The 72,089-nt window shown below is 30.7% G+C and overlaps 6 protein-coding genes and 1 long non-coding RNA gene across 11 annotated transcripts; 4 read left to right on the plus strand and 3 right to left on the minus strand.

The window, feature by feature from the left end:
• The first annotated feature begins 9,888 nt into the window (after positions 1-9,888).
• LOC102579470 (glucan endo-1,3-beta-glucosidase 11-like) lies at positions 9,889-15,308 on the plus strand. Of its 4 annotated transcripts, XR_001474843.1 has the most exons (5): positions 9,889-10,269; positions 11,191-12,230; positions 13,016-13,216; positions 13,310-13,378; positions 15,030-15,117. XR_001474843.1 is itself a non-coding variant. In XM_006358222.2 (3 exons), the coding sequence occupies exons 1-3, from the start codon at positions 10,215-10,217 to the stop codon at positions 15,105-15,107; spliced, it is 1,173 nt and encodes a 390-aa protein (XP_006358284.1). In that variant the 5' UTR covers positions 9,890-10,214; the 3' UTR covers positions 15,108-15,308.
• Positions 15,309-20,348: 5,040 nt separating this feature from the next.
• Positions 20,349-21,991, plus strand: LOC102579793 (cucumber peeling cupredoxin-like). Its single transcript, XM_006358223.2, has 2 exons — positions 20,349-20,647; positions 21,299-21,991. The coding sequence occupies exons 1-2, from the start codon at positions 20,470-20,472 to the stop codon at positions 21,832-21,834; spliced, it is 714 nt and encodes a 237-aa protein (XP_006358285.1). The 5' UTR covers positions 20,349-20,469; the 3' UTR covers positions 21,835-21,991.
• On the plus strand, positions 21,895-36,573 carry LOC102580110 (umecyanin-like). Its single transcript, XM_006358224.2, has 4 exons — positions 21,895-21,903; positions 22,681-22,716; positions 31,710-31,872; positions 36,053-36,573. The coding sequence occupies exons 1-4, from the start codon at positions 21,895-21,897 to the stop codon at positions 36,418-36,420; spliced, it is 576 nt and encodes a 191-aa protein (XP_006358286.2). The 3' UTR covers positions 36,421-36,573.
• A 1,038-nt stretch (positions 36,574-37,611) lies between these two features.
• On the minus strand, positions 37,612-39,708 carry LOC102580447 (blue copper protein-like). The gene is made up of 3 exons (XM_006358225.2): positions 39,433-39,708; positions 38,222-38,653; positions 37,612-38,095 (listed from the first exon to the last, which is right to left on the minus strand). The coding sequence occupies exons 1-3, from the start codon at positions 39,617-39,619 to the stop codon at positions 37,716-37,718; spliced, it is 999 nt and encodes a 332-aa protein (XP_006358287.1). The 5' UTR covers positions 39,620-39,708; the 3' UTR covers positions 37,612-37,715.
• A 1,003-nt stretch (positions 39,709-40,711) lies between these two features.
• Positions 40,712-44,547, minus strand: LOC102580790 (uncharacterized). 2 transcript variants are annotated; one of them, XR_001474853.1, is made up of 4 exons: positions 44,185-44,547; positions 42,993-44,078; positions 42,790-42,912; positions 40,712-40,959 (listed from the first exon to the last, which is right to left on the minus strand). It is a non-coding gene; the product is annotated as an uncharacterized lncRNA (long non-coding RNA). The 2 variants fall into 2 exon arrangements; XR_368172.2 differs by having other exon boundaries at positions 42,790-44,078.
• A 2,823-nt stretch (positions 44,548-47,370) lies between these two features.
• LOC102581132 (blue copper protein-like) lies at positions 47,371-49,617 on the plus strand. The gene is made up of 3 exons (XM_006358226.2): positions 47,371-47,681; positions 48,613-49,044; positions 49,173-49,617. Exons 1-3 carry the CDS (start codon positions 47,495-47,497, stop codon positions 49,550-49,552), a joined length of 999 nt encoding a protein of 332 aa, XP_006358288.1. The 5' UTR covers positions 47,371-47,494; the 3' UTR covers positions 49,553-49,617.
• An 8,176-nt stretch (positions 49,618-57,793) lies between these two features.
• LOC102581466 (uncharacterized) lies at positions 57,794-59,939 on the minus strand. The gene is made up of 4 exons (XM_006358227.2): positions 59,541-59,939; positions 59,347-59,461; positions 59,136-59,247; positions 57,794-58,987 (listed from the first exon to the last, which is right to left on the minus strand). The coding sequence occupies exons 1-4, from the start codon at positions 59,639-59,641 to the stop codon at positions 57,870-57,872; spliced, it is 1,446 nt and encodes a 481-aa protein (XP_006358289.1). The 5' UTR covers positions 59,642-59,939; the 3' UTR covers positions 57,794-57,869.
• Between the last annotated feature and the right edge of the window lie 12,150 nt (positions 59,940-72,089).

Consider the following 72,089-nt stretch of genomic DNA (forward strand, 5'->3'; position numbering starts at 1 on the left):
GCGGGAAGTTTTTTGGTGGAATGACATGAAGAGGGATATAACAAATTTTGTGGCTAAATGCCCCAATTGTCAGCAAGTCAAGGTAGAACATCACAAACCAAGAGGTATGACTCAAGAGATCAACATTCCTACTTGGAAGTGGGAAGTGATCAACATGGATTTCATTACAGGTTTACCTCGTCCTCGCAGACAACATGACTCCATTTGGGTGATAGTTGACAAAGTCACTAAGTCTTCTCGCTTTTTGGCGGTCAAGACTACAGATATAGCAGAGGACTACGCTAAACTTTACATTAATGAGGTAGTCAAGCTGCATGGGGTTCCTTTATCTATCATATCAGATAGAGGTCCTCAGTTTACCTCTCATTTCTGGAAGTCATTTCAGAAAGGTCTTGGTACTCAGGCTAATCTTAGCACTGCATTTCATCCACAAACAGATGGTCAGGAAGAACGTACCATTCAGACCTTAGAGGACATGTTGAGAGCTTGTGTGATCGATTTCAAGGGTAGTTGGGATGATCACATTCCTCTTATTGAGTTCCCCTACAATAATAACTATTATTCCAGCATTCAGATGGCCCCTTATGAGGCATTGTATGGGCGTAGATGCAGATCTTCGGTTGGTTGGTTTGAAGTAGGTGAATCAGCCTTGATTGGACCAGACTCAGTCCATTATGCTATGGAGAAAGTGCAACTCATTAGAGATAGACTTAAGACAACCTAGAGTCACCAAAAGTATTATGCAGATGTGAGAAGAAGAGAACTAGAGTTCTAAGTTGATGATTGGGTCTTCCTGATAGTGTCACCTATGAAGGGGTGATGAGATTTGGCAAGAAAGGGAAGCTCAGTCCCAGATATGTAGGCCCTTACCAGATCTTGAAAATGATTGGTAAAGTGGCTTATGAGTTAGATTTGCCAGCAGAATTAGCAGCAGTGTATCCAGTCTTTCACATTTCACTATTGAAGAAGTGTGTGGGTGATCCAGCATCCGTAGTGCCATTAGAGAGTGTGGCCGTAAAAAATAGTCTTTCGTATGAGGATGTACCAGTTGAGATTCTTGATCGTCGGGTCAGAAGATTGAGAAATAAAGAAGTCGCTTCAGTCAAGGTTTTGTGGAGGAGTCGGTCCGTAGAGGGAGCTACTTGAGAAGCAGAAACAACCATGAAGTCCAAGTATCCTCACCTCTTTCCTTCCGATTCCAATCCAGCTTGAGGTATTAGTCCCTCTTCAGTTTTTCAGTTATTCTTGCGCAGATTCAGTCTTAATATCATGTTCCCTCAGTTTGTACTTGCACTTTCAGTGTATTTGCATGTTCTTGGAACTTAGTTCAATCAAAAATCAGTTTCAGTATTTTAGTAGTAGGGATTGCAGCCCTCTCCCTCCTTTTCAGCTAGTTAGTCTTCATTCGAGGATGAATATTTCCAAGCGGGAGATAATGTAACACCCCGTATCCGAAAACAGACCTCAAAATAGATTTCCAGAAGTTGCAGGTGCGACTCACGGTCACCACCCACGGACCGTAGGGTGACCCACAGTCCGTGCTGGTGGTCCGTGGTTCACACCTAAAACCTCCCACAGAACTCAGCCCAAAAATTTGGCCAAGGGTAGACCCACGCCAGGTCCTACGGACCGTAGGTTAAACCACGGTCTGTGGTCCAAGGTCATAGGTCAGACCCCCAAATTTCAGCCTCTAGTACTGATCGACAGATAACCAGCACAGACCGTTAGTCCTGTCCATCAGTCACTCCGACAGCAGTTAAGTCGGGGGTTTTTTGGTCTTTTTCTTATTCGTTTGACCCCTACGTCGTTTAAACCCTAAATTATGAGGTTTTAGTCAGTTTAAGCCTAGAAACATAACTAGAACTTACCTAAGTCAAATCAATAATCAAACTTAGAAAAATTAAAGCGTAAGAGGAGAAAAGAGGTCAAGAACCCTAGTTCAAGAACGCGACAAGATTCCATCAGTTCAAGCCCGAAATAGAAAGATTTCTTCGTGGAATTCGTCACCAGGTATGTGGGATTTCACTAGTGGGTTCATTTCGCCCCTTAGGTCCCTAGAGTTCAGTTAGATTCTTGATTTCCTATTATTAACTAGACCTAGGGTTTTTAGAACTTCAACAGATTATCATGAATTAGTTATTTAAATGTTCCAAATCAGATTATCATGTTATTACTTGGTTTCTAACATAAATTTCAAACCCTAGCTATGTATTTCTTTAGTTCTTGAATTACACATGCTAGGTCAGATATTTCAATTATTTCAGATATACATGCCTCAGTTTGTGAATGTGTCATTATCAGTATATTAATGTGCATTCCCAGTTTGCATGTCAGTTTTGTGTTATCCATTATATTACATAATTCAGTCATAATGTGTTAATCATTTAATCTATTGGGAGTAGCATAATACCGAGTTGGACTAAGGTCAGTCACCCATGTAGTCCCAGAACTACGAGCCACGTAGGTTGTAAGTCCCCTCTGTGGGCATCATTTTAATGATCACGCCAGCATGTCTCTAAACCTTTGGGCGGGTGTATTGGGTCCTCTCAATCAGGCGTATACATCAGACTCCACATTTAGCTCATGTGGTTTTATTATCGGTTATTAGTAGCTCCCACAGTTCAGTTTTTTAGTATAGTCAGTATTCAGTCTCAGCATGTTATAAATTTGGTCATTGCATTCAGTTAGCTCAGTATCCAGTAGCTATATCATGTTCAGATTATACTCTTGCTTTATTTCTTGTTCAGTTATATGTTTATTTCAGCTTTACTCTATCCTGCATGCTCAGTACCTTTCAAGTACTGACGCATACTCTGCGCTACATCTTCTCGTGATGTAGGTCCAGATTCCCAGCATCCAGATCACGTATAGATCGGTTCCCGATCTCCAGTTCAGCAACATCAATGGTGAGTCCTCATTCTTCGAGGACAATAGTCATGTTATCTTTCCATTATTTCAGTCTTTTAGTGTCAGTTTTGCTAGACTTAGCTGGGGCATGTCCCAACACTTCTAGTCAATTAGAGGCTATTTTCAGACAGAGTTAGATTCAGTTTAGTATTTGAGTTTGATATTTCTTTTGTATTAAAACTCTCAGATTTGATATATTCAGTTTAGTTTATGGGTATTTCCCCATCATTTCAAATTTACTTATGATTAGCTTCCGCATTAGTTATTATTATTCTTTGTATGCTCATGTTATGCCAGCAGGGTTAGCTTGGGGTCACTTGTGATCCTAGGTCCCGTGTCCGCGTCTCGGGGGTAGCTCGAGGCGTGACACCCTTATTCTTGTTCAAAATTGATTTATTACCCCCTTATAATCCTACGTGGCCCATAGAGTGTATTTCACTCGCCACTAGCGAGTGACCTAAGAAAAAAAATTATTTTGTTTATTTCAACATTTATTTAACTAAAAATATTATTTTCTTTTTATTCTATTTATTTTATTGTGTTTTTCAATTTTTCTTGTCCTTTTATCTTCTTTTACCCAGAAGATTGAGGTTTCAAACTTTTGTTTCTTTGAGGGAGATCAAAATTAATGAGAAGATTATTGAAACGAGAAAGATATGAAAGCGGAGTGAGGTGGTTGAGGAAGATTGGAAATAGCGGTGAGAGAATCGTTGGAGAGATTAACGACAATGGCGACATCAGAGTGAGAATCGCGAAAACCGTCGAAGGTCATGTTCAGACTATGTAGAAAAATACCCATGTGAGTCAGAGCATTTCAGTCTTTGCAGATGTAATATATCTTTATTTTGAGCAAAAATTAAAGGCCTTTTGGTCCTACAGTGTTGCTTAGCCATTGATTTGATAATTTTTTTTATTTTCCAATTTTAATTTTGATTATGCGGTTGAAAATGGTTGGGATGGTATTATAGCTATGGTGGTAGTAGAATAGCCGGCGGCGAAGAGGAGAAAAAAGTCTGGGTTGCAGCAGTACTCCAATGTACTGAACCATTGAAGAAGAAGAAAAGATATTTTTTTGTTTTAAAAATAGATTAGAAATAACATATGTGAAAAAAATAAAAAATAATGACACGTGGTAGGTGATAACTAGTGCGTGTATACACTCTCTTTCTTATATGTGAGATTGATCAAAAAATGAGATACTTTTACCACTTTTAAATTATTCAAGGGGAAATTAGGACCTTTGCAAAGTTTCGGTATCTTTTTTTTAAAAATGTTATAGTTGAATGGGATAATGATGTATTTTCTCATTTTTTTCTTAAAGAATGAGTATATATACTATACAATGGTCTCTTTCAACTTTCTTATCATTCTAAGGCTGATGTCAACATATTGTATTCCAACCAAGGATAGATGTAAAAGGTAGATTCCATTATGTGGATGAATGTTGTTCGTAATGAAAAAGGGGAATCCCCATTATGTAAATTTTGGTTTTTTATTTATTTAATGTTTGATGTATATATTAAAGATTAAATTCAAATTCATATTGAAAAGTCATATCTAGTATCCATAATTGAGACTAGAGTTAAATTCAGATTGAGAAGTCTCACATTAAGGATAAATCACTCTCTATCGAAGGTAATTTCCTTCTCAGATATACTCAAATTTGATATATCTGACTAAGATTGAAAAAAAAAAAAATTATTTACCATTCCACTGCGTCCTTTGTTGGTGAAACTTTGGTCCATTAAGCCCCATTTATTGATTATTTTCTTATTTGATTGATCAATTATTTCTACTTCAAACTTGGAATACTTTTTAAAAGTGTTCACTTATAAAATCTCAAATCTTATTTTCATGTCTAAACACTATTTTCTTGGACTTCAACTTCAAATACTACTTTTTCTATAATAATAATAAATCAAATTTCAATCAAATCATGTTCAAACGTCTTTCAAGTATATTTGTTACCTTAATACCAAAGTAGACCAAGCCAACACAAAAGTGAAAAAAGCAAACTACACATTTATTTTTTCATTCTTTTAAAAGGTGATGACTTATATCCCACAACAAAGTAGAGAGTGTTGATATCACTTTTTAACATAACAATTCCAATGTTATCATACTCGCATTAGTACCCAAAGAAGTACACACACAAATCTTTTTTCTTTTTGGACAACCAAAAAATAAAATAATTTTTTTTCCTCCAAACCCTTTTTTTTCATGTCAAATTGTTTTCTCTTTATTCTTCACTAGGTTTTTATTCCATACATACCTCCTAAAAACATATTTTTGTTATTTGGACACTCTTGAAAAAGTACTGGTGCACAATAGTAAGGGGTGAACAAAATCGAACTTTTTCACCATTAATAACATTTAAAATATGAGTCGAGTCGAGTACTTTATTCATTTTTCTTTAATTCATTTTCGATCGACTCATATTCGACTCGATCCGCTCGTTTGCCACTCCTACTGTAACTTACACATAAATAGAAATTTTTGGGCGTTTGGTATTAAGAAAAATATTTTCACGATTTCTTTTTGATAAATAAGTAAAAAATATTGTACCAAAATATATAATTAAGATAAATATTATGAAAATGAGATAGGAGTTAGCGGTGGAGGGAGGTTTAGATGGGGATGGAAGGGGGAGGGGGTTGAATGATTGTGGCCTAGTGAGGGAAGAGACTACGAGTACTTATGAAATTTATTTTTCCTAGTCCCATTAAAAAATATTTTTTGATTTTTCGAAATATTTCGACCAACCAATGAGAAAGTGTTTTGCTCCCTACCAATTCACCCTTTATGAGAAATAAGTGGAAATATATAGCACCAAAAATAGTGTAAATTAACTTTTCAAATATTTGATGTAAATATTTAACATTATAGGTAACCTTTTCAAAATTTGACATAGTATAACAAACAAAACAAAAAAACTCTGATATGCCTCAAAATGCTACTTTTATGATATTAATTCTTGGTAGGAATTATGCTACTTATGGTGAAAGTTAAGTTATTGTATATTCTTCAAAACATTCAATTTAACTTTTGTGTACATAGTAACATTGGATCATGAAATTTGTTGAAAAGTAAAAGGTTAAAGATTCAATTATAATTCTTTTTTTATTGAAGACTTTTGGAAAAGTTCAATGCTTTGTCCTGGATGTTTATTGAGCTAAGCAATGTTTGTTTCTTTCCTCTTTCTTTTTTTTAATTAAAAAAAATTATGATTATTCAATAAACATTAGAAAGCAACACTTGGAAGACAAAGGTTTAGGTAGGGAAATAGGTTTTATTTTTAAAAATTTAATACTATAAAGATAAGGTCCTCATCAACTAATCAATACAGGGAAGTTATTCCTAACTCAAATCCCCACACCAAAAAAGAAAAAAATTATTAATGTACTCTCTACATAATTGTCTTATTTCTATTTTCATTCAAGTTATCAAACTGATTTCTTTCTTGAATTTGAACTTTGAATGCACTCTCTTATAAACGTGGAACTAATTTTGTTAGCCTAGAAACTTGTATGTCGTACTTGACACTTTTATCAACCCACCCTTTACTAGGAGCGTCACATACACCTCCACAAGGACTCAATTTCTGCATAATCCAACTATCATAACGAGGAATTATTGGCTTAGATATTATATTTATCGCGATCCAAACTCATATTACATATTATATGTTTTGAGCCTAGACCCCACGCTATACCATTTCAAGTAAAAATGCAAAATTTAGTCTTCACTAGAAAAGAAAGTATTATGCCTTTGATTAGGTAAACTGTCCAAGACAAGAAGAAAAGAAATATCTGTGTCAAAATGGGTTTAAATATTAAGTAAAATGACATAATTCTATGTAGATCCAAGTCCTTATTAGGCTTAAATGACATGGACTATTGTAGACCAAGACTAGAAAGGCACACGTATATTTTAAATTATTAATAATATGATTTTGACATTCATTTTCTTTTCTAGTGCTTCCTACTTAATTTGTCCTTTTTTTTAATTATTCGATATTTAAAATTTACTTGTTTCATTAATTTATATATGTATTGAGTATGTAACTACACATGCTAAAAGAAACTACACGCTTTCTATTGAATATTTCTCTTTGCTTGAAGCTTAAATTTAATGTCTTTGATTATCAACCTTCGAAGGGTGACTCTAGAAGGGGAGTAAAGGTGTTTACCCGAATTAGGCTATGAATGGTGAAAATAATAATTGAAAGTCGTGTACCATAGCACGACTAGGAAGAGATTATTCTTTGAAAAATTCGACAGAGTTGTGGATTCGTTCACGACTCAAGTAAATGATCGCTTCAGGGAACCATGAGCTGTCAACAGAAATTGTTTGTCGATGAAAGTCCTAGTGCTTTGTCCGTGTTGGTCAATCATCAAATTCGTTGTCTCTTTTGAGATATTAGCTTCAAATTGTGGTCCTTTTGACTCCGAGCCTGTACTATTATATATAGCTAGAACTAGAATATTGATATATAGAGGTAAAATATAATATTGAAAATCAATTTCAAAGAATTTTATTTTTTTTGTCATAAAAGAAAATAAAACTGTTAAATAAACCAAAGTCTTTTTTTCCCACTCTATTTTAGGAGAAAAGTGAAATAAAGATTCCATTAATTCTGATTTTTCATTGGACATTTGTAACGCAAAAAGGATGAATGACGTTGCACTAACTTAAATGGCCCCACGCGCTTCCCCTTTACCTTCAATAAAATTATTGTTTTTAATTTTATTAGTAATTTTTTTTAAAAAATATTTAAATTATAATATATTTTATTGAATATTTGAATATATAATAATTGTTTTTATTAGATATGCTTTACTTTAAAAATTTAAGTCCTTTTAGCGTGCCTATTACCTAGGTAAATATAAATAAGTTAACCACTTAAACTATGTTGATTTTTTTAAGGGAAAAGGGTTAAAAATGCCCTTAACGTATCTCAAATGGTTTAAATATGTCCTCCTTCTACCTTTTGGTTTAAAAATGTCCTCAACATTTTTTTAAGGTTTAAATTGCCTTTTTTTAACAGCCCACTGACATGGCAAATGTTGAGCATTATCATTCACTGCTCTGTTTTCATTTTTGTATTGAGTTTCTAATGAGGAATTTAAATTCTAAACGACTAAAGTTTCAAGATAGCTTCTTCAATATATGACAAACAAATTGAATTCAAAAACTTGCTTACAATAGAACTAGAAAATCTATCTTTTTCTTCCTGAAATTAACTAGAGAAATGGAGAAAAAAGAAGAGTTGAAGGAGGTAGGAAGAAAGAAGAGAACTAGAACTAATGGGAACAAAAGACCCAAATACGATTAGCCTATCGGGTCAGATTTTTTAAATGGGTTTCTAGACTAAGTGGGTCATTTATTTTGAAATGGGCAAAGAAAATTCATGTCACATTTGCCATATCAGCGGGCTGTTAAAAAAGGGTAATTAAAATCTTAAAAAAATGTTGAGGGCATTTTTAAACCAAAAAGTGGAAAAAGGACATATTTGAACCATTTGAGATACGTTAAGAACATTTTTAACTCTTTTCCCTTTTTTTAATTATATGCATTAATCTTAATAAATCAAAAAATTACATTTTGATTGATAATGATGTATATAATTTAGTAAGGAGACATATCTTATAAATATGTGATTCACTTATCTTGCAATGGATGTTTGTCAACACGGCAACTTTTTTTTCCTTCAAAAAATAAATCAAAAATAGTTATCAGAACATTTTATCAGGTGTTCAGATGCTCAATCAATTTATTTTCTTTACTAAATAATTAATGAAAATGGTAAATATTATGAACAAATAAAATTGTGTGTGTGTGTGGGATAGGGTGGGGTGGGGTTATGGAACTAGCTCTCACATAATTTAGATATATAATTGATAATTTTATCACAATTATATATATTTCATATCTTATTTAAAAATTTATTAATAAATTTAAAGAATCGGGGTTGTTGATACATTTCATTATTTTTATGAAAAGTTTTGTTTGAAAATGCTCTATTAAAATATCCCAAGTAAATAGCTTTTAAGTAGCTTTTGGAATATATGCTTTTTAGTGATATTTGCTATTACAATAAATTTGGAATATTTAATTTTTGAGCATTTTATAATTGACAACTCAGCATAAAGCTTTTGCACAAGCCATGAGTTATAATTTTTGATAATTTGAACATAATCATAAGGTAACAACCTAATATAATAATTAGCTACATAATTTCATCATTGTTTATTTAGCAACATTTTGCATGTACATGCCATATACTTGTATTTAGGTAAAAAATAAAATAATAAAAATTAGAAACTAATTATTAAAAGTTGATTGTGTTTTTTTAAAGAAAAAATATAGTTGAGGGATTTAAAAATGAAAATCGAATCCTCATTAATAAAGTAAAAACTCAGATAATTAATCAATTAAAATTTTACTTAAAATTTAATTATAACCTTCATATCTAGAGATATAAAAGTATATCTCACCCATCCAAAACTTGTAGGCAACAAGCTTCAAAAAATTATTATTTCAAAAAGTACCTTTTTTTAGAAGTATTTTTCAAAACAAACAAACAACCTTTATGAAGAATCATAATTCATCTTTAGCTAATTAATTTTAAAAACAATTTATTAATATTAAAGCAACAATTCATGCTTGATTAAAATTTAATTATTTTAAAATAGAAAAGCACTTTTTTAGCTTATTAAAACAATTTTTGCAACTGCATAAAATATTTAACTTTTTTTTTTAAAAAAAAAAAACTCAGTTCTTTATTCCAAGTTTGATATTTTAGTAAAAATAAATTCTTCACACAAATAAAAAAGAAAAAAGTAATAAAAAAAATCCTTCACTTCCGTGCTGAACACAGTCTATAAAGCGCGTGAAGAAAACATAGTCACAGTAAGTCCCCGTTTGGCAAGTGAGAATATTTTTACACAGTTTCCAAAGTTTTTATAAGAAAATTCAAAATCCAATACATGGAATTCAAAACTTTAGACTATAATTAGACTTTTGTCTGAAAATAATTTTCACAGCCAAAAACTCGCCGGAAACCACCACTCAAGAAAACAACACTAGTAGTATCATATATACAATTTTTTTTACTTTATAGAGAATTTTATTTTTTTAAGAATCTTGAAAGTTTAGAGTTTTATGATTGTGGGGTTTTTGTGAAAAAGTGATAGGCTGTGTAAAAAAGGGTGTATTGGGTGATGGCTGATGAAGCTAAAGGAGTGAGCTTTTGAGTTTTGGAAGAGCAAAAGGGACGGACGACGTCGTTTTTAAGTTGTGCAGTGATGAAGATTCTTCTCAGATTCCTTTTTATGTTATTGGTGATCTTTAATCCTAATGGTATAGTTTAATTTTCATTTTTGTTCAATTCTTTTGTTTTGTTTGATGGGGTTGTATAGTTTTTCATATATTTGGAATTATGAATGATGGGGTTGTTTCTTTCTTTCTTTTTTGAATCTTGGAACTTTGTTGTTGTTTTTTCTTTCATGAAGTTTGTTTTTTTTGAGCTGCTGATTGGGAATCAGGTAAATGGTTAGCAGATTTGATCAATATGCAGACTTGTTCATGTATGATTTCAAAATTTAATAAGTAATAACTAAAAATTCCTCTCTAGGAGGTAGCGGTAAGGTTTGTGTACACTCTATCCTCTTCAAACCCCAGAGATTACACTAGGTGTGTTGCTGTTGTTGTTGTTGTTGTAATAGCTAAAAAATTAACATTAACAGTAGACAATAAAACCTGGATCTTCTTATTGTGTATGTGGACTTGGCTATTTTCTGTTTGATCTTGCTGCAGTGGAATTTGGTTGTTACCTTTTTCTTTGCTTATGAGAATGGATTGGTATAGCAGCCTTATTTTTATACTTCTGTAGTGTAAGGTTATTAAGCTGTATAATTGATGAATAGGCAAATTGTTGTTTGATGTATTTATTGTGATTCCATTAGAAACTTTATTGTGATTCCATTAGAAACTTCAGTTTCAGTTTCAAAAAAAGATTCCATTAGAAACTGACTGAAGAAGTTTCCTGCAAGTCTATGTTAAATTTAATTTGGTAGACTGTTTATCATGTAAAGTCGATTCTTGTGGCTTGATAGGCTGGTTAAAATGTATAATTAGACTCGAGTTAACAGAAGTAGTTTCAGCTTTTTTTATATCTGCATTCTTTCTCAGACGATTTGGATCGTTAACATTTTGTGTGGAACTGGTTTTCTTATTCTTTTTCTTTGTACTAAATGCACTTTTTTCACCTTCTCGTTTCAGCTCAACAGACTGCAAGAGCGTTCACAGGAACGTATGGGATTAATTACGGAAGAATTGCAGATAACATCCCTTCACCTGATAAAGTGGTTAAACTTCTTCGGGCAGCAAAGATTAAGAATGTTAGAATTTATGATGCAGAGCCTAGTGTCCTTAATGCGTTTAAAGGAACAGGGCTTGAGCTAGTGGTTGGACTTCCGAATGGGTTTGTAAAAGAAATGAGTGCTAATGCAGATCATGCTCTGAATTGGGTAAAAGATAATGTGAAGGCATTCCTTCCTGATACCCGCATTGTTGGCATCGCTGTTGGAAATGAAGTTTTGGGGGGTAGTGACAATGAAATGGAGGTAGCCCTTCTGAATGCTGTAAAGAATGTATATAATGCAACAAAAAAGCTTGGGATAAGTGATGTTGTTCAGATATCGACCGCACACTCGCAGGCTGTTTTTGCTGATTCATTCCCTCCTTCTTATTGTGTATTTAAAGATGGTGTTGCTCAGTTGATGAAGCCACTTTTAGAGTTCTTCTCGAAAATTGGATCTCCGTTCTGTTTAAATGCTTATCCATTTTTGGCTTACACGTACAACCCAGATAAAATAGACATAAATTATGCTCTTTTTCAGCCAAATGAAGGCATTGTTGACAATAAAACTCATCTACATTATGATAACTTGCTCGATGCTCAGATTGATGCAGCGTATGCAGCTCTAGAGGATGCTGGTTTCAGGAAAATGGAAGTCATAGTTACTGAAACAGGCTGGGCCTCTGATGGGGATGAGAATGAACCTGCTGCCACCCCAAGTAATGCTAGAACATATAATTATAATCTGCGTAAAAGGCTCGCCAAGAGGAAAGGAACTCCATTGAGGCCGAAAAAAATGTTGAAGGCATATATTTTTGCACTCTTCAATGAGTATCAAAAGCCAGGTCAATCATCAGAGAAGAACTTCGGACTCTTCAAAGCTGATGGTAGTATATCTTATGATGTTGGTTTCTCTGGGCTGCAAGATATTTCAGCTGCGTCTTCGCTTTTGTCTTTAAAGGTATGAGGCTCTTTTGTCCTCATGAAAAAGTTTCTTCCGTTTGCTCGACTTTTCATTCTTAGAATCAATGCTCTGTGCGTTAGTCATCCTTCATGTTCTGGATAATGATCGAATTGTTGTGAGCATAGTGTTTTCATATAGTTTTGGATCATCTGTGTAGCACCCGTAGTTTTGAAAAATGTGATCTTAACTTACTTAGAATATAAAATGGAAAGAAGACACGTTAGTTGGTCCCTTATACTGGAAATTTAATCTCATGTTAAAGCATAGAAAACATGCACGGGTTCAATGTGTAGCATGTCGTAAATATGCTGGAAACCTCTACATGAATGTATTGAGTTGAATTGCATGCTTGCTACTATTGAAAGTGTAGATGGAGTTCTTTTTATACTTTATCCTGCTCCTTTGCAAAACGATAAAGGAACTAAGGAAGACTAAGAAAATCAAATGTTTTTGGAGCTTCATGGGTTTTATCTTAATGCCCTGATTATGCCTCTGTGGGAAAGTAATTCAATCAATAATATGATCACCCGGTTCATTAAAAATAGAGTAATCTTTATTAATGCATATTTTAAGGGTTCAGACTTGTGAAAAAGTGTTACATTTAATTTTAAAATGTATATGAGCAGATACTTTTTCAAGGTGTTTTGACATGCTTATAGAATGAGTCCTTGTATTTCAATGTGTTTCAACATGCTTATAACATTGGATATGTTTTTCCTACTGCTGGAAGCCCATTTTTTTTACAGTAAAGAACAAGAAGCCTTTTCTAAATCTATTGACAGGAGGAGGACTGGAAAGAGGTTGAGAGTATGTACCAGAGTTGATGAGGGGGGTGAAAAGGGTTAGATCCATTGGCTAAAACTAGACTTCTTTTTCTGTTACTAAGTACTTGAAAAGCTTCCTGTTCTGCTACTTAGAACTTTTGTAGAAAGAGGAAATGAGCAGAGGAAAAAAAAAGAAAAGGAAAGAAGAGAAGAAGGCAAGTAAGTTTGTAAAGTTCATCACTTTGAAGCTTATGGTATAAATTGTCTTTTCAGATCTGGTTTTGATAAGTGATGTATTATGATCATTTTCAGCATGGATATCATGCTGTTCTTGGTGTCTCCAAGACTGTTGGTGCCTGAGTTGGAACTTTGGAAATACTGGTAAACACTTATTGAGTGGATCAATAGCTTGAAAGAAAAAAAGAACTTCAATATATTTTAAAAGAATACTCTAGTCTAAGGAAATTAGGCATGGTGATTTGAATGGAACTTCCGGAAAGATTTACTAGGTTTTGTTTTCTCATTTGGGAGCATTATAGAGGTGCTGATAAGCTGACATGAAGAACTTAGTCTGTGGTGAACTTGTTGAAAAATAGTCATTAATGTACTTTGTGAAGAGATAGGTTAATAGATTTGCCATGGAAGCAGAAGTATGATGGATCTGCTGCTTTCTTTTGTTAGGACATGTCTTCGTAAGTGTTTTGTCAATCCAACAAACAAGTCAAATAGTTCGTGTCAACTTGTCACGTGTCCTCTTCCTGCTCTACCGTTTTTGAATCCAGTTGATGAATGGGCACTCTATCACATTTGATGTATTTGAGAAGCTTTTGCAGTAGCTATCTTACCAATGATAACTCAACTTTACTCCTTTTTCATTTTGGATTTCTCCAGTCCTTAATCATTTTGGAGGAAGCTAGTTTTTCTTCCTCCCCCCTCATTTCTCCCTCCTGCTCCTTTGTTTGGGGCTTTCACTTTGATGGGGTCAGTTGATTTGTGTACTTGGAGTAGCTTTACCCGTGCACTTCTAGAATTTGTTGCAGCACTAAAAATAAACTTTTTGGAACATGTATATATTGAGTTTCTAGCAAACCCTTCGATTTGCTACTGTAGCTCATTGACAAACAAGTTGTTACTATGAAGATTCATGTTTTTTTTATGAAAGATGGTCTTTGTTTGTCGACTTGTTCCTGCTCCTTCTATTCATATATGGGGTTGTTACTTCATAGTAGATTAGATTTGTCTCGGTGTTTGAGTTGATTGAGACCAATCTATAATGTAGGGAACTTTTCATTCTAAACTGTAATGTTCATTCCATCTATGTTGGTAACTGCCATTTTTGTTTTCATTTGATGAATCTTAGTATTCTATGCAAATGTGGATCAATTCTTGTCCCCTCATTTGTTCCTTTTGTATTTCTTATCTTCGATCTCTTCTTGGTTTTGTTTTTTTCCTTTTGTTCTGTCTCTCTTTATGTTCTTTTCCTACCCAATACGTGCAACTACATGACCTTTTTGGCTATTATTGCTCTTAGTAGAAGATATCTCATTCTATCTTACTCTTTGATTTTATTATTATCCGTTGTTTCCTTTGCTTCCGTCTTCGTATTATCTATTGTTGCTACTTGTTTTCTTCTTAATTGTTTTCAACACACTTCTTCGCTATTATATTTACTTTATATACATGCTTGATTTTTTATATGCTTACTCGAGCCGAGGGTCCTATCAGAAACAACCTCTCTACCTTCACAAGGTAGGGGTAAGGTTGCATACACGCCACCCTCCTTAGGCCTCACTTGTGGGATTATACTGCATATTATGTTGTTGTAGTAGAAGATATCTCATTCTTGTTAAGATACCCTTTCATATTTTTTGAAGCTTGATAATGGATTCCCGAGCATATTCTTAACTATCCTAGTTAACAAAGAATATGAAACAACCATAGCAGATTTCTGCATTTTAATGTCCTCTTCTGCAGTTTTTATGTCACATATCATTGTGGACTTACACATTTTACATGGATACAAATGTTTCAGGGAATTCAAGCTCAAGGGTATTATTTGTCAGCCACAGCAATCACAACTTCAATATCGATTCTGCTGTCGAGGTTATGACAACATTTTTTGATCTCATCTTATACGAAATACCAGATTAGCGTCTCGAATTTCCTAGTTACAGAAACTGCTACAACGACAACATTAGGAATGCAGTCTCTTAGATCTTCATCGCTAGTCGTCCATGGAGATTGCTGATTGTTTTTGAATTTTTCAGCAATGCAGAATCAGTATATATGAAATAAGTTCTTTCTTGGTTTATCTTGTCTCAGTCTTGCTGTTTCTTAGTATTCTAATTTAGATTTACGTTATATGCATTGACGGTATATAGAACTTTTACACCATAAGTTCAATTTAAGTACCATATCAGACATGATATGAAAAGTTACATGTTTTAGGTCAACTTAACTTGATGGGGTAAAGAATCTATACATTGTTAGTGTGTTGATTCAGAAACATACGCCAGGGCGGTTGGATGGGGAGTTGGATCAGGCCAACGGTCCTGCTCTACTTTATACTAAGAGAATGTGATTGAGTTTGACTCCGTTGTCCTATTCATGGATCAATGAGAATGTGCAAACGTTCTATTTGCCTTTGTTATTTTATGAGTTTCTTGCTTTTTGCATATGACATCGCCACTTCCTTTGATAGCATTTACTAATTTGAAACATCATTTGAAAGCCATATTTCGATTCGAATGTTTTCGGAACAAATGTTTTTTACTTGTGTGGATCCTATTTCAATAGGAACTTGACTTAAACTATTGTTATCCTTTATTATATGCAAAATTAACCAAGGAAATATCAATGTAGGAAGGTTCTTTAGTTTATTTTCTTCTTAATCAGACAAAATTATTGACTAATTTGTGCATGATCATTAAAAACTCTCAATTGATAAGTCAATTACCTGTTCAAACTATCAATTGAGAACCAATAAATTGTTATCTAGAACTATTCTATAGTCAACAATTTTGAAGTATCGAGAAACTTGAAAAGTAAACTAGAAATATGACTAAACATTTCATTGGAAAGGGATTTGTTTGGAATAAAAATGGTTGGCCTTAAATGATTTGAGTGACCTTAGATTAAGATCTTAACAAGTAAGGTAGGGACCCTAATTACTGAAATGTTCAGAGTATGAGATACACTATAATTTGGTGGATACTTCTAGTCTTAGGTCATGAAGAAAAAATAATTGAAGTTAAAAGTAAAATATTTATATTTTTCTCTTGATATATATGCCAACAGTGATAAATAAAAGTGAAAATATAGTATAATAGATAAATAAAGTGAACAGAGAAAATATATAATGATCTATATGCAAATTACATACAAGAAGTTACCAGAGGTCTCGAATTCGAGCTTTGGGTATGGAGAAAATTTTGTTGGAGCGCCACTCCCGAATGGACCCTGCAGTACGCGATCCAGATTTAGTCAGAACTCCAATGTGGGTTTCAGACACCGGATGAGAAACGAAAAAATAAAATAAAATTGCATATAAGAAGTTTATTATGTTACTCTATTTCACTACTAGAAAGCAGAAACAAAGACGGGTCCTAGAAATCAATAAAAAAATTATGTTATAAAATGTGATTTTTCCACCTATTTTTCACCAAACAATCTTACTAGGATAGCACATGATGAAAATTTATATAGATTCTGACCGAAATACTGAGAAACTTCATAATTTTTCCTTTTTAAAATATTATTATTTTTTTCTCGATGATTCAATCAAAATATTTGTGAAAATAATATTTTTCAAATGAGAAGTTTCACTAAGAAAATAATGATCATTTAGCAGTATTTATTGTTCTTTTATTTTATTTAAAATGTCTTTGATTCTTTTATTTTATTCTTCTGAATTTTCCCCCACCTTTCGAATGTTGTAAAAGGGCATTTTTCCACTTTTAAAGGGCATTTATTGGCCAATAAAAATCATCAAATTTGCTGTTAATACTATTTGAAAATTAACAACTTTATTCTATATAATACATCATGTTTAATGAAAATTGTATCATTTATTGATCGTTAAAAAGCTTTTAATCTGAGGATAGTTTTGAAGCATAGTCAAAAGCAGATTGAGGGATAAATATGAACCTTTCTCGAAATATATTTTTACTAGATAGAGTCCATTAAATTTCTAAATCGATAGTATAATGAAATATAAAATGAAACAATTTCAAATAGTATGGAGACAACTTCTAACATGGTAAGTGATGTGATGAATTGGAATACTTCATGTTGCTCTTTTAGTGGTCCAAAAAGTTGCTCTTCAAAGATATGATAAGATATTAAGATGCCCCTTTTGATCAAGTCTCTTTGATTATTCTTATTTCCAATCATGCAATTCCTTTTTATTTTTTTGCAAGTGAGTTTGGTCATGAGTAGGTGTGAAAGTTGCAACTAAAATAGGTCAATTTGGTGAAATACACAAAGGTGCCACCAAGCCATGTTTGATTGGTAAAGTAGTTGAATTGGCTTTAACTAAATTGTCACAATTTATATTGTGATATTTAAAACATATAGCATATGAAAATGATTTGATTTTTGTGTGAAGTATGGTATGACTTGCCTAAGTTAATTTCAGATATTTTATTTTATTGAAATTGTAAATTTGATAAGATTAAACTTTGAACATTTTTTTATTGATGTTATGATCTTGGCAAGACTTCAGTAATATTGATTTACATATAATCTGAACATCTCTATTGATATTCAATTCAATAATATTAGTTTACAATTTTCAAGAACTTAAAGGATTTTTATTTTTTGAATTATTTAAATTATCAAGTAACTGTTTTCTCTACTAAATTGACTCTGTCCATCGCTTAAAGTAGGGTGTGTCCGCTTCCAATTTTTTCATATTCAGTTGACTTAAATAATTTGAAAAATATTTTTTCACACGAACTTATTTTCCATCAATTTATGGAAAATTAACTTACCTACTAAAATCTCTTTCTCCCTCACCATCCTCACCTAATCTTGCCAAATTCTCCGACCCCTAGCCCTTCAACCTACCACCTCATAACGCACCTCAGCCCCACCCCAAATCAACTCAAGGCTCGACTTGGCTCACTTAAGCTGAGTTCCGCCCCAACCTAGGACCAACCTAGACACGACTTCAACTCGACCCTAAACCATTATCTGATACCCGACTCGATTGAGACTTATCGACCCAAGACTTGACCAAGTTATAGGTTAGTGTCAAGGTCGGGTCTCAGGGTCGTGTCTTGGATCGGGGTTGGGTCTTGGAATTGGAGTCGAGGTCAGATCTCAAAGTTGTTGGGGGCGGGGGTTGGGGCTAATCAGGGTTTATGTTGGGTTCTTAGGTCGAGTCGAGGTTGGGTCTCGAATCTTGAGGTTGAGTTCGGGTTAGGTCTTGAGTTTGATCTTGGGGTCAAATCTCGAGGTTAGGGTAAAGTCTCGGTGTCGGGGGTTAGGGTTGGGTCTCGAGGTTAGGGTATCTAGTCTCGAGGTGTGAATTCGGGTCAAGTGTCAAGGTTAGGTCTTAGGGTCAAGGTCAGGTCAAGTCTCGATTGGGGGTCGAGTTGGGGTTGGGTGTCAGGGTTAGGATCTCTAGCTTAATCTCAATCTTGGGTTTGTGTCAACATTGGGGTCGGATCTTAGGTCAGTGTCATGTCGAGGTCAGGTCCTGCGTTAAGTCGGGAGACAGGTCTTGGTTCGAAATCATAATATTTACCTAGATAACACATCCATAGCATAAAATAAGATGAAATGAAGTATTTTTTTTCTTTAAAAAAGAAAGGGATAAGGCACAAGTACCTCCTAGACTATGACCGAAATTCCAGAGACACACCTTAACTAAACTAAGGTCCTATTACCCCTTGAACTTATTTCTTTGTAATTTTGTACACCTTTTGTCTTACGTAGCACACTCCGTGACTCCACGCAATAGAGGTGCGTGGGAAATATTTGGATGTCACGTAAGCCAAAAAGGTGCACAAAATTACAAAAAAAATGGATTCGGAGGGAAGGGGGTAATAAGACCTTAGTTTAGTTAAAATATGTCTCTGAGATTTCGATCATAATCTAGAGGGTACTTGTACCTTTTCCAATAAAGAAAAGAAGAACAAAGACGACTTGGACTTTATACATTTCAAAGATGGGGTTTATACGTCAACCAAGTTAAATTAGCATCATGCCAAGTGTCTTGAAGTCGACGTTTGAGTTGACCATTCCATTTTGATTAATGAACTCATATTTCTTGTGTCAAAGTTCTATACAAAATCGTCTTTTTATCTTATAAAGATAGAAGTAGAATTTAAATAGGTTCTATCATTTTTAGATTTCACTTATGAAAATTATATCGAATATATATGCTATTGTTGTTATTGTATTGATCACATAATTAGTTCTTGATAATTATAATATTTCGATTAATTTCATAGAATACATAAGTAAATCACTTACTATTTTTGTTTTTATTAGGATGTGAACTTACAATCTCATAATTTTCAATGCAGTTCATTAACCATTAAACCACACTATTAGAGTCGTTTAGAGGTTCTAAATTTTAGGACGGAAGATAAAAATATTGCAAAGCATTCTCGCCCAATAACAAAGGTGGGGTCAGAATTAGGACACAACTCTAGTGTGAAAAACATTTCACAGTCCCTTCCTTACCTTTGAGCCGCCAATCAATTTGTTAAGGAATTTCCAAGTTAATATACATATATATTTATTTGACTTTTTAAATATAAATACGAAATCTACGAAAAAGCTATTAGATTCGTCTAAATCCTCGAATCTCCACTTAGCTTAGCCCGTGATGGTAGCTAATTTTATCATTTAAATACAAATGGTGAAGTAAAATAATCTTGAAACTATTTAATACACATAAGTAAATAGAGTATAAAATAAAAATAATTCCACATTTTATCGCGAGATTATTATTGTTATTTTACCAACCAAACTACATCTTAATGAAAACGTGTGTGCTGACAAGTGTAAACATGACATGTGAATATTTTTTTTTCCATTTTGACTAATTGGTGCAGATAGACTTAACCCATAAATATTAAAATAATACTATTTTATTAATTTCTAGGAAGTTGAGAATTTGGCAGAATTTTTTGAACTATTCCAACATCCAATAAGGAGCAGTTCAACTTCCAATTATAATAATTTTTCTAAATTCCAAAATCTTTCTAAATTCCATCACTTTCCTAATTGTGCTCATGATATTTTTTTTTTATTTGACTTAGTCAAAATTCATGGGCATATTCAATTGAAACATCCTAGATACTTCCATAGACTAAATAAATCTATAAATACAACCTTGTATTATAACAAACAAATATTCAAGTTCAAACTTTGCAACTTTTTGTACAACACATACAAAAGTGGAAAGTTAATTATAGCAAGAAAGATCCAATTAGGGGCTACCTGAAAACACAAAAAAAATGGTTACAAAGATGAAAATTGCACTAGTCTTGATGACTATTTTGGCGGTGTTGCCGGGGAATATAGTAGCGGTTGATCATATAGTTGGTGATACTATGGGATGGACAATTCCCTCAGGGCCTACAACTTATGCAAATTGGGCTTCAGGACGTACCTTCAGAGTTGGTGATACTTTAGGTATGTATATTATTACGTATACCTCTTTCTTTTATACAATGGTAAGGATGATTGATCTTCATCTCGAATTAAGTAGATGCAGAATCTCGTATGTTTGAAAGGTAACTTGAACTAACAATCGAATTTGAAGAGTTACCATCAACTTTATATTTTTCTTTTCTAGTTCAAAGATTGGATAACCGACCCTGCTAATTGTTTGGGATTGAGACGTAGTTGTCGTTTATTGAAAGTTTAGGTACCATGATAGTTGATTTGTTAACATATAGATGACTTATTTGCTTTTGATCAAAACTATCAAAAATCTAAAAACTTGTTGAAAGAAGAAGAGAAACAGAGTAAATTTTTATTTCAAAAGCAATCTTTAAATGTTATGCAATTTATTTGAGAAATGTCATCAAGTTTAACTATTTCATATGTGAATCCACCACCCATGTCATCAACATCAAAGAAACGACATGGGCAATGAAGATTCATATAGCCGACCTGAACTTGCTCTGGATTGAAGGACATTTGCTGTTGGTGGTGGTGGGGTTGTCTTTTAGTTTAATATTTTTTACGATACAAGACTATGATGTCTTAGCTTAAATGAAACGATATGGACAGTGAAGATTCATATAGTCGAACCTAATTTTCTCAATTTCAATTTTGTAGTGTTCAACTTTGCAACTGGAGCACATGATGTAGCCAAAGTAACAAAGAGTGCATATGATTCTTGTAGCTCCTCAAGTCCTATTACTCTTATTACTGTTGGACCAGCCAATATTACTCTAAATTCCACAGGTAGTGAGTATTTTATTTGTACTTTTGGCCAACATTGTAATGCTGGCCAAAAACTAGCTATCAATGTTACAACATCTTCCACTACTACTCCTAGCCCTGCCCCATCCCCTGCTACCTCCCCTGCCCCATCACCCGTCCCGAACCCTACCCGTGCACCAACGCCAACGCCAAGTCCATCACCATCAGCCGGTCCATTTGGACCGTCTCCTAGTCCAAGTGGTGGTGCAGGAGCTTCACCATCGTCTGCACCACCACCTGGACCAGTCACACCGGAGCCTACTACTCCTTCACCTACGACACCAAGCGATGGTCTAGTTCCTCCACCGGCTCCAAGCTCTGCCTCGCGAAGCGTTTTTGCACCTGCCTTGATCATGTTCATGTCCATTGCTATTAGTATCATGTGGTAGATTCTAGTCACTTGAGTGTTTGTATAACTTTTTACATATGAGTTTGTATCATTATAGGACATGGTCATTGTATACTTGAAATATTGTTCATTGATTTGAGTAACTAGTGATTGTGTGAGTTTTTAATAGAAGTATCTTTCTTTTAGTTGTGAGTATACTTCAATTTATGTACCAATTTCAATTCTTCCATAACTTTTTTATGTCTACTTTTTGGTAAATAAGACATAGAAATGGTGTTATGAAATTGAATAGTGGGTTCAACAAAACTCAATAGTTCAAATCATGTATTTGTATTAAAATAAATTCATGTAATATATACAATAATCTATCAAGAAATTAAGGTGCTTTATACATAGTATTTTCCAAGGTTAACGATTGCACGTGCATCCACTCGGGTCTGCCTCTGCATATAATGCTACCACTATATCATACTACTGCAACATCAAAATCCTGTTGATTTTTATAGTCATATATATTTGTTCTAAGATAATTCAAGTTTCAATGGATTATATGATGGACTAATAGATCATCAACATCACATATATATCTTGTAGAGATTAGATTTTATGTATATTTAATAAATTTTAGCATTTTAAGTACAGATCGAGGCAAACCATTCATAAGTATTACAACAATTGAAGAATTTGTGGATACATTGACTTGACAATAGGAGTGTTATGATCCTATTGGAAAAAAAGTCCCACAATAATACATACATTTGCTCTTTAACTTGACCTCATTCGGCATCTATGTTCTCTAACTTTGGATGTTCACAAGTAGGACGTATGTGTCTACTTGTCCAACTCTATACAAGTTTAAATATCTGTTTGTGCACACCCAAAGTAGGAGGACACTGCCAAGTTAAAGGGAATTTTTTCTTTTTCCAATTTTTTTATACCTCCCCATAGGAGCTCACACCTTTTCGCTCCCTTGGTGACTCGAACTCACAACTTTAGGGTTGGAGTGAAGGATACTTACCATCCAATCCAAGTAACTCCCTCTTGTTTTAAAAGGTATATTTATGTGTTATGCGTTAACTATAGAATAACAACAATGCTAGGAGATTAGTACCACTTAATTGCATTTTACAAGAGGGCATTAAAGGCACAATTGGGCACATTTTTTTGTTGAACTTGAAATTACCTATTGATTATATAACATAATAATTACTTTTATAATAAAGATTGATTTCACAAAATTATAATCAGATTATTGCGATTAATTATATTTTAAAATTTTCTTATCACTTTCCTACTACAACTTGATTTAATGAATCTCACACACAAGCAAGTTATTTAAATGTAATTAAAAGTAATTTTATTTAATAAATTTATAATAAACAATGGTCAATCGGTTATAATAAATCAAATTACACCAATGCTTAATTATATTTGATGCATATCACATACACAACCAGATAATTCTACTTAATAGTATTCGTTTTTACTATTAGTGAATATTTTATTAATTGTTTAAATATACCATTGAACTATTAAAAATGACTCATTTGTGTCATTTGTTAAAAGTTTGGTTCATTTATGTCACTATCGTTATAAAATAAACTTATTTATGTCGTTATTTTTTAATGGTGATTTTGTAAAACCAACTTTGCTATATGATCTCATGTTAGAGGACCACACCAAATCAAATTCACTAAAATTCTGACCCATTCAAAAAATAGTCATTAAAAATATATCACCCGCCACCATTAACTATCATTATTTATATTCATCATTATCAACTACTATCCCATTAGCACCAATCATTATCGACAATCGTTCAACAATCTATATCACCAGCCACTATTAACTATCATTATCATTCACTATAATTATTAGTCGTCCCCATTAACCATTATTATCATTCACCACAGTTATAAACCATTATTATCACTATCATCATTAATCATTATTATCAACGACTATTGTCACTAGTTATACTACACATATACCAGTAACCATCACCACAAACCTGCCAACACTGTCATCAACCATCGCCACTTATTGGCACCCACAATCCATATCGTTAGTCATTGCCATCACCGATCATTTTTTAAATATATTTTACTGATATAATATTAGATTGATTAGTATTATATATACATTTTATAATTATTATTTTATAATCAAATAAATTAACTTTTAATTCTTTGAATATATATATATATATATATATATATATTAATTAACATTTTACTAAATGACTTATATTATTGACAAAGCATGGTGAAATTACTATATATAATGTTATTTTCTTTTATTAATCTATTAAAAATGATATATTTTCATATTTAAAATAACTTATAGCTAGATACTTTTTATTTACTTCTCATTAATTGTATGATCACAAAAATATCATGATAGATTTAAATTGCATTACTGAATTAACAATCGCTACATAAATTAAAAAGGAGAAAGTGAATAATCACTATAATAAAAGAGTTATTTAGACGCATTTTTTTTAACGATAATATTATTCTTATAAAATCATTTAGCAATAATTAAATCAATATTATTACATACTAAATCAACAATCGACACATAAATTATAAATAAGAGAATGAATAATAGAACCATGGTCCATCATCGACCATATATTGAAATTTGGATAAATTACGTAATTACACAATTTAAGATAACACAATCTCTAAAAACTTCTACTACCATTTAAATTAATTACAAAAATTTCTTTTTTCCTTCTCTCTCTTAACATCTGGATACATTACTTCACCTCTATCAGATACATTACAATTTTGTTTGTGTGCAATGTATCTGGTATAGATGTTGATGCATAAATAACATCAATTATTTCAAACCTAAATCAGTATGAATCTGGTTTATAGTTATACATATGATACATAACTTATATATCTGATACATAACTTATGTATTGTTTGCTATGTATTGGGCGAAAGAACAATGCGTCTGCAAGTTTTGAAAACCCCAAAATTATTGTAATTTGAAAAAAATTCAGAATAGAATGTAATTGCTGCCCAAACTATTGGGATTTCTTTACTTTATACTTAAAACTAGTTAACATGTTCGCGTTTCGCGCGATCATAACAACTATTTTAGAGACAAAATTTTCTTTTAAAGTAGCACATACTAAAAAAGAAGAAATATGATCAATACTTACGTAAAAACTTTAAAGTGTTTATCATAATTGTTTCAATTTATAAGATACAATTTTCTTATTATTTTGTTGGAGTGAAAAAAACATGTTTTATATTTTGAAAAAAAAAACTAACTTAATTTTCTGCTTAATTTTCTATTTGCCGTTGATCATCAAATGAAAAGTAAATAATTCGTCCTCCTCATTTTTTAAAAGAAGGGATGCTTATTTTTTATGAGGAACTACTAAACTTGGACCTTTTTTAAATCATTCCTCAATATGATTTATTTAACAAAAAATCATACTTGTCAGGTACGAAATATTTTTTAAAAGTCTTTATTTTTGTGCAAGTTAAAATATGAAAAATAACAAAAGGCATGTCAATAGTAATACAAAGGAAAGAACGAATAACTATTTTCTAATCAAATAAAAGATAAATATATAAAATCCTAATAATAAAATTGAAAAGCAATCAATATTAATGTTTCAACAAACAACTCGATACAAAATTATATCGTCATTTTTATTTATTTTAATTATCAAATAATTATTATACAAATAATAAATAATGAATATTTTAACTCTTGAGGAGTTACAAAACTCACTAAAGGTGTAATTATTTAGAGAAAATCATATTTTAAAAATAATGACAAAAAGCAAAAAATAAAAGAAAAGAAAAGGAGAAAAAGAATAAGTAGGACTCTTACTATATAATAGTTTTTGCTATTGTCTGTTTTTATATCATATCGAAATTATTTATAATTCTTTTTCGTCTTCACACAAATAAAAAAGTTTATCTTTATAACTCAATATATTTCACTAAAATAGTACAATTCATTTTAGTGTGAATTTTGTATGTTTCGTTGTGGTCGTTTTATTCAATTCATTTTAGTGTGGATTTTGTATGTTTCGTTGTGGTCGTTTTATTTAATTACTAAAAAGTTAGAAAATAGAAAAATATATTTCATTATTTTAGTACAAACTTTAAAAATCTTGAGTTTTAATAAATAATATATACTCCCTTTATTTCAAAATAAGTGAATTGTTGAGCCATTTTTCATAGTTCAAAATAAGTGAATTGGTCAAAGTTTATGGGAGATGTTGAAAAATTCTTTCATTTTTGCCCCTCATTTACAATGTTCAATAATTATAAATGAAATGAATTTTTAAATACGAAATATGTACACAACGTCATCAGGAAAATAAATCATTCATTTTTAAAGTTAAATAGAGCGCTCATATATGTAACAAATAAATGACTTAATTTTAAGTAATTTTAATCTATGCTGTAAATGAAAGAAAAATGAGAATAAGTCTTAAAAAGAGAGAAATAATTAGGTGAAAGGGAATGGAGGAGATATGTTATTTAAGTAAAAAAAAAATAGATAAAGATTTTTGTAAGTCATGAGATGGATCAACCAACTAATAAAAAGAACAACGCAACACAGTAGTATTTTCCTATTTTAAAAAAAAATAAAGTTAGAGTATGGCTTGTTACCAAAAACTTACAACCACAAATAGATAAAAAAACATATGCATCCGTGAAAATGTTCTTACGTGTAAACCTTGAATAGTTGATGTGCAAATGATAGACTAAAATTTAAAGCCATTATATTTTGGGAAAACTAAATGTAGAGGTAATGAAGAGAATCATAGAAAGGAGTTGAGGAGATATGTCATTTAAGTAGAAAATGTGAATAGATGGAGGTTTTTGTAATTTATGAGATGTAATAAATATTATGATTTTTTTAATTATCAAACAAATTAATTAATGAAGAGAGTAAACTCATCTTTACAGTTTCATAATCAACTTAATTCTTAGATAATTTTCTCTATGTATAAATATTTTTCTACTTTTAGTATTTCTTAACTTAAGAAAATATGTTCATTGTAATTGGATATTGGTAGAACAAACTTGGTTCATTTGGACAAATTTCATTAAATTAAAAGAATTATATGTTTTGTGAAAATTGAATCCAACAATCATATATATAGACTAATTTTACACAAGTATATATAGACTAATTTTACATAAGTGTTAACAAATACGAAACAAAAACTTAATGGAGGGGATCTCATCTCTTTTTTTAGTCAATTCAAATTCCACAAAAGAAAAAAATGTATTATATCATCTAAATTAAAGTGAAAAGAAGCGGATGAAACTAAACAAAAGATGATGGAATCTTGATCAAGAACTTATGTCATAATAACATGTTATATACATAATATATATCGATAGAGTATGGATAGTATTTTCAAAAGACAAAAGTTGTTATGATGAAAATATCAAAAAAAAATATTTAAGCAACAAAATAGTCAGTAGAAGAACATGTTGCCCTTGATACAAAAAAGTGTGCTTTTGTAATATAATCTTGTTCTTGAAGGGTACATATCTTGATGGGTAAATAATTAATTGAAAAATTATATAAGCAACAATAAGTGCATCTATATATTTGTAAATTATTGAAACTTCTACTTTTTCAAATTATAATCTGACCAACTCTTGATGAATCTTCTACCGTCATTAAACTTTCTTCTTCATTTTGATGACTTGTAGCCAATTAATTTTTTATCATCTCCTTTGACGAATCTTACACCGGCTTCAAACTTTCTTCTTCATCTTGATAAACTTTTGTTTGGCTATTGTAACACAACAAGAAATTTTAAAACATATATCTATAATCTTCATAAAGCTGAAAACAAAAAATATACTAACAATATGAAGTTGGAGAAAATATAAATGAACATGCAACAACACCATAGATGATTTAAATCATAAGAACTAAATAGAAGGAAGTTGAGGAGACATGTTATTTAATTAGAGAATACAAATAGGTGGAGGTTTTTTTGTAACTTTCATATGATATAATTATATGTAATGAATATGATTGTTTTTTTTTAATTATTTAATAAATTGATTAATGAAACAAATGAATGAAAAAACTCAAAAAATAAATAAATAGGATCCTAAGCCATTGAGAGATGCCACATCACTTTTTTTTTTATTTTTTTATCTAGCTTTATATATATACTAGTAAACTTAGCCGCGCTACGCGCGGTGAGAAAAAGTCTTGAAAATTATTTTCGATATTCAAATCCAAACAAATAAGATGACAAAATCTAACACTTAGATTTATAATTTTAACTTGATTCATCAGATATTGATTTTATCCAAAAAAAAAAAAAAAAACCTTTAATTAGCACTATTTAATACTTTTTTTTTAATTTTATGTTAGATTTATAATAATTGAAAATTTCCGACTTTATTATCCATTTAAATATGTTAATTTTTATAAAGTTATGACATTGTAATAAGAATAAAATAATAAATTTACCAAAAAAAAGGACGAAGATATACATTTGATAGTAGATAAATAAAATAAGGATTTAGACATTTTCGTAAGGATTAGCTTAAAGTTTTCTTCCATTAAAATCATGTTATTTTCTAACGTAAATGTGTTATATGTACAACTAACATCCAAATTAGCATAAAAATAGTAGATCTATGAAGAAAGAAAAGGATAATTTCATAGACCTTTCCTCAAATTTGCCTTAATAACACTTTTTCATTTTCATTAAAGAGACTTAATAACGTTTAACCACTTCAAATTTATGATATTCAAACTTTTTGACATATTAAAAAAAAATGATTTAAAAAGGGAGAAAAGGGATAAATATGAATGGAGGAAATTTTATACTAATTAAGTTGATGAATACAAGAAAAATTAAGGTCACACTTGCACGATTGTAAAAGTATTTATAAGGTCATTTTGTGAATTTAGATACTATAATCCTTCTTCTTTTTTTCCTATTGAAAAAGAAAAGAAAAATGTTTATACACGTCATGCATTTGAACTCAATTCATACCTTAAATCCAACATTTTTATTATTAACAAATGATTCAAAGGGATGTATGTCCATTTGAAATGTAAATTGAAATAAAATGGTATAAATTTCATTTTTTTTAGGAACTTCTATGAAAATTCATAGCCACTAATTTTGGGTGCACATGAGATACACCCGCTTCTATAAATTTTAAAATATAAAACAGTATCTTCTCATTTAAAAAATCAAAAGTAGAAAGATATTTAAAGGAGAAAACCATCTATTTATATCATAGTTATTTATGTTAATTGTTTAGACACAAGTATTGTGATAAAGCTAAATGAGATACGATTTTAGATTTGTCTAATTTTGAAATGAATAATTATCTCTTTTCTACTTTCCCCTTCTTTAGTTTTCTAAATGAAATGAAATGAACAGTTATTGTCATCTCAAAAATTTATAGGTGACGAAAATAACAATCAAAATTATATTTTTTATATCACTTTGATATGAATTGAGATTTGAAGCAAAAGAAGAATTATTCAACCAATATTGCATCATAAGTATCTCCAAATGTATTAACTGTGAGAAGTGAAACAATAACAATCAATCACATATGAATAAGACAACCTATTTCAAAAGAAAACTATAGTCATACTTAAGATTTATAAGAAGTAATTCAAATCACCATTACATTTATTCAAATTAAACAAAAATAGAAGTGGTTTCTACTATATATTCTTGGATCAGGATGTACCAATAATTGCATAAAATTTCTTCCAATACTTCTAAAATCCTTACGGTGGCTAAGAGTAGTGTCGGATTGAAGATTTTAAGGTTGTGGGTGTTTAGGACACAACAGGTGCAATATACAACTTTGAGTGGCTATAAATAACCACTGCACCGATCAACTACTTGTTGCTTAAAAGCTCACTATTTAATTTTATACTATTCGTTCAAATTTCTATATAAATATATATAATTTGATAAGAAATTAATGGGTGCTTAAGCACCCTGAAAGCTTCAATGTAGGTCTGCCCCTGGCTAAGAGAGATAAATTAGCCTTGCTAACATTCAATTCATAATTTTATACCATAAAATTCTTACCTCTAAAATTGAAAAATTGAGAAGTCGTAAGGTTGTAGGAGTACCAATGTTATTTTTCCTCAATTCTTTTTATTTATTTATCATGGAGGTACAATTAACGCCTTAATTTTAAAATGTTAAACATTTAACATTGTTAAGGAATAATTAAGAGAGTTAGATGAGCAATTTTTGAGTTTTTTTTTAATATATAGACATAAATAAAAAATAAAAATAAAACCAAAAAAGAAGATTTTTTTTTTGTCACAGAGAAGTGCCTATATATAGAGAGAGATTAGATATCTTGCTTGATGTATAAAGAATAGAGATCGCACACAAAAAAATTCTTACAAGATCAAATGTAAACACTAATTTTAAATTATTTAGATGTAAAGAAAAAACATTACCAAAAAGAACATCTATGTAAAATGGCCAGTAATGATGATGCCTTTGTCCATAATCTTGAATCAATTTCTAACTCAAAAACTCATGCACTGCAAATGACAATAATATTTACTAATGCATTAAATTTCTTTATAATAGTAAGTTAGAGCGTTCTCTCCTCACGATTTCTCTTCACGTAATGTGTATTAACTTTTGGTATTAATCACTGATAATTAGAATGAAAATTAATTGGGAAATTTCTGTCTTTTGATACTCTATTGTTTACCCTTTATATATCTTCCTATTCATTTTTTTTATGTGGGAACAAAATTATTGAATGAATTTTACAAGATATTATTAAATTGTACAATCAAAAACACACACCAAAGCACAACATATATGAATTAACAATAACATATCTCCACATAAAAAAAATGAATAGGAAGATATATAAAGGGTAAACAATAGAGTATCAAAAGACAGAAATTTCCCAATTAATTTTCATTCTAATTATCAGTGATTAATACCAAAAGTTAATACACATTACGTAAAGAGAAATCGTGGGGAGATGTACGTGGATGGGCTGCTACCAAGGAATATTCAATTTGTTAAATATTTGTTAATTAAATTAGTTAGTAAATATATTATGTAGAGAAATTAAGAAAAAATGTCAAAAAAAAAGGAGAAAAAAGAAAAATGTCATTGGAGGCCATAGAGAGGTGCCACATCACCTTCTCCATGTTTCTCCTTTATTATATATATATATATATAGATTTTACCTAACCAAAGAATCCAAACAAAAATTTTATACTTCAAATTTTACCTAACCAAAGAATCCAAACCAAAATAATATACTAGGTAATATAACATTTTCTAGGACCGGCATGATCCAAAAAATATTTTTAATCCTCAAACCATTGACTAGTTATGCTACATGCATGCTTTATCTCAATTGATGTGAAAAGTTTATGTTACTCCATCTCAAATTAATTGTCATATTTCTCTTTTTGCAACTACTCAATTTGACTCATCTTAAAATTAAATTAGATTAGATAAGCTCAACATTTATATTTAAAATTTTGATATTCAAAAACTATATGATAAATACTATGAATTGCAATTTTTCTCATGTTAATTTGATTTTAAAAATATGTTTTAAAATGTTAGTCAAAAATCATATAGCAGTCTGACTGTCGAGAAGCAAAACAAGACATGGAAGGGAGGGAGTACCTTATCCACAATCCAAGTCTGACTTTTAAATTTATAAAGCAAAAATTCTCAACTACTCCAATAGGTATTACCTTTGGCTTCTTCCCTATTTATTCAGCAAAAACACACCACTAATCTAAACTACAACAAGATACAAATTAAATTAAACACAAGGGGTGACCAAATCCATTGAGAACATATAAAAAAGTTATATTGAGATGGAAATTATTGTGGCTACAAAATTTGGTTCATCATGTGCCAAATTATTATTGTTAGTGTGTTTGTTGTTTGGTTGTGTTATTGAAGTTTCAGTAGGAACAACATATATAGTTGGTGATAGTCTTGGTTGGCAAACTCCTCCTAATGGTGTTGTTACTTTTTCCAATTGGGCTAATCAACATACTTTTGTTGTTGGGGACATTCTAGGTGAGTATATATTACTTTTCTCCGATCCATTTTACTTGTCATGTTTTTCTTCAATATATTTTTTAAGAAAATATTGACTAAAAGGATAATTTGACTAAATTATTTGTACTTATTCACTAGTTTTAGTTCAATTCTATTTTTTTAAATCATATTAATGTCTCTCCATATGTATTAAGAGTACATGTGAAAATAAATAATTAATTATATCCTAATTTTTAAAAATGACTCAAAAATTCTCACTATTTTTTAAAATTACTTCATGTCGTGTTAAATTTTTTTAAAAAAACATAAAATAAAATTACTGATAGAAACATGATATTCTAAGAAATAGGAAAAGAAAACAATAAAAAAAATTATGTTATTCCTTTTTTCAGATATAATTATTACAACCTTTCAATCTCCTTACAAAAATCATCACAAAATTTCATCGAACATGACACTTTTTAAATATAATTATAATAATTATATTTCAACCTCCTATAGAAAATATCACAAGATTTCACAAAACAAGACTATCATTTTTAATTAGTTTGAATTTAAAATTATGTGAGTATCCCAACAGAGTTCAATCTCATTACCAGCGCTCAATCCACAAATCCGCACAAACAAGTGCATAATCATCGTTTGGCATCATCTGGATATAAATTTATAATAAACAATGAATAATCAGTTATAATGAATCAAATTACACTAATGATTAATTATGTTTGACACATATCACATACACAAGCAAATAATTCTACTTAATAGTTTTTGTTTTAATTCTTAGTGGACATTTTATTGATTAATGGTTTAAATATGCCATCGAACTATTAAAAATGACTTATTTGTACCATTTGTTAAAAATTTTGCTCATTTATGCCACCATCATTATAACACAGACTCATTTATGCCATTATTATTCTAATGGAGTGATTTTGTAAAACCAACTTTGCCACATGACCTCTTGTTAGAGGTCCACATCACCAAATCAGATTCATTAAAATTCTGACCCATTGAATTTGGATTGAATTCAGAAACAATCTGGACGTAAGGTAACTGTGGTGTGAGAGTGCAAATCCTTCTTTGTTACACAATAAAATTGATAAAAAGTAATAAGTACACATTAGGGAGTTTGATGGCACATTTTGAGCCAAAATTTATATTATTAATAATATTAGAACCTAAAAAGAATAAGTACTTGATTTCTCGAATCTATTTTACTTGTCATGTTTTTCTTAACACAATTTTCCTGAAGAAAATGTTGACTAAAAGAGTAATTCGATTAAATTATCTTTATTTATTCTTTGATTTTTGTTTAATGCTACTTTCTTTTTTACCATATTAATTTTCTTTTCTTATGTATTGAGTAAGAGTACAGATGAAAATAAATAAATAATTATATCCTAATTTTTAAAATAATAATTAATTTTAGATCAACTATTTTTAGTAAGCATGATAACTAAAAAAGATAAAAAGGAATAGTATATGAACTACTATGGTTATTATTGTTAAAATTAGCTTATATTTGTTGACAATAAAAGGATTTTTTTAATTAAAAAAAGTACGTTAGTTTATTCAGAGATAGCAAGGTATTATTTTTTCTGCCTTAATTTATGTGGTGTTATTCAAATTTTTAGAGTTGATTTTTTTTTTAAAAAAAAAAATCACTAATTCGGACATGAAATCTCATCTTGAAGCTTTTTGAAAATACAATTTGCATATTTTTAAATCATTTTAAAAACAGTATTAGTAACAACAATTGACAGTTTAAATATTTTACTAGGCATTAAAAAATGGGAAAATGTTCAAATATGCCATCTAACTTTGAGAAAAGGCTCATCTATGTCATCCGTTAAAAGTTTGGCTCATTTTTGTCATTTCTATTTGTGAAAAGGCTCATCCATGCCATTATTTGTAAACTAAAAATATTTTCGATTTTGCAAAGCCATTTTGTACACGTGGTCAATTATGATTTGTCCACGTCATAAATTAAATTATTTTTTAAAAGGGAAAAAGACGCAAATATGCCATCAAACATTGAGAAAAAAGCTCATCTATGTCATCCGTTAAAATATTGGTTCATCTATGTCATTTCAGTTAACAAATAATAATGGCATGGCATGATCCTTTTCTCAAACGAAAATGACATAAATTAAATAAGTCAAACTTTTAATGGATGACATAAATGAGTCTTTTCTCAAAATTCGATGGCATATTTGAGTCTTTTCCATTAAATGTTTGTGACAGAAAATAACTTAATTGACTCTTGAAATTTAAATGATGTCACACAAATATTGGCGCTAATCAAATAGATTTACCAATACCAATAATAAGTAAGTTATATTGATTCATGTTTAATCTAATTAGTATTTTTATAACAAGTGATTTGTCTTAATTTCAAAATTTTTATTTTTCTATAATTGAAGTGTTACTTACAAAAAATAATAATTAAATAACTTGTTATCATAAATTTTCTTTACGTCATCGGTGTATATAAGTAAAATTTTCTTTCATATCTTATCTATATATCCAAAAATGTAAACAAGCAGAATTCATGAGGGGAATGTTAACCAAGTTCATATATAAGCAGACTATCAGCCTAATTAATGTGGAATTTTGTATCATTCTAACACTTTCTTTATGTCGAAACTCAATTAGATCATGTACAATATATTACCATGACAGGAATGATCCATCTCTGATATTATATAAAGATATGACGTATAGTCTTACCTTAATCTCAAAAGTTAGTTATAGAGATAAAATTGTTTGAACTCATATAAACAGATTATCAATTCATTCTTCAAACAATATGAAATGTTAACTCACTCTAACACCTCTTTCAAGTCCAGACTCAATTGAAACGTGGACAATATAACATGAGGGCCCAAATAAAGAAAGATATGACTCTAACATTATATGAAAAATATGATACTTGAGCTTAACTCAACTACTTCAAAAGCTAACTCATGAAGAAAAAAATGTTCAAATTCATATTAACAAACTACCAATCTATTTTCCATCCAATGAGAGACTTTAACTCACCCTAACAGTTCCAAGTATAATATATCTAATGGAAGCAACAAAGGAAACCCACAAATTCTTAGAATAATTAAGAAATAAGAAATATTCAACAAACAAATACTTAGTCTAATAGGAGGCTAGATTAGTGCGTTACCATATCTAAATATATACTTGAATATAAACTTATAATTCTCTTGATTATGTGGCCACTCTATTTATATTAATGGTGCGTCTGTGCGATCATCCCACTAGCATGTCTAGTTGAATTTTTCTTTTAAAAAAGTCCTTTAATTAAATGCATGAACTAGAGTGCAAAGTACAAACTCTAAAGAATTAAATATAAAAAAACTAGGCAGTTTGCGCACACCCAACATGAATCGAACCTACAAACTGTATAGGATTCACAACTCAAGTTGCACAGTCTAGTATCACTGAGCTATTTCTCTTCTTTGATTTAGGTGGTTCAAAATTAGCATATACAAAAATATTGAAAATCTACCTTATATATACGGTGTAATTTTTTGCCGAGAGAGTTCGGATGAACCCCATGGCATCCACGTAAGTCCACCCTTATATGTGAGCCACTTTTTAATAAGGAATATATGAACTCTAAATCGTAAAGTCGGAGGTATATTTATCCCTTTTCCCTTATATTAATTGTTAGACTTTGTGATTTTTTTATTAGAAAAAACTACATAAATGGGCCATAAAACTCAAAATAATTACATGTTCATATCCTATTCTAAAGTAATTCAAGAAATACCCATTCTCTCAAAAAGAAATTATAGCCTATACCCCCATAAATTAAGACTGATAATTTTCGCTTAACTGATACTAAATTTGTATCATATACTGTATTGGTAGATAATTTCGCTTAACTGATACTAAATCAGTTTATATTGTAGTGTCATTAAGATTTCTTGTTCAAAAATTACTCATTAGTCAATAATATTATAAGAGTATATGTATATTGTTGTGGTATCATTAAGGTTTCTTTTTCAGAAATTATTCATTAGTCAATGATAGTATATAACTATATATATATAGTGTAGTTATTTAGTGAAGTATGAATATAAAGGGATATATGTTTATAATTATTTTGTTTTTATGAGACCTTTTTATTACTTATGTCATTTTTCAATATGTACACTTGTAAAATTTCAATTGTATGCAGAGTTCAATTTCAACAGCGGAGTACACACAGCAACTAGAGTAAACAAAAATGCATTTGATAGTTGCAATGCTGCAAATCCTATAGATAATGAAACAAATGGTCCAGCAAAATTCACTCTTAATACTACTGGGGATTATTATTTCATTTGTACTATCCATTGCAACCAAGGCCAAAAATTAACGGTCAACGTCACGTTGACCGGATCCCCGTCCGGAAGCCCTATTCCCGGTTCATCTCCGTCAACACCCGGTGGTGAGTCATCGTCTCCTCCTCCTCCTCCGTCTCCATCTGGATCCGTGTCAACTAGGGTGGCTGCTTTATTTGTCATGTTAGTGCCCATTGTGTTAGCACTAACACTTTTGGCTTAGTGTTTGATATCGGAAAATATTTGTTTTGAGTGTTTGAAGTTAGTTTTATAAATAAACAGTTATGTGTGTGGTTTGAAGTATTGAATATGATAATAAGCGGTTGATGTGTTTGATGAAAAAATATTTGATAAATTACTTAATAATAGTATGTTGGAGAAACAAGACACTGTTTTTTAGAATATTTTATCAAGAAAAATGTAACTCCAAATTTTTTATCGAAAGATAGTAAGAAAGTAAGGATAACAATATTGACAAGGGAATTAGACAACATTCCACTAGATATAAATCTTCTAAGCTAATATTTCTCAACTTTCATATCTTCCTTTTAATTAGGGGCACGTCTTTGGTAAGCTACAGGTGAGTCTAAGTCATGTCCATGACCTTTTGAGACTATATCTACCTCTACTTATATGGTTATACCACTATTGTCAACATTTCACACTTCCTCACTTTTCAAAATTAGTTGATTTTAATCATCTCCCTTTTTTTTCCCTTAATAACGAAAGAATTTTATTTAATATTGATAATGAGGTTTATACCCACTATACCCAACCTCTCACGTCTGTTCACTTTTCAAAATAAATTGATTTTAAACCTCTTCTTATATCTACTATTGTCCACTTCTCACACCTTATTTTTTTTTAAATAATAATTTTAAAAGCTTGGCAAAACAAACTATTAACCAGTCATAGGATCTAACAACATGGAGCATGTGTGAGTATTTTTAAATGTTTTTAGGTCAAGAGGTTGACCCATTAGATGTGAAATGGACCATGGAAGCTCACCCACCCCCTTTTGGACATTTTTGCACCAATTATATATATATATATATATATATAATATAAATACATATCTTTTTTGGATTGTCAATAATGTTGTTCTTGTGATTGAAAATAAAAATAAAAATAAATCGAAACATCTATTTTGGACTAACTTTGTCCGATTGGGTGGGTTGTTGATATTATTATAATTATATTTTAGAAAGAAAAAAAATATGTTACGTACATCGCGTGATTGGAAAAGGAAAAGAAAGTAGAGTAGACATAACATTTACTAATAACTTTTTAACGTTGTTATTTAATTTTTATTTTTTTAAAATAGTCATTCTCATCGAGTTTCCAGTTTCACATATGAAGATTGATCATGACAATATCATGAAGTTTCACCTATAGATCAATATTAGATTTGTCATTTAAATACAATAAATTCAGCTTTACTAGTAAAAAAAAAGGATACAACAATACAAAAAAAAAAAATCAATATAAAATCTACAAAATTAAATACTATTGTACTCTTTAATTTAACAACCTAACTAAGGCAAATGACAAGAAAGTGAGTGGCAAAGCAGCAAGAACCAAAGATGGAGCTGAGGCACTTGGTGCTGGTGGTGAATTGACCGGTGAATCGCTCGATGGGACGGTGGGGCCGGATGGGGTAGACGCGGTGGAAGGCGTGGGGGCGGTCACGTCCGTGCCGGTGACATTGATGGCTAGTTTTTGACCCAATGAACAGTGTCTAGGGAATGTACACATATAGTAATGTTCACCAGAATTTGTGAGTCTAATTCTGGCTGGACCATTGCTAATTGTGTTTATTGGAGAAGTTGTGTTACATGAGTCATAAGATGCCTTGCTAACCATTGCAACATTGTGTGTCCCATTCACAAAATTGAAAACTACATTTAAAATAATAATAATTATAAATCGAGCAATCATAGATCACGATGAGTCAATGTCTATCATAATTGATAACCTGATAAAAATCGTAAAGAAAAATAATAGAGTTGAATATTAGTACTTACCAAGAGTATCTCCAACTTTGAATGATTTGCCATTAGCCCATCTTTGATAAGCATTTGGGCCACTAGTAGGAACACTCCAGCCCAAGTTATCTCCAACAATATAAGTTTGGGCTACACTAGTAGGTGCAGGTGCCGTTGCTGGAGCGACCGACACGGATGGGGCTGGAGCCATCACCGGGGTGGTGGTGGGTGGAGTGGCGGGGGCTGGCTGAGGAGCGGGAGACGCGGAGCCGGAGACGTTAATAGCCAATTTCTGGCCCAATGTACAATGGCTTGGAAAAGTACAAAGGTAGTAATGTGATCCAACAGAGGTCAATGTAATATTTGTTGGGCCATTAGTTGAAATTGAAATTGGGCTTGAAGTATTGCATGAATCAAAAGCTCCTTTTGACACTTCAGCCACACTATGTGATCCAGTTCTAAAGTTAAATACTGCATAAAAAAAAAGTCCAAATTAAATTTATTACATTAAAAAATTGCGAAAAGTATTGATTTTGATTTTTAAAACATATTTATTCTAAATTCACCGACTCTAAATCATGAATTTGGCATGATTGTTAGGTGGTGAGTATGGACTAGTATTATCTTACTATATACATAAAAGTTGAATGGAATGTAGTGTGTCTAAAAATATATATATAGCTGTCATAACTTTGTAAGTATTTGTCACTACATATGACAAAATATATACTACTATTAACTGAATAAAAACAATATAAGTGGGAAGGAATCTAGGTGCTAATAAATAAAGTAAAAGGTGGTATCACCCATTACCCATTAACACTATTTTAGAGTAAATAAACATAGGTAACGAAAAGCAACACAAAGTGGAAATTTTGGTCGAGTTTACATAAGATAAATACAAAATAAAACTTCTTAAGATAGGAGAATTTGTAATCTTGAATATAAATCAGGGTAGGATGACCAATTAGTATATAATTTAAACTCATTAAAAATTCATGTAAGATTGGTAACTTAAATAACATTCAATGAAATATAGTAACTAACATGATATCACATACTAAAATTCACTAAATAGTACTTCCTCCATTCTAATTTATATGATTCGTTTTCTTTTTAGTCAGTCCTAAAAAGAATGACATATTTTAATATTTAGTAATAAAATGATTTATAGCTAGAAGTATTTTTTATTTCTTAAATTCAGTGTCAAATCAAACTACATCATGAGACGAAGAAAGTAGTATACTAACCAAGAACGTCACCGACGGCAAAGGTTTTCCCAGCGGCCCAGGTGGAATAAGAGGCAGCGCCACCATTAGGAACGGTCCAAGCCAAAGTATCACCAACAACATGAGTTTGTTGTGCCATTGAAACATGTTGTAATAAAGCAAATAAAATTGCACCAAAAACAACTAAAGTACTAAACTTTCTTGCCATTTTGCACTATATGTTCTTTAAGATCAAATCACCCGTCTTTTTTGTTTGTGTGTGTGTTTTTCTCTCTTTGATAGAGTAGAAAAATAGTTGAGTTGATGTATTGTGGTGGCAATATGATTTCTATTTATAGAGGCACAATAAAGAGTTCTATTTTTCTTTTACCTTTTCCTTTTTGGGATTTGGTAAGTGGTGACTTGTTCAAACTTAGGATAAATTTGATTAAATGAGGAGAATAATAATATACTATAGTAAATTAATTAATGTTGCTGCTGACAAATGTTTTAGTTTAGATCAGTGATTTTAAAAATGTTTTTTGGGGCGCGCGAGTCTCGGGGTGGGGCATATCAGAAACGTTTCGAGGTGCAAATTGAAGACGTAGATCCATAGGGCGTAAGTCCTAGAATTTGTGACGTAAGCTCCAAGCGTAAAAATGTACGTCCTGAGAAAAATTTTTATTATTGGTTTTTTGGTTTTTGAACCATTTTTGCTTTAAATCATATTTTTTATTATTGGTGTAATGATATGTCTCAAATAGTACTTGTAATACTTTTCTTTTTTCATTATTGGTTATTAATACATTTCTCAAATAAAAATCATAATATTGTTTTCTATATGTTACAGGTTATTTATTAAAATTTATTTGTAAAATAATTGAAAGTTCTACCACTACAAGAAAAAATGCTATTAGGGACGAGAAATATGGTCCCTAAAAATCTCTTTCTGGTCCCCAAAAGTTGATAGCGACGGGAAATACCCGTCCTTACCGGCTTCGTCGCTAACGATCAATAGGGACGAGATTGAAGTACTGGTCCTTAAACGATTTTACGACTGGCGCAATTCTGGTCCTTATTACCCTATAGGGACTACATTTCTCGTCCTTAAGACCACATCTCAAGACAATTATAACTGGTCACTACAAGATTTTGTGACCAAAACTTTGGTCCTTAAAGTGTTTTAAAGACTGTAGCATCACTGGTCCAGAAAGGTGGTTTACAATTGCCAGAAAATGTGGTACCTAAACAATATATGCTCTCTCTTATCATATTTTTCTACAATACTATGAAATTTCAAATATAAATAACCAAATGCATATAAACAAAATCATCAGTCATATTAATTAAAACTAAAGATTAGCATCACACGTACATGTCGAATTCTTTTAAAAAATATAATCACGATATTGTTTACACAACTCATTTGCCTAAAGAACTAACATCTCTAAGTATACAAGTAATGAAATACTTTGCCAAACTGCCCTACAAAAATGATGACCAAATTGTCAAAACTTGTTCAAAATCTTCAAACTTGCATCTCGACTTGTAAATAGAAATCTCCAAATCCTGTGAAACATACAAAATAAATTTTTCTCAGAGAAAAGAAATGTGCACAATCTAATCATACAAAACACATTTCAATGTAGACAATAAATAAAATATTACATTCTAGATTTTTGATTCTTAGTTACATACTCTGCCAACTACATGGACAAAAATATATTGGTACTAAACAAGTGGACTAAACAATTAAATTTGCTCAAAAAAGTCATACAAGATACTGTTAGAGGGCACTATTATATATGCACCACCATTTTTATCCAAAAATTATCCACCGGTATTTGTAGGATAGCAATAATTTAGGATGAGGAGATGAATAAAGAAAATTCAAACTTCTGTTTGGTAAGATCTTTCAGAAGGTAGCAGGAACTGCTAGTTATTGAATACCAAGTATCTAACCTGTACAAACAAAATTTGAATGATAAATGCCTATATTGCACCAATTAGACTACAATTAAACTAGTATTTCTTCCAATAACAATTTCATATTATTCACCCTGTTTTCTTACCAAACTGCTAGCAGTATTGAAGGTAGAAACAACCAAAAAAGATTTTTAAAAAAATCACAGAAGGACGTGAAAGTTAAAACAGTAGTATACAATTAATTGGAGAACTTGTACTTTTCTAGAACTTAGCTTTTGCTCTTTTTGACCTCAATGTTCATATTCTTTCACTAATTTTCCATTGTTCTTTAGAAATGACAGTAATGAAGAAATATATTGAAATAATGGTACCAAGTAATAACAGTGGCTCGCAAGGCATGTGACTCGCAAGGATGACTTTTTTTACATCTTCATTTATCAGTCTTGAGCAAGAGACTGTCTATTAAAACTAGAGATCGTGTGACTGTTAACATATCACTTTAAGATACTTAAATGATCTATCTTGACATTACATGATTTTTTGATTAAATAAAATATTCCATACACTCAGCTTTACTATCGACACTTTAAGTCAGACACATACGGCATACTGTATAAGTCCTAAATTGTACATGTCAATAAGAAGGATGAAACTATTTTTTTTAATCAAGGTTATGCCACAAAGTGAAGGAGATTAGTTCAAAGCTGCAACATATTCTCTTGAGCACACTAAACAGTTCAACCGGGGCCAGGTTGTTCCTAACGCGCTTGCAGATGCAATTCTTGGCTCAAAATCTCCAGCCTACTTTTTTTCGGTCTAGGATAATTATTCGCACATCTATTTAAATCAAGCTGAAATGGTGCCTTCTATGTTATTTCTTACATTATCTTCTAAATAGTAAGGTGTCTGCAGTGTACCAACTACAACTAGGATAGGAACAGAAGATACAATAATTGAGGTGAAGCATAATACAACTCTATACAAATAAATATAGCACCAATGCCAGCAAACATGAATAATAAATAAAGCTCACTTGTTCATGGCCTCTATCTTAGCATAACCTCTTAGTAATTATCGTTTCTAATAGAAGTCGCCACTAAGATGGCCAACTCGAATATTTATAAAAAATTACGTTCAGTAGTCGAAGACAACTTAAAAGTACAAGAGTTACCATAAAAGCATCAAAGATAGACTTTTTCTTTTACCAACGAATGATAAAAGTTCAGAGAAGAAAACAGATTCTACGATTCAATCACATCTTCGAAACTGATATTGTGTTGTATTAGATTCTTACACTAGATACAACTACAACATCAGAGTTTTATCTAGTTATGGATGCTAAGTATCAATAGTAAACCAGTCAATTTGCATATTAATGTCCGTATGATATCAGTAGTGTCTGCACTACAGATACTCATTTCTCCACAGAAGTTAATTTCAAGCTGCTGACAGTTAAGCATAAGATATACATACCCATACACGTGCAAATGAAAGAGTAAGAGCAGCAAAAGAAGGAAATCCAAATCATGAGTTGATTCAATTGCCATCTTCTGGCACCACCCCCTCCTCTCAAATGTGCCACACGTAATGATAAAACTGAAAATGCAAAGCTTAAATGAGAATAAAAGAAGGGAATAATTTACTGCATGCATCCATAAGCTAATAGGAATTTAAACTTGAGATCATTGACTCATCAGCTAGCAATAGCATAATCTTCAGTTCTTCACCAATCCCAATTGTTTGAATCTCTATAAGGTTGCAGCTTAAAAGATTTCTGAGATGATGTTTAGCGATATTACACCTCAAGTTGGAACATAGCTCGAGAGTTTCATATTTCCTTTGCTAAACTTAGATGCATGCAAAACAACAATCACTAAGCAAGACTTACCTTAAATATTTAAGTTATCATAAGATGAGAATATCTACCCAAGATTTGCCCATATAAAAGGCACCTTCATCCCTTTTCTACGATTAAAGATTTGCCCATATCAAATGCACATTTATCCCTGCTTGATCCAGAGGCCAAAAAAAGGTGGAACATGTGTTATCCTATATAGATATAAAGCAAGGAATTTGCATACCAGCCATGGCTTGGTTACTATAATACGATAGGTCTATCAATAAGGACAAGTACAAACATGTTGAATTTGCAAACGAATTTAGTTGGGAAATGGGGCTTGACAACACTCCAACAATTTCAAAGCTTGTTCTCTGAAAAATGGGATTTAGTGCAACAACTACTTTAATTTTGAACTTAGTACTTTTACCCATTGTTTGTAATTTAATTACTAGGGAGAATTGAAAGCCTTGACAAAACATAAGTTATTGGCAAGTTCTTTTTTTGCTAACAGGAAAATTGGCCTTTCCTCTTTCTAGTTGGAAAAAAATAGTAGAGGTCTCTGCACAAATTAACTTCAATCCTGAATTCACCAGTGAAGATATCTAATTCAAAAGATGTTTGTCTTCTACTGCATACAGAATATCAATTGAATTTTCTAACTCCAAGATACCAATTTAGCATAACTATATTTATAATACTACACAAAAATTATCTTCAAATCCACAATTGCCAAAAACTTAAAATTGACCACCTCAACCATTAATAGGTTTCAAACAGCTAAGGAATAAAATGCTATGATTGATTACCTCAAGTCCCTGAACATAGACACAACTCACCATCTTATCGCAATAGATAGCATTAATGAAGTTATCACCAATTTGACAATATTTTTTCTTCAAATGTTCCTTTAAAAATTTCACCACTGGAGAAGCAATAAAAAAATATATTAGTCGATAAAATAAAATCAAACACATACAGCCATATTTAACACAAACAAAAGAAAATTAAATTAGGCAAAGCAAACTTACAATTTCAAGTTAATGTTAAGTCTCCTTGAACCATACTGGATCTGGAGTGAATACACGAGATTTTCTTTCCAAAAATCTTAAAGATACGACCTCTCCATGAAAATAACTCAATCACTTAATACCACAACATCAAAAAACAAAAATATAAAATTTCCAAAGCAAAAACACCAAATCGAAAACTCATGAAACCACGAGAATCAGAGAAGAAGAGTTATTAACGTAAATCGTGACGCTGAACCAAGAAATCAAGAAGAAATTTCAATCAAATCGTGGAACAAAGTTGTAAAAATGATGAAGATTGAGAAAAAGTTGAGAATGGGGAGTAAACCCTAGCTAGTCGCTAAGTTTCTGAACAGAGGAATGTTTATAATTCCTTTTTATATTTATTTGTAAATGATATAACTTATAAATATTTAGGGGAAAATTTGGTGGCATGTGGGTCCCGCTCAATTTAGGACCTTAACGACCAGTAGTTTACATTTTCTAGGACGAGATTTTGACCCTTCGTCATTAAATAAAATAAAATTGATAATTTGGTACCGGAAAAAAATCTAGTCGCTAAAAATACCCTTTTAGCGACCAGAATTTCATCTCGTCGCTAAATACTGGTCCCTAGTAAGCCTTTTTCTTGTAGTGTACTTTTGCTTATTTTCTTAGTAATAAAACTATAAAATTGAATATACATGAAACTACACCCGTAGATCCATATATAAGACTTACGCTCCGTGTCTCAAAACTTACATTTCGCCCCATACTGCATAAAACGTCTCGCCTCACGCTCCCACCTTTTAAACACTAGTTTAGACCAATATATGCTAGGTGCAAGAGAATGGTTGTTAGCTAGTGAAGTTGCTGATATATAATAGAGCAACTTCATTAGCACTATATGCAGGTAACCCTCTATAACCTAACATGATCTTAAGTGATTTAATTAATTTGGAGCCATCCATTCTCTCACACTTGTTATAACACAAATTTTAAAAATACTTTTTAAAAAATATGTTTTCCACGAAAAATGATTTCCTAAAAAAAGTTTTCAAAAAATAAGTGAGTCTCTAACTTGTTTTTTAGTGTTAGATAAGTAAACATGAAAATATTATCTCAAGAGTATTTATAGGTTATCTAGTAAAACGTCATGGAGGCAGATAGGAATGGGAGTGGAGGTTCGGGAGTGGCAGGGGATGGGATGGTTAAGGGGTGAGGGTTGGATGAGTGAAGATGAGACAATTCGTTTTCCGTATTTCTATTAGAGAAGTCATTTTCCTCATTTTTAAGAAGCTTGTTTTACTAGAGAAATATTTTCCAAACATTTTGATCAACCAAACATACGAAAATTGAAAAACATTTTCTCGAAAAATGCTTTCCTCGATATCAAACACATACAACTACTCCAACTTCCCTAAGTACGGTGCAATCTTTGAACTCAACAAACATGAAAACATTAATTGAATATGTTACCTTCGTACTCCTTATATCTTAAATTATCTATCATAATTTTTAAAATATGAATCAAAAAACTCTAATTAAAGGTGAAGATATCCAATTAGCCCACCGGCCATACCTTTTGAAGGCATGTGAATATGCTTGAGGTATTGTTTGTGTATTTGGTATATCTGAACATGCAAGTTTAACAAGCATCATTAGAATTTGGAAGTGGTGCATTTGATTTCATGTGGTACCTATTATTTCTCATCAGTACAAGTATAAAATCACTCGGTCTATTAAAATTTAGAAAAAAAAAATATATATTTAAAGATTTTATTTTTATTGAAATTTGACTTTAGAAATTTCATAATTTTTAACCCACTTTATTGACCATTAAATCAGACGCTTGATGCTGATGCATGTCTTTTTTATCTCTATCTCTCTCCATTTATGCATAGGACAAAAGAAAGACATGGTATATCCGAAATTCACTCTTCTTGCTCTTACAACTAGTAAAATTTCACAATCTTAATTAGAGTCGAAGATAAAACTATTTACCACTTGAGCAATCTCTTCTTGTCTATAAATGCTTCGATATGTTTATTAATCACCATAACAGTTTAATTAACACCCAAAAAAAATAAAATACAATTGGAAAGATCTAAAAAAAAAAAAAAGAGTATAGTCAATAATTGGTGCAAAAAAGTCCAAAGGGGGTGGGTGAAGTTCTAGGGCGTAACGCGGCAGCCTAAAAAAGGCTAAAGTTCCCTTCTCCAATGGTTCATTTATTTTCTAGAACACACGCCCATTTCACATCTAATAGGTCAACTTCATGACCAAAAATAATTTAAATTACTCACCTATATGTTTCATGTTTGTAATCCTCTAATTGGTTAATAATTGGTCAAAGTCAAATGTTAATAATGTGATTTGCAAGAAATTGAAATGGTAATCTAGTGTTTAACACTTCATAATTCAATACTCCATCTGGTTCATATTAGTTGTCATGTTTCGCTTCTCGACAGACTAATTATGTAAACTTTGAATGGTATTATATATTTTGTCATCAAGTTGACATTAAGAAAATTGCAACTTATAGCACTTATTGTATAGTTTTTGAATATTTAGATTTTAAATCTAAGCATATTTAGTTAATTTAATTCAATTTAGTTTTAAAAAATTGTCAAATTGTCCTAAAAAATAAAATATGACAGCAATTAATTTAAAATGGAGGGAGTAAAAATTAAAAAATCAAACTGAAACGAACATGCTCGCTTAAGTGTAAGGTTACAATCTTACTAAACAAACGATATATATATAGAGAGAGAGAGTTGTATCAAAATGTTCTTTAATTTTGTAGTTTTAAACATGTCATGTTAAAAGTTGGAATTAAATTAAAAGAGTTGTCAAAAAAAGAAAGAGAGATTTTTTTTAACTGATTAAAAAAGAAAGCAAAACAAATGAATTGAAACGGAGATTTCAAAAATCAGATTTGAGTGAAGCTTGAATTGAAGTTTCAACTTGTGTCTGATCATAACTTTTAGAAAGCATATTTGCTTTTCTTAAGAAATAAAATAAAAAACAAAATCCTAATCCCAAACAATTTCAAAATTTAAACTAGTATAACTCGGTTTACAATAGTATATTATTATCCTTATCATTTAATCAATTTAATCCTAAGTTTGAACAAGTCACCCTTACCCCATCCAAAAAAGGAAAAGGAAAAAGAAAAATAGAACTCTTTATTGTTCCTCTATAAATAGAAACTTCATTGCCACCACAATACATCAACTCAACTCTTTTTCTACTCTATCAAAGAGAGAAAAACACACACAAAAAAAAAAGAGACAGGGGTGACTTGATCTTAAAGAACATATAGTGCAAAATGGCAAGAAAATTGAGTACTTTAGTTGTTTTTGGTGCAATTTTATTTGCTTTATTGCAACATGTTTCTATGGCACAACAAACTCATGTTGTTGGTGATACTTTGGCTTGGACCGTTCCTAATGGTGGCGCCGCCTCTTATTCCACCTGGGCCGCCGGGAAATCCTTTGCCGTCGGTGACATTCTTGGTTAGTATATACACTGATAGTATAAAGATTTATATATACTACTTCCTTCATCTCAATTTATGTGTCGTATACGGAGTTTAAGAAAGAAAGAAACACTTTTGAAATTTGTCTAAAATAAGTCACTGATATGTTTGTGTAGCTAAAATGAGCATTTTAAAGTTAAATCGTCACTAATTATAAAAATGTATCGTTCTTTCTCGGACTAACTAAAAAAAGTGAGTTATAAATTGAGATCAAAGAGTACCATTTAGTGAATTTTGATTTGTGATATCATGTTAGTTACTAGATTCACCGGATGTTATTTAAGTTACCATACTTACTTGAATCTGTAATGAGTTTAATTTATATACATCGTCAATGTAAAAAATACTACCTTATTATTAGGTCACTTTACCCTAATTCATGTTTAAGATTACAAATTCTTACATCGTTTTTTTGATAATATAAAAAACGACCTAATAAATGATCGGATTGTGTAGATACTTTTGCTATCACCTTCAAAAATTTAAACTCAACTAAATTTCCACTTTGTATTACTTTTCGTTAATTATGTTTAGTTTACTCTAATAAAGTGTTAATGGGTAATGGGTGATAACACCTTTTGCTTTTTTTACTACCACCTAGATTCCTTCCCACTTGTATTGTTTTTATTTAATTAATAGTAGTATATATTATGTTATATGTAGTGCCAAATACTTACAAAGTTATGACAGCTATATATATTTTTTAGACACACTACATTCCATTCAACTTTTATGTATATAGTTAAATAATACTAGTCCATACTCACCACCAAACAATCATGCCAAATTCATGATTTAGAGTCGATGAATTTAGAATAGATATGTTTTAAAAAATCAAAATCAATACTTTTGGCGGTTTTTTAATGTAATAAATTTAATTTGGACTCTTTTTTATTTTTCTTTTGCAGTATTTAACTTTAGAACTGGATCACATAGTGTGGCTGAAGTATCAAAAGGAGCTTTTGATTCATGCAATACTTCAAGCCCAATTTCAATTTCAACTAATGGCCCAACAAATATTACATTGACCTCTGTTGGATCACATTACTACCTTTGTACTTTTCCAAGCCATTGTACATTGGGCCAGAAATTGGCTATCAACGTCTCCGGCTCCACCTCTCCCGCTCCTCAGCCATCCCCCACCACTCCACCCACCACCACCCCGGTGAGGGCTCCAGCCCCATCCGTGTCGATCGCTCCGGCAACGGCACCTGCACCTGCTAGTGTAGCCCAAACTTATATTGTTGGAGATAACTTGGGCTGGAGTGTTCCTACTAGTGGCCCAAATGCTTATCAAAGATGGGCTAATGGCAAATCATTCAAAGTTGGAGATACTCTTGGTAAGTACTAAAATTCAACTCAATTTTTTTATTTTTTTTACGATTTTTATCATGTTACCAATTATGATAGACATTGACTCGTCGTGATCTATGATTGCTCAATTTATAATTTTTTTTTTTAAATGTAGTTTTCAATTTTGTGAATGGGACACACAATGTTGCAATGGTTAGCAAGGCATCTTATGACTCATGTAACACAACTTCTCCAATAAACACAATTAGCAATGGTCCAGCCAGAATTAGACTCACAAATTCTGGTGAACATTACTATATGTGTACATTCCCTAGACACTGTTCATTGGGTCAAAAATTAGCCATCAATGTCACCGGTACTGACGTGACCGCCCCCACGCCTTCCACCGCGTCTACACCATCCAGCCCCACCGTGCCATCGAGCGATTCACCGGTCAATTCACCACCAGCACCAAGTGCCTCAGCTCCATCTTTGGTTCTTGCTGCTTTGCCACTCACTTTCTTGTCATTTGCTTTAGTTAGGTTGTTGAATTAGAGAGTACTACAATAGTGTTTGATTTTAAGACTTATGTACCAATAAAGTTGATTTTTATTTTTTTTAATTCTAGCTAGATATTTTATTTTATTTTTGGCGTTGATTTTTGTTGTAATCATGACATTTCAAATTTTTCAATATTCTTCTAGCCTTATTAATTTGAAAATTTGTGACAAAACATCATTTTGTTTATTTAAGTGTATTTGTCATGCATGACAAGATTGACAACTTTCGTATGTCGCCGAAAATATTTTAAGATACAAAAGTTTGAAAAGAAATTGAAATTAACGATGAATAACTTTTGTCAATAAAAAAATAAAATCTTATTCATAATCCCTTATAACTATGGATTACGAATTAATAAAAAATAATATTAGTTGTTGTATTAACTATTTAACGATAGATTAGTGTTTTTGCCATAAAGACTTGTTCTATTATTTTTTTTGGGTTTCACATTCGGTGTCTTGTAATCAAATTGGAGTCTTATTAAATTTGGATTTTCGAGCTGGAAAGTCTGACATTGGATGTAAAGCGCTCGCTAACAAGACGACTCAATACCCCGGGGAACTCAAACCTGAGACCTATGGATAAGACTGAAGGAGTACTTACCACTCTACCACAACTCTTGTTGGTAACTTATTCTTCTATTTTGTTGTTGTATGAAGAATCCCTTTTCCATCAATTGAACTATTAAGTATCTCGACTTGTCGTCCTTGAATCTTTTTTATTTTAAGTTTTTTCGTCCATATTTATGTAGTACTTTTTGCTAGAATCAAATTAACATTTGTTAAATCTTAGGTGGATTAATCAACTTTATAATTAAAATTTAAATCTTAACGCAATTCTTTTCTTACTAATAAAAGGCATAATTTAATGTTGAGGTTTTAGTACCAACTATTCTTGATTAGCTCAATTATTTGTAGGTAGGTAAACAAATATTAAGTCAGTTTATTTAATTCTCAATGTCAGAGTTTGTTATATGTCTATTTCTTTTGTCTGTGGAATATTTTTTTAAAAAAAACTTTTCTGAAAAAAATAAAATAAATCTACAATTATTCAAACATAATTTCTTTCTAGACTCACTGTTTAAATCTTTCAAAAATAAAATCCAGAAGGATAATCGATTCAAAAAAAGCCCTTCTTTTTAATTAATTAAGAATATATATGACACTTATTATTTGACTTATATTACCCTCCATTAATTGATAATTGTATATTACACTTATTATTTGACGAGTTAACTAATATTTCTTTTACTACAATATTGTTTAAAATTTCCTGTGTGAACTAGCTTTTTAAATATTTGAATTTTATTTTTTCAAATATAATTAAGAAATAAATTTGCATATAAAAACTAAAATCTAGATAATGTAACCCTTTTTATATCTTTTTTTTCTTCTTCTTAGAAGTTGCAAAATCAAATTTCAGAATTACTAAAGAGAGGGAGCAAAGCCCAAATGGAAGTACATGTTTTTTCGATCGAACTCGTCAATGAGATTTGCTTAATGTGATTTACTTTCTTCTATATAATTTACGGGCTATTATATCAGAGCAAAGTTTATCCTTACGTACCTAGATAATAGCAATTGTGTGTTCCCTGATCATTAAAAAAAAAATCATGAGGAGACAAACAGTTAACAAGTAATCCCAAATCTTGAAGATATTAATTTTCATTAGACTAATTAAGGTATGAAAAGGTCTTTTGTTGGGTAGTTAAATTAAATTAAATTACCTAACACGTCAAAGAGAGGGATAATATAATAGATTAATTAGTCTTAATTATTAATCAGGAAAAAATCATGTCATCAGGTCAAGGTCAATGATCATAATCTTGTGATTATGGTTGGTGTGGTCAAGATACTTGTTCCAATTAAAGAATAGACCAATTCCTTAATTCTAATCTTATATTCACTAATTTTAGTATTGTAATTAAAAAAAAAACATTATCTAGCTTTTGAGTTTAGAACATTATATCTACTTTAAGGAAGAAAGTTATTTTGACAAGGTATTATAATTCGATAAGTGGCTATGTCAAGGGTATAGTGTGTATGCAGACATTTCCCTTATCTTAGAAAATAGAAAAGTTATTTTTGATACTCTCTCAACTCAAGTAAAACATTAGATGAAAATAATTATAAAAAAAAAACTAAAAATAGAAGGTGAATCACTCATCACGTATACACTTTTTATATGGTATATACATAGTACCTATTATATATATTTTTATCAGTAGACTTTCCATAATCACTTTTCAAATAATATGTATTTTCCCATATATAAGCTAGGTTGTTAAAAAATTTGACAGTGATACCATATCATTTTCCCATATATAATATATCAGAAATACACAAATATACACGAAAGTGTCTTAGATCACAAATTATTTCAAAAACCTTTTCATTTTTTTAAATTTTTTTGTGTCGAGTCAAATAGTGTTACATAGATCGAGACGAATGAAGTATATTAATAAGAGAAAAGTATTTTATTCTGCACCATCTAATTGGCCAACTACACATAGGGTGCCAATTTCTATCTAACTATAGAGCTCATGCTATTCCTTAATTAGTAAGTAGATATTGGCCATACCTAATAATTAAATCAATGTCAATCAGGTAATCAACTTTCAATATGAGTCATTAGTATTAATTGGCATCTAATTTCAATATTCCTAAGGATTAGGAGTTTCCTAAACTTTCCACTTTGTTATATGTCTCATTTAATATATACTTGATTATACATAAAATTTTAATTCCTTTTAGGATTAAATGGAACATTAATTTTGACGAACTCAACAAACAGAATATACCATATGACACTTACTGATTTTCTTAAAAAGAACTTATGCAAAGAAAAGAATAAGAAATTTACTAATTCTTTCTACTTTTAATAAGAAGAAGATTTCGTTTTCAGTGTGTCAAATGAGACTAAGCCTTTGAAAATTTATAGCATCAACATGTGGAAAGGTGACAGTTGGAAAGAAAGGTAATTTTCTGTTGAAGGGAGGTGACTTTCTATTCGAAAATCAATACTACGAATTACATCATTTTTGTCAAAGCTGAAGTCGAGCGAGCGACGATGACGATGGCGTGAGGGGAGTCCCTCTTCTCAGCCCTTTAATAGTTAGAAGAAATATTTCTATTTAAACGCACAAAAATCCTACTCTTCACCCCAATGAACTTTATTTTACCTCCAACTTATTTATCTCCATTTCTCAATTTACATTACACCTTATTTTTAAGACTTAACCTTTAAAGAAACTCAACACTTACGTTATTTCTTGATCATAAATCAAACGTTTATTGAAAGACAACTTAATTTTTCTTGTTTTTGTAGTGTAACTTCTTTATTTTTATCATTTTATGATACGATAACAATATTTTTATTGTTTTGTATGTCTTGGGAGCACATACACATGAAAATAGTTTTTTTATTATTGCAAAGATCGAACAAAGCGACATGAGCCTAAATATACATCATGTACACGTTTTTATCATTAATTCAAAGCTCTGAAAACGTGATTAACATGTTAATCTTTAAATATCAACAATTTGTGATGAATGAAAAACGTCATTATTCCATAGGCCAATTAATGCATTATGGGAGATAATGATCTAATTAGAAGTAAATAGTGAGTTCCATTTACATACTATGTCTCTCCAAATTTAGGTGATCCTTTCTTAAAATATTGTTAAAAAAATAAATTAATATATTTATATGATTAGTAGTAAAAAATTGATTTTAAAATACGAATTTCATCTTTGATAAGATAATTTTAACTAAAGATTTTTAATGGTTTATTTTAAACTATAAAATTTTAAATTTGTCCTTTTTCACTTGAACTTTGTGTCCAATTAAACACCCTTACATAAATTACGTTGGAGGAAGTAATCTCCATCTCAAATTATTTACCATGATTCTCTTTTATACCTACTTTAAGAAACACAGAAAAAATACTCTGTCTAAATTATGTGGCATACTTTACTTTTCAACCATCCCAACCGATTTTTTCTTAAACTTTAAAATAATAAATTATTTAAATAATAATTTTTAAAAATCACGACAGATAATTCGAATCGATCATGACAAGAGTTCACCTTGGGGAGTCATATTCCTATCACTTTATCACCTTACCGCATATGTTTCCTCAATTCCATTTGAGCTTTTCATGTCAGGGTATGTTCTATGATCCTTTTACTAAAAATGGTATTTTTTATGTCCGATATCTATATTGGAGCCTGATTAAATTCAAATTTACATCGAAAAATCCTCACATTGAAAAGTAAAGTTCTTCCTAACAAAGACGATTCCATATCTAGGAAGACTCGAACCCGAAACCTCTTAAATTTAATATATATTCTTTCAAATAATATTTGAAATATAAAAATAAATAAGAATAACAATCACACTGAAACCAAGAAAAACAAGTTCCATAATGACATTTTTCACTAATTATCTCATCCCACCTTTCATAACTCCAATCTCCAGTTCTCCACCATCTCCATCTCTATCGTCACTTTCTTAGTGTTTGAATAGATTATATATAAACGATTTGAAATAATAATTTCTACTTAAATTTTAATCAATACCAAAAAATAATTAAGAAAACACTTCTTTTTCAGGAAATTCTTTATAGCAAACACACCCTATTTTCAACTTAAGCCTGTTTGGATTAGCTTTTAGCTTTTGAGTTATAAGTCAAAAGTCACAAGTTTAAAATCTTAACTTATGACTTTGTAAACTGACCGCTTATAATCACTTTTTAATTTACTCACACACTCCAAAAGTGTTTAAATTTACACGAATACTCCAAAAAAACACTCAAAATAAGTCAATCCAAACAGACAACCGATATTAGCCAAGTCTCCACTTCAATAATGTAATCCAAAACCAAATAAAAAAGGTGCAATCCAACATCATTTCTGCATTGCAGGGGGGTGAATTACTATATATATATATCTACAATAAGTGAAAAACTTTATGTCTTGTTTCTCCACATAAAGTTAAAGTACATACATTTAAGGTAATCAAGAAGCTAATTATTTAACCAAATGGTCAAACTTACCACTTCTTTTCACCAAGAAGGCAAAGATTCTTGGATTTATTTGCCAGTTTTTTTTGAAAAGGAATTATTTATTTGCCAGTTTTGATGTACAAACTTAACCACTTTTTTCATATTTCAGCAGCAGAAGGTTTTTTTTTCTCTCATCAAAAAGCTTCAATTTCTCTGTTTAGCAAAAAGGACTTTTAGGAATATAGACAGCATTAAATGTTTAACAATCATCACAATCTAGGACCTCTTTACTTGAAAGAGACACAACATTCAGGTAGCTTCACATGATAGACTTTGTAAATCATTATGAGTTAGATTATATGATCTAATAAAGCCATTTTAAAAGACATCTAATCATTGATTAGAAGATGATTTAATCAAGATGCCAAAAAGTGAATAGCAATTTGATTTGTTTGGAAGCAGCTTCAGTATTAACATATCCCCAAAACTTTACATGATATTAAACAGGCGTTAGCGTAACTCAAACCCCGAAAACTAGCTCATGAGGTGAGATATGTTCATAGTTATATAAGAAGACAAAATCTTAGACTAGATAAGGAATTCTTTTTATTTTTTATAACCAAGAAATCCCTGAGGGCAAGCGTCTACCATTCTCCACTTAAATTTAAGGCTTTTTGTCTGTGCCAGCATCAAACTCGTAATGTGCAAATAACCTTCGAGCATCACTCTTACTAAAGCCCTAGGGGCGTAAGACTACGCAAGAATTTACTATCAAGTTTCTACTTCAATAGGACAATCCAGCATGAATTTCTTAAAAATAAAGGGTAAATAGTTATCAACAATTTGAGGAACTTATTCTTCATAATCGCAGTGTTTAGGCCAGTTTCGCACACCTCGACTAATTCCAAGAGTTACTTACTACTACTAGCCACTAACTCAAGTACTGGATAACTTTGTACACTAAATGCTTGGACAGGCAATTTGAGAAATAACTTACCTGTTCTTTCCTTTTTTCTATCAGTAAAATACAATTTGGGAAACATTTTTACCTTTCTTTCTTCACAGAAATCAAGAGGCTAAAACTTTGATCAGCACCAAGGCTCTTCAGGACAAACTAAGCCCCAACATTCTTGGATGTATTTGGCAGTTCCTATGGAACAAAGTTTCCACCTTTATCATATACAGCAGCAGAGGCCTTTTCTGTAAGCAGTGCATATCCAAGGAAATAGCTACCAAAAACTTAGTTTTCCTGTTCAACAAAAATGGTTTCTAGAAAACAAGCAGCAACATCATTCATGGTAATTATCACAATTCACAAGATATGCACTAATTATCTATGTTGCTCAGACTCTTCAAAAATGTTGATGGATATGTGTCGGAACCTCCAAAAGCAACAAGTGCAATAACATTTTTGAAGAGTCCGAGCAACATAACTTATTATAGGACCTTTTGACTTGAAATAAGACAGGGCATTCATCTAGCTTCATATAAAGATTTACAAATCATCACGAGCTTAGTTCATCCAAGAAGATGCTTATAAGGCATCTAATTGTGATCAACAAATGATTCAACCCACAGAAGCCAAATTCTTCAAACTGCATAGCATTTTGGATAGAAAGTTTGACAAATAAGGAACAGGATATTCAAAAATTAGTTAGCAGTTCACAACCTACGGTGTGTTCACTATGGTGCATTTTAGACAATACACAGCATGATATGTTTTTTTAATTACTTGGCAAAAACAGCCACTTAAAAGAAATGTTTCCCTGACTCTCTTATTCTATTAGACTAGTCAAGCTTACACTCTCCACAAATTTTGTATATTTTTCACAGTAACATTACTCCAAGCCTGTGAACAGGTTACAGGGGAAAAACATTCAAGGTTAGTCAAAGATGTTCAAAAACAATCAGAATCGAGCTAACCTTTAACAAATCATATAAAACTAACATTAATATCACCTTTCAACTGTGGCAATCAGCCAATTCCAATTAGATTTAAGAATCAGAAATTGCATTACCAGTTTGTCAATAGAAAACACATACTTCTGCATTATATTACTGTCAATATAACTTGAAGTGTAGTTGGAAATCATGTAATACGAAATGGATATGATTCCATTTTTGTATGACTAGAAGTGATTAATTGACGAAATGAAAAACTTGCCTGGCATCAAGCGCTCCCCAGCACTGGATATATATCAAGTGCAGGCAAAGTTTTGGCAATGCAGTCCAGATCTCTTTCCACATGTGCAATGCGAATACAAGGCAAAATGAAGCACAAAAGATCAATTCTTAGAACATATAGGCACCACCTTACCCAAAATATAATGTCTAGTCTGTATGTGGAACAAATTAGGGAATGAAATTGATCAACAAACGTGAGGCCAAAATTAAGTGCACATTCAAGCGCACATGTTCACAGATACGTATGACTACTATGGAGATAGTATTAGGCAGCCTTTCTAGAATAAAACATGTGACTCCTCAGTCATAATTAACATGCCATGATAGTTAACACTCAATTTCCAGGGAGCAAAGAAGTTATTCAAAAGGGAAATGTGACAGCTGCTTCAATATGAACAGACTTGGTGAAAAAGTAGCAGGTTCGCAAACTACTTCAACGAGCATTTAGGCTATGGAAACGGCAGGAGGGGATTTGGCACTTTTTTCTTGTCCCACGAAGATAGTTTCTGATACACATCATCATCCACCAACCTACTGTTTTGACAATTTCGGATCCTGGTCCATTCCGATTGACTCACTATAATACTTCCGTAAAAAAGAAGTTTTGACATTAAGAGAATAAATAATAAAAATTTGCATGACAGTAACAACATTAAGAGAATAAATAAGAAAAATTTGCATGACAGTAACGTGGCCAATAAGTTCAAAGCATGATAGCCAAGTCAATATAATGGTGGATAAACAAACCCACAGTTTTTACGCCTAACCTTACACCAGGCAATCCAAGGTCTTAGCATAAACTGTTTCATTATATCACCAAGCTTCATTAGCATACTCAACCAACCGAGCAAATGTTTGAAGCTGGTAGGGCAGTTAGTGTACCAACATACCACATTTGAGAATATTGTATATTGAGCCATTCATCCCAGCTAATTGCTGTCAAGTCAAATTGCTGCACTTTTTGTTAGTTTTAAATTCCTCTTTTACACATTTTTATGTGCTATTTCAACAAAGAAAAAGATCATATTTAAGCAATAAGTGGCAGATAAAATGCAAAGGAGGCATCCTAAAATTCTCTTTTCTCAAAATTTTATCATACAACAAAATGGACCTGTCTACACACTACAAACCTGGCCTTTTCATTTGACCAGGAAAACGGTTCAAAGTTCGCTCATCTTGCCACAAAAATTGTCCAAGTTCCATATTGTTATGGACTGGCATCTTACGTTTCCTAAGTAGTGTTGCTGCATTCTGATCTTCACCCTCTAAATTCGCCCGACCTGTTTGCAACCCCGAGGGACTATTGGCAGACTCCGCAAAAAAGAAAGGATACTCTTTGTCTTTGCTGGTAGACACAGCCTCAACGTCATATCTTTCCTGAAAACCATCACTTGGCCTAACGGGCATCTTATGCTTCCTAAATAGTGTTTCCGTATTGTGACCATACCCCTCCAAATTTCCATGAGCTCTGTGCAACCGTGATGGCAACCCTGATGGACTATTGGCAGACTCCGCAGGAAAGAAAGTAAACTCTTTCCCTTTACTGGTCGACATAAGCTTGAACTGGTCTCCTTCATGAGAATTGCCACTTGGCCTAAAATCACCAATGCAACTAGTTTGACCCTGTTGCAACTGCAAGTCAGAGTTTGCAGAGAGTCCCAACCTTAAGGACAAATCACAATCCAATTCAGGCACCCTCCTTGTCTTGTCCCTAAAATCTGCTTGACATGATTTTTCTTGAAGATCATCTCTCCTGCTAGGAAACAAGCTCGGGAAGCAGCTGATTTTAGCAGGCTCAACAATGGATGGATATATAGGCTTGCCAACAATTACATTATGCTGAGGTTCTCGGAGGACCAGCGTAGAAACTTCAGGCCGAAGATCAGTACCATAGAACAGGGGATATACTGAACCCATATCCAATGAACTACTACTTTCCGGAATAATAATGGCTTTTGCACTTGAGGAAGAACCTAGATTGTTGATGCACGGCATTACAGGCCTGTCAAATTCTGAAGCTAATCTGGATGTATTGACATTTGAAGGTCTCAAGAACAGTGGTTGGTTTCCAGAGCGAATAGGTAACGATGAGTTAGAGTTCAGCTCATTGGCACTTCTACTAAAAACTTTAGGAGGTACACAATGAGGTTCCTGAGTTCTTGGGCTGAGGTAACTCCTTGGATTACTGTTCCGCTGGCTCCTAGACGCTCTCTCCGGTATACATCCCAGATTAAGAGCAGCTGAGGACCAACGTTTCATGTTAAACAAGACATAATCAGTTTGAAATCTATTTGCAACATGACATAGCTCTTGCTGAGTAATTGAACTAAAACAAATGGAACAGTATAAATGAGCAGCGAGGTAAAAGAAAGTTGAGAACTTTAGTACCTTCAACACAAGGAGGCAAGAGTTGTCCAGTCTCTGTCTCATCTCTCCTAATGATGGTATCAATGGCATCATTTACCCTATCCCAAAGTGTTTCAGGATCCATATATTCAGCCTAATTGACAGAAGGGACCAAAAAAACAAAATCTTGAAATTATTTTCTTCCATATAATCTAAATTCAACATACCTCAAGGTAAAGAAAAAGCAAAATACCTCAGAATTAGCTTTGGAGTACATAATTTCCTCAGCTTTCAAGACCACAACAGGAAGCTTCTGTTGCCATTCTCTGTTCTTTTTTGTAACAACACTATGCCTTTCTCTTACAACCCTGATCAAACAGATGGTGAGCACTTTATAGATAACAAAAATCAAGAAAACCCAAAGTACACAATTTGCCCCAAAAGTACCTGAAAATTTGTTGTATGATAGAACCTCTCATGGGTTGGTGCCTATCACTGTGCCAAGCTCTTCTAACACACTCATAAGGTCTGGGTCCTGGTCTAGGCATCTTCTTTCCTCTTACCCACAAATAAGAATATCAACTTGAACACTGTACTTTGAGCAAAATGCAAGATTGGTTAGACAGAGTGACAGAAATAGCAAGAAAGATTGAAACTTCAAAGAGAAAAAGCAATTCTTTTTTTCTCTACATGGGTGTTTTGGTGGGTATGAAGTGAAAATCAAGAATTAGCTCTCTTAGCTTTAGGTATTTGTTTAGGCTTCTCTCAACTTCTCCAACTCTCCCCCTACCCCCTTCCAAGTTTTCTAACTTTTTTTGGGGGAGAAAAGGGGGGAGAGATGCTTGTTTTTGTATTTTCCTTTTTTTGTTTGGGTTTGGATGCAATAATACACTCATATGTTTAAGATCACGAGATTAAAATATATCTCTAATATAAAATAATAATTTATTTTTAAAAATTTCGTGTCAAATCAAAATCAGATAAAAATTAGGGAAAAGGGTCTGATATACCCCTCAACTTTGTCATTTAGAGCTGATATACCCCTCGTTATGAAAGTGGCTCATATATACCCCTACTTATATATAAATGGCTCACATATACCCTTTTCCTCTAACGAAAATGAAAAAAATTAATTTCAGCTTAGTTTTTTATTATTTAAAAAAATAAATATAATCCCATATGAGTATATTTAATCCTCCTCAAACATATATATATTTTTTAACTTTTTTTTGTTTAAATGACTAATTTAGATTTATTATTTTGATGGTCAAATTTATTTATGTTTCACTAATATTCTTGTAAAACTTATTATAGATGACCAAATTTTTTTCTTCAAATACAAAAATTAAATTACAATATAGACAAAAAAAAAATAGTTTTAAATTATAATATTGCCACAAAAAAATAATTTTAAAATTTTTCTTTACACTAAGGAATGAAAGAAAAAAATAAAATAAGAATAAGTTTTTTTTGTTTTAATGACTAATTTAGATTTATTATTTTGATGGTCAAATTTATTTATGTTTCACTAATATTCTTGTAAAACTTATTTTAGATGACCGATTTTTTTTCTTCAAATACAAAAATTAAATTACATATAGACAAAAAAAAAATAGTTTTAAATTATAATATTGCCACAAAAAAATAATTTTAAAATTTTTCTTTACACTAAGGAATGAAAGAAAAAAATAAAATAAGAATAAGAAACTCAAATAATTATAATAAAAGAAGTCAAAAAATAATCTATGTATGAAAAAGATTAAAATATACCTTGAACTTTGCTAGAAGAATCATATATACCCCTAAATAATTTTTAAGAAAATCAAAAGTCAAAAATATAAATTTAAAACTTAACTTTTTCACTTCCGTTAAATGAAGGGTATATGTGAGCTCATTTTGTAACGGTAGGGGTATATGTGAGCCGTTTGTATAACGGTAAGGGTATATATGAGCCACTTTCATAACGAGGGGCATATCAGCTCCAAATGACAAAGTTGAGGGGTATATCAGGCCCTTTTCCCTAAAAATTATAATGAAGGGAGTATGTAGGTTTCCTTTAGTCCCTACTAGAGAACATACAAGTACTAGTATAAATGTCATATTTAAACTCTTTAGACCATCTCCAACCCACCTCTATTTTACTCTCCATTCTCTATATTTAGAGAGTAAAATAGAGAATGGACACTCCAACCCACCTCCATACTACTCTCTATTCTTCATATTTAGAGAGGTGAATAGTAGTTCTCCAAATTTGAAGAACTACTATTCACTCTCTATTTCACTTTTTGAATATTTTATTATTATTTCTATTACTTTCTAATTAACATATTATTTTACATATAATGTCATTAATTAAATATCTAATATTCATAATTCTTTTAAAATGTAATATAATATTTAAAAATATATATTATTTAATATATACTTACTACTTTCATCCCGAATTAATAGTATTTTAATTTTTTCTAATTTTCGTCAATAATATAATTTGATTTTATTATTAATTTTCACTATAAAGAATACATAAAATTAAAATGATAAGATGAAAATTTTAATTTAAAAATACAATACATAATATGATAATTTAAATACAAGATAAAATACAATACATAACATAATAATTTAAATACAAGATAAAATACAATACAATACATAACATAATAATTAATTTGCGATGAAACAAGAATCATGCCGAAAAGATGTTGAAGGTGCATTTGAAGTTTTGCAATCACGTTTTCCAATTATTGTAGGACCGCCACGTTTTTGGAGAAAGGAAGTGCTACGTGATATAATGACTACATGTATTAAACTGCACAACATGATAATTGAGAATGAACGTGATTTTAATGCACCAATTCAAGATGTCGAGGTTCCAACTCCAACGATAGAAATGGTGGTAGATGAAAATCTCTGATTTGAACAAGTTTTAGCTAGACATAAAAAAATTAAGGACAAAAATGCTCATTTTGAACTCCGTAATGCATTAATAGAGTATTTATGAGAGCAACGTAATAATTTCAAAAAATGAATGCTTATGTAATATTTATGTAATTGTATTTCACTTTTATTTGAATTTGTCCATTAATTTGTATATTATATAATATTTTCTTGCAATTTATGTTATTTAAAAATTTAGAATAAAATATAATTTATATTAAATTAAAAAAATGAAAAATAAATTTGTATATCACATGAAAATTATACAAAGTAGTTATTGGGAAAAAGAAATAAAGGATTTATATTATGAAATAAGAAAATAAGAATAAAATAGAAATAATAATATTATAATGAGGAAGGAGAAATTTTTTTTTGTTAAAGAGTAAAATAGAGAATTGGGTTGGAGTTGGTTGTCTGAAAAAATAGAGAACTCTATATTTGGAGAGTAAAATAGAGTGTGGGGTTGGAGATGCCCTTAGGTGTAAAGGTTCTTTTTATTGGTGTATAAGTTATAACAAAATAAATAAATAAATATATATATTTTGAAAACTCATAAAGTGAATAATAGAATTAATAATGAAGTTATTTTTATAATAGATTTTGAATTTATTGGATATATAATATGTGTTTGATTTTATACTAGATAATAAGTTGGGAGACATTTTTATTTTCAATTTAAGTCTTAGACTTTTTGGAGTACTTGGGGAGAAAAAGGCTTGTTTTTTTTTTTTTGGGGGGGGGGGGATTTTTGATATTTTATTCTGAAATTAATAATCGTGCAATTATTAACTCACCATGGAAGGCAGAACAAAATAATATCACGATTATGATATAGCTAATTCTGAGTTGTTAATTTTAGAATTAAAAATTGATTAAATACAAGATAAATATTTTCATTTTTCATCAAGAATTATCATTACTATATCCCACAAATCGAATAATCCTTAATAACTTGGATCAACAAAGTGTTTGGATATAAAAATGTGATATTTGAAGAGGGGGATAGTATTTGGAAAAAAAAGTTGTGAAACTTGAAATAAGTAATTTCTTCTTTCAAAATAAATGACATTTGAAAATTGTTTTGAATACTTTATAACAAAATAATTATTTTAAATGGACGTGAGTTGAATCGGACGTTAATATTATTTAAGAAAAAAGTAATGACTTTATTATTAGCTATGGAGAGAATGAAATGTCATGGCGTGTCACCTCGAAATTGCGCAAAAAGAGCCCCACAAACCTCTCTCCAAAATGCAAAAACCCCCCACCCTCACAACTGTCTCTACAAAATGGCTCATCTTTGCTTGCAATTTTGGGACCACCATAGGAAACTAACTTAATGGGATTTTTCCCCAACTTTCCTACTCCTCTATCTTTTTCTTTCTTTTCGGTGTTCGATATTTATATTAAGATTTTAGATTATATTTTTCTTGAGTCGAGGTTTATTAAAAATGATCTATGTATCTCTGAGATAATGATAAGATTTACATACACTATGTTTTTTTCAGATCATATTTTGTGAATTGTGAGATTATATGAAATATGTTATTGCTTTATATTAGACTCATTAAAAAAAAACCGCTTCCTTCCTTGTTTTTTTATATTGAAGTGTTGAGTAATTCAAATTCGCGCGGCGTTAGATTCATCGAGTTGATATTTTACATTGAGGTCTCGATTAATCTAGTTCTTTACCAATTTTTTTCATATTCAAAGCTCAAAACTCAATACCTCTACTGAGAAATGAAGGAATCATATATGTCCTACTATGACCCTTGATGGTTCCTACTCCTCATGTTTTCCTGATTTCTGATTCAGCTTTCGATATTCACATTAAGCACTTCTGATTAATCTGAATTCGCAAATATGAGGTTTATTAAAGGAAAAACGTTCCAACAAGGGTTGTGGTGGAGTGGTAAATACTCCTTCATTCTTAACTAAGAGGTTTCGGGTTTGAGTCCCATTGAATACAAAGTCGCCTTTGTTAGGAAGCGCTTTAAGGAAAAATGCTTCCTACTTGAATTTCTTACATTGAAGTTTCGACTAATTCAAATTTGCTTCACACAAGGCTCAATAAGAGGAAGAGTTCACTATCAATAAAAACTTAAACGTGGGAAACAAAAAAAGAAAAAATGTTCTCTACATTGATGTCTTGACTAATTCTAATTAAAGAAAAACGCTTCCTACCTGAATTTCTTACATTGAAGTTTCGACTAATTCAAATTTTCTCCACATAAGACTCTTATAAAAGGAAAAGTTCACTGTCAATAAAAACTTAAACTCGAAATCTCTAATAAAAAATGAAGAAATCTTATTTGTCCTACCACGATCCGGTTCCTATTCCTCTCATTCCTCATGTTATTGCACTTTTGTTGTGGGGTTTTAGAAAGAAAAATAAAAATAATAATAATAATAATAATAATAAAAATAAAAATAATAATAATAATAATAATAATAATAATAATAATAATAATAATAATAATAATAATAATAATAATAATAATAATAATAATAATAATAATAATAATAATAATAATAATAATAATAATAATAATAATAATAATAATAATAATAATAATAATAATAATAATAATAATAATAATAATAATAATAATAATAATAATAATAATAATAATAATAATAATAATAATAATAATAATAATAATAATAATAATAATAATAATAATAATAATAATAATAATAATAATAATAATAATAATAATAATAATAATAATAATAATAATAATAATAATAATAATAATAATAATAATAATAATAATAATAATAATAATAATAATAATAATAATAATAATAATAATAATAATAATAATAATAATAATAATAATAATAATAATAATAATAATAATAATAATAATAATAATAATAATAATAATAATAATAATAATAATAATAATAATAATAATAATAATAATAATAAAAATAAAAATAATAATAATAATAATAATAATAAAAATAAAAATAATAATAATAATAATAATAATAAAAATAAAAATAATAATAATAATAATAATAATAAAAATAAAAATAATAATAATAATAATAATAATAAAAATAAAAATAATAATAATAATAATAATAATAAAAATAAAAATAATAATAATAATAATAATAATAAAAATAAAAATAATAATAATAATAATAATAATAATAATAATAATAATAATAATAATAATAATAATAATAATAATAATAATAATAATAATAATAATAATAATAATAATAATAATAATAATAATAATAATAATAATAATAATAATAATAATAATAATAATAATAATAATAATAATAATAATAATAATAATAATAATAATAATAATAATAATAATAATAATAATAATAATAATAATAATAATAATAATAATAATAATAATAATAATAATAATAATAATAATAATAATAATAATAATAATAATAATAATAATAATAATAATAATAATAATAATAATAATAATAATAATAATAATAATAATAATAATAATAATAATAATAATAATAATAATAATAATAATAATAATAATAATAATAATAATAATAATAATAATAATAATAATAATAATAATAATAATAATAATAATAATAATAATAATAATAATAATAATAATAATAATAATAATAATAATAATAATAATAATAATAATAATAATAATAATAATAATAATAATAATAATAATAATAATAATAATAATAATAATAATAATAATAATAATAATAATAATAATAATAATAATAATAATAATAATAATAATAATAATAATAATAATAATAATAATAATAATAATAATAATAATAATAATAATAATAATAATAATAATAATAATAATAATAATAATAATAATAATAATAATAATAATAATAAGGTAGCTATCAACAGAGTTTAACAGTTTCAATTTGGGTAGACAAATTATTTAAGGACAATGTGTCGTGTTCTTCCATCTTTTGCAAGGATGGGGTTTCTTGGTTTTGACAATTAATATTTTTTAAAATTTATTTTTGTTTAAATAAAGTATATATTTGTGGCCAACCCTTTTTGTGGAAATGACTAGCTGTTATTGTGTTCATAAATTTTAAGTGACAATAATATTATCTTTTACATCAACATAATCCCCGTAGGACCCCATAGGACCCCAACACTAGTGTTGTGTAAAAGCTTATTTGTACCAAATATTAATAACATACACCAATAGATGCATTATGATAATTAAGTAAAAGAAATAGACGTTTGGTCATAGATTTCAAATATTTTTCATTTTATTTAAAATTTATGGAGTTGGAATTGGAGTTGAACATAGAGTTTTATTTCGTCATACTTATTGTAAGGATTACTTAGAATAACGTTCATGCTTAAATACATCTTCAAAACTGAAAAGGGAGTTGAAAACGTTGAAAACATTGTAGACATTGAAAATTTGTGGGACTCTGCAACACATGTTCAGTTTTAGTTGGCGCTCTACAAGATATATTCAATTCTCGTTAGGATTCTGGGCAGGGCATACCCACATGGAGTCCGTCGGGTGCTCGAGCACCCATTAACCTCGTCTCAAGATATATATATTAACATAGAGCACCCAATGAATAAATGATTTGATTTGGCCCATTGGCTCTTTGGTGGGTGCTTAAGGCTCTTTTAGTGTTATTGAGCTTGAGTTTGAATCTCATTGTTAACATGTATTTTTTATATTTTTGACTCCGCACTTTCAGAGCACCCACAACCTTAAAATCCTAGATTCGCCACTGATTATGGTAGACTACTCTACCCTAAACCCTAGTTCATGCTTTATATAAAAGGTAATATATTCCTTTGAAGAGGCATCAAGATGATAGTCTCCTATGTTTGAGAAATACGCTACTAACAGACGTCGAATCACAAAAATTCAGAGAGAAAAATCAAGGGGATCAGGAATAGAATTGTCCCCACACTATCTATCAATAAAATATTCTTGTTTCTTCATATTTTATTTGTGATTGCAATTTATTTTCTACCACTTTAAAATCTATTGCATGCAAACAAACATGTTTTAAGTTATTTTCCAAATTTAAAATACAACTTCAAACTGAATTTTGAAATTTTCAAAACACTAATTTTCAAATAAAACAAAAAGTTATTTCCAAAAAAAAAAAGAATAATTTTTATGTATAAAAAGATCTAAAGATATAATAATAATAAGGTCTTTAGCATTTCTATGCAAAGGATGATTTCACAATAACTACTCTTTAGGTGGACCCAAAAAATTGAGGGGAAAGAATTACTTTATAAATACATGTCATTTTCATTGAAAAATTTAAAAAAGTAAATAGACACCCTTGTAATGTTGCAATCAAAGTCTCAAAGGGGAAAAAAGGGGCATGTTGTATTTCTAATGAAAATTTTCTAATGAAACATGGTCCACCTTTTTTTTTTATTTCTGATGAAAAATATAATTTCTATTTTGATCATGTGTCAAGATCAATTAGAATGATTCAAATTTATTATGGATTACCTAATTTACTATTTAAGGTAAAGTTTAGATGTTATGAAAATGCACTAGAATTGATAAAAATCTCATTCTGTTTATAGCAAAATTACTGAGATTCATAAGTTGATGGGATTCTAATTTTTTTTTTAAAATTATTATTTTTTGGTTAAGTGTGTCACATGGTGGAACCATAGAGGATCCACTTGAGATTTGGACATATTATAAGAAAATAACAAATAGCAATTTGGGTCCCTCTTGTATGAACAAAAATACAATTTGATCCTTCATGTATTGTTTTGTTTGATATATTCACATGGTAATTTGATGGTTTGGAGGGTAGTTAAGAGACAACTCTTTATCTTTAAGTTTAGAGACTAAAATTGAAGATCAAGTTTGCAATTCACTTTAAGAGTAAACTATTAAAGAAATTGGACTTTAGTGTAATTTTACAAAATCATTTTTCTAACCCTTCAAATATATCAATCTAGGTTGAGTATTTTTTGAGCTTTTTGTATTGGCCCAACCCGCTAGTGATATTGTCCGTTTTGGACCTAGACCCGCACGACTTTAAAACGTACCACTAGTTGGTAAGACCTGGTTGCTTATATACCCAACATTTCTCATGTGTTTTGCCGATGTGGAACTTCTTATCTTAAGTTGGGGTGTCACTGTAGTCATTTAAAATTTATTAAATATAAATTTATAAAATGATTTGGATTATATTAAATTTATGAATATATTAGTCCAAATAAATATTATGAATTCATATAATTGAGTAAAATTATTTAAATCTAATAAATATAGATTTAATTAAGGCCCGCTCCATAAAGCTTATATGTCATGTCACTTAAATCTGATTAGCCGAATTGAGTCCTCTTTTAATCACAACTCCTCTATTTTAATACTATAAATAGGGGTCCTCATAATTCAGAAAAGAGAACGAAGAATTCTAAACAAAAAGCTAGAGAAAGCTCGTGGATCAAATGCCACAAATTTCTCTACAAGCTATTAGTTTAAGAATTCAAGAACTCGAGAGCTCAAGAATTCAAGTGCTCAACTTTAAGAATTGAAGATTTGAAGAAGTCAAGATCAAGATAAAGTTCAAGTTCAAGAACGATCAAGATTAAGACCGCCGGATTCAAGATCAAGCTCGAAGCCCTTGGATTCAACTAGAAGTCAAGATCAAGATAATGTTCAAGTTCAAGAACAATAAGATCAAGACCGCCAGATTCAAGATCAAGCTCGAAGCCCTTGGATTCAACTAGAAGTCAAAGGTACAAGATAATGTTCAAGTTCAAGAACGATCAAGATTAAGACCGCCGGATTCAAGATCAAGCTCGAAGCCCTTCGGATTCAACTAGAAGTCAAGATCAAGATAATGTTCAAGTTCAAGAACGATCAAGATCAAGACCGCCGGATTCAAGATCAAGCTCGAAGCCCTTCGGATTCAACTAGAAGTCAAGATCAAGATAATGTTCAAGATCAAGATCAAGATAAAGTTCAAGTTCAAGAACGATCAAGATCAAGACCACCAGATTAAAGATCAAGCTTGAAGCCCTTGAAATCAACTAGAAGTCAAGATCAAGATAAAGTTCAAGTTCGAGATCAAGATCAAGATTAAGATAAAGTTAAAGTCCAAGTTCATCAAAGATTCAAGAACAAGCTCAAGAGCCCTTAGAATTTATATTCGAAAAAGGCGAATTCAGAGGAATCATAGAGATTGTAACACTCACACTTTGAAATAATAAAATGATTGTTGCATAATTTTCCGTTCTTGATTATTGTTTTCTCGACGCGAATTTTACTGTCTACAAATTCTGGCACGCCTAGTGAGACAATCTCTACCTCTCTTCTCAACTTTTCAAGTATGAAAGAATATCAAAATGACTTCCACTATAGAAGAACAACTAGCAAGCTTGACAAAAACGATTGAAGGCTTGACAAAGTGCGCACACGAACAAGATGCTAAACTTTCGAAGTTAACAAATAAGATGGATAACATGATTGAGAGAAGATCGAGTCAATCACCTTTGAAGCTTCCTAGAATTAGAGATGAAAGAGAGTCTTACATAAAGCAAACAAAGATCAAAGAGATTCATCTCTCCGCTGGAGGTTTGATTCTCATTGATCAATTGAAGGACTTTATCATAGAGGCTATCGAAGACAATTCCTGAGTCTCCATCCAAATTTTCTCCCACATATGCAAAGCCATATACACAAAGAATTGATAACTTGAAAATACATGAGGGCTATCAACCTCCTAAGCTTCAACAATTTGATGGCAAATGAAATCTCAAACAACATATAGCGCACTTTATCGAGACTTACAATGATGCTGGGACGTATGGTGATTATCTCGTTAAAGAGTTCATCCGATCTCTCAAAGAAAATGCTTTTGATTGGTACACAGATCTCGAACCAAATTCTATAGTTTTTGGGAGCGGTTAGAGCAAGAGTTCCTCAATCGTTTCTATAGCACGACACGTGTCGTTAGTATGATTGAACTTACAAAGGCTCGTCAAAGTGAAAATGAGCTAGTTGTTGACTTTATCAATCGCTGGAGAAGTTTGAGCCTCAACTGCAAATATCGCCTTAGTGAAACTTCTAGCATTGAAATGTGCATCCAAGGCATGAATTGGGGTCTTCACTACATGTTGCAAGGATTAAAGCCCAATACATTCGAAGAGTTGGCAACTCGTGCACACGACATAGAATTAAGCTTGACTTTAAGAGAAGATCAACGATCTCATATTTATAAACCTCATGAATATGAAGATATAGAAGAACTACAAAGTGGGGGAAAGTCTGCATCTGAAGATGACTTTGAAGAGTTAATATATATCTAGACATTCCTTAACGCATGAGCTTAAACTGCAAGTTACAATGCTCCTCATCGCATGAGCCTAAACTACAAGCTGAAATGCTCCTAGATGCACAAGCCTAAACTGTATATCACAAGACTCTTCAAATTCAAGATAAATCTCTAAGTTGGAAAGCTCTTTATATTTGAGATAAATCTTCAAGTTGAAATGCTCCTTAAAACACGAGCTTAAATTGTATGTCATAAAACTCTTCAAATTTGAGTTAAATCTTCACGTTGAAATGCTCCTTGAAACACGAGCTTAAACTATATATCGCAAAGTTCTTCAAATTTGAGTTAAATCTTCAAGTTGAAATGCTCCTTGAAACACGAGCTTAAACTGTATGTCACAAAACGTTTCAAATTTGAACTAAATCTCCAAGTTAAAATGCTCCTTAAGGTACGAGCCTAAACTACATGTCAAATATAAACGGTATATGGCACACCCTAAAAAAACTTAAAAAAATCATTGACTCTCCCAAAACTACGTTGTGACTTGATCCTCTTCACTGAGGTACGTAGGCGTTTAGAACCATATTCTAAGTTCAGTTGCATGAGTGTTAAAAAACCACATGTTCCCACTTGATCTGCCACATGAAAGTTAAAGCTATGAGTAATCTTTCATAAAACTTCAGACTTGCACCAAATGGTGGTGACTCAATGGGGGCAAACCCCTATGAATAAAAGCTATTTCAAGATGAAGTCTTCAAAAATCTCCAAGGCAAGTTGAAGTCTTCAAATTCTCCAAGTATACAAGTTAAAGTATTAAAATCTTCCAATTCTACAAGTTAAAGTCTTCAAATTTGTCAAGTCTACAAGTTGAAGTCTTCAAATTCTTCAAGTTTGCAAGTTCAAGTCTTCAAATTCTTCAAGCCTAGTCTTTGAAAGATAAAATATCTCGACAAGACTTAAAGAAGGGGGCTTTGTAGTCATTTTAAAATTTATTAAATATAAATTTATAAAATGATTTGGATTATATTAAATTTATGAATATATTAATCCAAATAAATATTATGGATTAATATAATTGAGTAAATTATTTAAATCTAATAAATATAGATTTAATTAAAGCCCGCTCCATAAAGCTCATATGTCATGTCACTTAAATCTGATTTGGCCGAAGGGTCATAATTCAGAAAAGAGAACGAAGAATTCTAAACAAAAAGCTAGAGAAAGCTCGTGGATCAAAAGCCACAAATTTCTCTACAATCTATAAGTTTAAGAATTCAAGAACGCAAGAGTTCAAGAATTCAAGAACTCGAGAGTTCAAGAATTCAAGTGTTCAAGTTTAAGAATTGAAGATTTGAAGAAGTCAAGATCAAGATAAAGTACAAGTTCAAGAACGATCAAGATTAAGACCGCCGGATTCAAGATCAAGCTCGAAGCCCTTGGATTCAACTAGAAGTCAAGATCAAGATAAAGTTCAAGTTTAAGAACGATCAAGATCAAGACCGCCGGATTCAAGATCAAGCTCGAAGCCCTTGGATTCAACTAGAAGTCAAGATCAAGATAAAGTTCAAGTTTAAGAACGATCAAGATCAAGACCGCCGGATTCAAGATCAAGCTCGAAGCCCTTGGATTCAACTAGAAGTCAAGATCAAGATAAAGTTCAAGTTTAAGAACGATCAAGATCAAGACCGCCGGATTCAAGATCAAGCTCGAAGCCCTTGGATTCAACTAGAAGTCAAGATCAAGATAAAGTTCAAGTTTAAGAACGATCAAGATCAA

The sequence above is a fragment of the Solanum tuberosum genome, unplaced genomic scaffold (assembly GCF_000226075.1).
Source record: "Solanum tuberosum cultivar DM 1-3 516 R44 unplaced genomic scaffold, SolTub_3.0 scf00272, whole genome shotgun sequence".
In the NCBI taxonomy this organism is placed as follows: domain Eukaryota; kingdom Viridiplantae; phylum Streptophyta; class Magnoliopsida; order Solanales; family Solanaceae; genus Solanum; species Solanum tuberosum.

Bases quoted from the DNA above. Each gene is read 5' to 3' on its own strand.
- LOC102579470 (XM_006358222.2), top strand. From the start codon at position 10,215: ATGAAGATTCTTCTCAGATTCCTTTTTATGTTATTGGTGATCTTTAAT. The intron at 10,270-11,190 runs GTATAGTTTAAT...TTCTCGTTTCAG, and splicing joins GGTGATCTTTAATCCTAATG to CTCAACAGACTGCAAGAGCG. The intron at 12,231-15,029 runs GTATGAGGCTCT...CAAATGTTTCAG, and splicing joins CTTCGCTTTTGTCTTTAAAG to GGAATTCAAGCTCAAGGGTA.
- LOC102579793 (XM_006358223.2), top strand. From the start codon at position 20,470: ATGGTTACAAAGATGAAAATTGCACTAGTCTTGATGACTATTTTGGCG. The intron at 20,648-21,298 runs GTATGTATATTA...TCAATTTTGTAG, and splicing joins CAGAGTTGGTGATACTTTAG to TGTTCAACTTTGCAACTGGA.
- LOC102580110 (XM_006358224.2), top strand. The intron at 22,717-31,709 runs TCCAATTTTTTT...TCATGTGCCAAA, and splicing joins TAAAGGGAATTTTTTCTTTT to TTATTATTGTTAGTGTGTTT. The intron at 31,873-36,052 runs GTGAGTATATAT...AATTGTATGCAG, and splicing joins TGTTGTTGGGGACATTCTAG to AGTTCAATTTCAACAGCGGA.
- LOC102580447 (XM_006358225.2), bottom strand. From the start codon at position 39,619: ATGGCAAGAAAGTTTAGTACTTTAGTTGTTTTTGGTGCAATTTTATTT. The intron at 38,654-39,432 runs GTTAGTATACTA...TTTTTTATGCAG, and splicing joins TGCCGTCGGTGACGTTCTTG to TATTTAACTTTAGAACTGGA. The intron at 38,096-38,221 runs GTAAGTACTAAT...TTTTAAATGTAG, and splicing joins CAAAGTTGGAGATACTCTTG to TTTTCAATTTTGTGAATGGG.
- LOC102581132 (XM_006358226.2), top strand. From the start codon at position 47,495: ATGGCAAGAAAATTGAGTACTTTAGTTGTTTTTGGTGCAATTTTATTT. The intron at 47,682-48,612 runs GTTAGTATATAC...TTTCTTTTGCAG, and splicing joins TGCCGTCGGTGACATTCTTG to TATTTAACTTTAGAACTGGA. The intron at 49,045-49,172 runs GTAAGTACTAAA...TTTTAAATGTAG, and splicing joins CAAAGTTGGAGATACTCTTG to TTTTCAATTTTGTGAATGGG.
- LOC102581466 (XM_006358227.2), bottom strand. From the start codon at position 59,641: ATGCCTAGACCAGGACCCAGACCTTATGAGTGTGTTAGAAGAGCTTGG. The intron at 59,248-59,346 runs GTATTTTGCTTT...TCTGTCAATTAG, and splicing joins ACTCCAAAGCTAATTCTGAG to GCTGAATATATGGATCCTGA. The intron at 58,988-59,135 runs GTACTAAAGTTC...GTTGGTCCTCAG, and splicing joins CTTGCCTCCTTGTGTTGAAG to CTGCTCTTAATCTGGGATGT.